Here is a 72,089-nt window from a genome sequence, read left to right as displayed (position 1 = left end):
GATGATCTAAGCACATCAATCAACTAAGTTCCGTCTTGAATTCTGTTACTTACAAGTCACCGCAATTTAAAAATAAAAATAAAATTTTGCCAATCTCTGGCTCACAAAAGGCATGTTCAATGATTCATCCATGATTTAAGTTATGATAGTTTCATAGTGATATGGATTTCAATACCCTTTCTGTAACTTTACACATAGTTTTACTGTGTTGTTCTTTTAGCATATCTATCATTGCTCCAATTTTTTCAGACTGCTTTTATTGTTCAAGACCCACACTAAATGTGTGTTATGAGAATAAAATAAACTGTATTGAAACTTATGTAAGAGGAGGGATAATATTCATTTTCTTTTGCAATATTTATTATAGAAAACCTACAAATTCAGATTAATGATTTTTGTCCTTTATGAATTAGTCATTCTTCTTTAGGACACCAAATGTTATTAATGAGTAGTTGGGGGACTGGAGGTTGACCTATTTCTGTGCCTCGTAGTGAGCCTGGTATTCCTTTGGTTCGCCATCTCACATGCTCACTCTGAAAGGGAAACTAAATGAAGCAGAGGGCTGCAAAATGAGTCTTGCTGATCATTTTTCTTTTATTAAAAGACTAAGAAGACTATATCGTCTTGTGTCTTACCAGGCAAATTCCCTTCAAATGACTTTGTAATGTCACTGAATGTAGAACGCAGAAAAAAAGATAGAGAAACATCGATATCTGGAGAAAACTGCTTAGGAACATCTTGACATTTAGTGTGTGTTACTACAAGGAAGTTTACTTATAAGAACGTTTATATTGCAATGCTAATTAGGAACAAAATCTATTTTTGTATAAGAAAATAAGAATTGTTTTTGGTTATACTCTGTTTTAGGATTTCCCATACATTTTAGAATTGCTCTTTCAATGTCTATAAAAATTTCTGTTGAAATTTCAATGGGAATTTCATTGAATCCATAGCTTGCTTTTGATAAGATTGCTATTTTTTAATGTTCTAAACGTTGCCGCTTTATCGCTTCACCTCTCTCCAGAGTTATTCGCTTCATCCACCTTTCCATTTGCTTGTAAGACAGTGCTCTCCAACCCTCTGACTGATTCCTCCCCTCATCCTTTCCCCACCACCCCACTTTTCCCCTACTCTATTCTCACCAGTGTGCCCCTTCCCTGGTGCATCATTTCTACAGGATTAGACACATAGGCTCCCACTGAGGCCAGACCTGTATGCCATATGTTCCAGGGGCCACTGACCAGCCAATAAATGATATTTGTTTGGTAGCTTAGTGTTTTAGACTCTTAGAGCTCTCAGGTATTCCAATTAGATAATACTGGGGTTACAATACCCTTCATCTCATCCAATCCTTCTCCTAATTCTTCCAGAAGGATCTGGACCTCAGGATAACAATTGATTGTAAGAATTTGCATCTGTCTCAGTCAGCTGGTGGAGAGGACAGATATGCTAGGCTCTTGTCTGCATGCACAATATGACATGATTAATGGTGTCAGAGTTTGGTGCCTGTCCATGGGATGGATCTCAAGTTGAGATAGTCACTGGATGGCCTTTCAGTTTCTGCCTCATTTTCATCACTGCATTTCCTTTGAATGAGAACAATTCTGGGTCAAAGAATTTGATGATGGGTGAATGGCCCCATGCCTCAACTGCGGGTTATGTCTATCTGCTGAAGGTGATCATTTCAGACAACTACTCCCACTGTTGGGCATTTCCATTAAGTTCACCTCCATTGGGTTCTGGTACTGTCTCACATTCCAGATCTCTGGGATATTTCTCTCCTATCTCCCCCTATAACTTATCCTACCCTCTTTTCTGTTCCCTTCCTTCCACACCACTCCCTCCCTCTGCCTCCTGTAATTATTTTGTTCACCCTTGTAATTATTTTGTTCATCACACATATTTGTGTTTCTCTCTCGTGCGTGCGCGCGCACGCGCTCTCTCTTTCTCTCTCTCTCTCTCTCTCTCTCTCTCTCTGTGTGTGTGTGTGTGTGTATGTGTGTGTGTGTGTGTGTGTGTGTGTGTGTTTATTTGGAGTCTAAACAAATAGAGAAATCAATTAAGATGAATGCATTTTAGAGAAGCATAGAATGAAATGCTTCTGCAGTTTACACAGTTAAGGAAAATTTAAATACAAGCCATCAGAAAAAGCTGTAACACATTGAAATTCAAGAAACCAGTTTTTAATTCAACAATGATCACACAGTTAATTAAAGAATGGACATTGAAGTGTACATGTAAATGGAATTTGACACTGTGTTATATGTCCAACAGTCACAACAATCTTCTAGGATCAAGAATATCAATAATAAGAAAAACACCTGTTTAAGTAGATGATGACAGCAATTATAGGATAAAGGAGTAAAACAAAGAATCACAGTACACATGAAAGATAATACCATTACTTAATGAAACATATTGAGTATAAAGAACTTAGAAAATATGATTCATACTGGGTGGATAAAAAAGGAATTAGAAATATCAACAGCTATAGAATCACTAATATAAAAACATAGACATATATGTATATAAAACAGGGAATAAAATCAAACATAAATAAATCAAATAACTAAATAAATTATAAAACAGTTACTGAAAATGTGCATCACATATCTAGTCTATCTAAAAACATTTAGATATATACTACGTCCCCAGATTAAAAATACAACCAATGGACCTGCGGTATCTCACTATTATGAAAAATATAAATATTACATTTCCATAAAGTGGAATGATAAGTGTTTGAAATGAGGATGATTCTCCAAGTTCGTGCATAATATCAATGAGGGGATTTCATTTAGTATAGAGAGCACAAGTGCCTTGGGGTCACAGAAGAACACTAGAAAACCTGGGGTGCTGATCATGCAGGGATGTCTCCTCATTGGAGGAGATAAAGCTAAATAATGGCATTCCATCCAGAAAGCTGAGAGTAGACTTGTTAATGACCTCTGGACCGTTTTGCAGACTAAGAACTCAAAGATCTCCAGAAGCAAACAATGATTCTAATAACCCAGAGATACTGAAGCAGGATGATTACAAGTTAGAGGTCAACCTAATTTTCCTAGCAAATACTAGGTATCAATTTTTCATTCTACATTTAAAGGAAGTGGGTGAATACTTCTAATTCAGAGTAATTGACTCTTTGCAATAAAACACAAAAAAGGTATGTATAATTTATAATCAGTTATGGGCAGTGTTCTTGTGGTGTTCTCTAACCCTCTGGCTCCTGCAGTCATTGCTCTGCCTCTCCTGTAGAATTCTCAGGGCTAGTGCTGGTGTTTGGAGGTAGATCTATGCTCATATCACTTGCTGGATGAAGCCACTCTGATGATGATTACTGGTAACTGTTCTATGAGTATATTAGAAATCCATTAGGAATAATTTCATTGACTCTTTTTTTGCCAGTCGTGTTTAGTTCTAGCCCAAATCCCTGGGCTCTCTATTTCCCTATTAATATTTAAATTTAAAACCTCATCAGTATATATATATATATACATATATATGCATATATATATACATATATATATGGCTTTCTCTGTTACGACAAATGCATTTGGAGAGCAAGTTCTATCTTTCTTATAATAAATTTTAAAGAAAACTAACGATTACCTCAGTTATCCATATATTGAAATTATGTAAGCTTGAAGGTAAAGAAATAATTACTAAAGATTTTCTTGATATGTGGAAGCTGTAACAACCTCAATAGCTTATCTTCTGAGGTTAAGAAACATGATAAATTTGTAGTCATGAATCTGTAGCAATCTTAGAAGAACAAAACAAAGATACATTCAACTATTAAGTAACACACAGTTTTTTGATGTTATGAAAGTGTACAAAATGAGCTTTAGCATAAATAATCCCATCTGGATAAAGTGAAAATACGTTTCTTTCAACATTAATCATACTTAGGAAGAGGTCAACAAATACATTTATTAAAGAAGTTTTAAAATCCAAACTTTTAATAAGTGAAAACTGGTGTCAAGGCCCTTGATTCCTAGGAGGAATGATCTCTCCTTCACACTAAATTATGTGACAAGGCAGATGATGCGTTACTGGCCACATGCTGACTGTACAGCTGTACAAAATGAATTAAACCCAAAACCTGACAATGTCTAGATCTTCAAACTTCTCTGCATTTTTAAAATAAAGGAAGTTTGTTTTGATTGTACAATAAATTGATTGCCATAATTATTTCCATGCTATTTGAAGATTTTATCAGAATGTTAAATTTTGTATATATATATATACATACATACATAAATCAAATATATGCACTCTGTAATTTTTACTTTAGTTGATAGATTATTTAGTTGATAGTATTTCTATATTGTGTAAGTATATGTGACAGTAATGTTAAGAATTCAGAAGTCAGAACCATTTAGAAAGTTTTGACTAGATATTTAGTCAGAATTAAATGAAACTCGGAGTCCAAATGTTACAGACTCTAAGAATAGTAACAGTGCTAATTCTGGATGCTGTTGTTTCTCTACATATGTTTTCTTATTACTTCAACCTCAGATTAATTCTTCTGTAAATACTCTGTGATAGGACTCTTTCAAAGACTCTGTAGTAAGCACAGTATCGACACTCTTAGCCAAGTCCATCCAGCAATGTACTCTCCTGGGCTACCCAACAACATTGGCCCAGACTGATCTTTCTCTGGCTATCTTCGCACAGTACTTGTTCTGCTGTGACTTTCTCACAATGTCTTCCAGCTCACTTGTATTCAGATGTGCCAAGATCCTCCTGCAGGTGTAATTCTGTGGGAACTCTAGATCTTCAAAACAGATGCTGCAATCGTTACCTAGCAACTGCCACACCTGTCACCAGAGTTGTATGTTCATGCTTCTGGCTCACTGATGTCCTTGTCTACTCTGGATTTTAGTTTCCTATGTGGATGAATTCTGTGCCAGCCACATCAATTAACTTATCTCTCATTCAATAACCTGCAACATAACTGTCTAAGTATGACACTGATCTAAGTGTGACTCCCTATCACTTTAGGATACCTCTAAAAGATATCTACATATATTTTCTGGTTACTTTCCATATCATGTAGTACTTCTTGATGCTAAAGTTCTTGTTTATATTTGCTGTATCTTTTCATTGGATTCAGATTAATAGAATATTAACAAAGAATGTTTATAAAAATTTATCATAAATTTCTGTGGGATGTAGAGCGTTTGATCTGAAAGATGTTAACAATAATAGTGCAGATCAGAATTAGAGTACTTGTGTCTGACAATGAAAGGTTCAGCTATCAAGAGAAATTGATTACTTAGAAAACTATAGCCAATGAAACCAGTGTAGCCTGTGTGAGTTGAAATGAAGTCTGACAGTGTTGATGACAAAAGCAAAGTGATGGTATTAGATTAGTTTCTAAAAATAATATTAAAAACTGGATATTTGTTTTGTCCTTGAGCTTGAGTAACATCTTGAACTTCTTGCGAATGAAAAATGACTTCTAAAGTGTAGTGGAATGTCAATGAAGCTCTCCCCCTGCAGTTGAGAGTAATGAAATAGCAGCTCACACAGATTCTGGGGAGTAGATACAGCTGTTGTATGTGTATTTTGGTAATAATGTTGATAAAAGTGTCATAATGTACAATAGATCTCATGCACGTGTACAGTCTGTTTCTATTTTCTGAAGAGATAAGCCATTCTTATTGCACTAAACATTATTTATGGGTACACATAAGAGTATAAGAAGAGTATGGAAGATAAAGTGTTCCTGAGCGTTTTTGATGAAACCACAGAGAAAGCTTCATATGTGACATATGTGCATTGGAAGATGAAGCTCATTTTAATTATCCCTCACTGCCAACACACATGGACTAGGATCATTATTGGTTTAAGTTATGCAACCTATCCTTTATCCCAAAGGAGTGAGCTTACTGATCAAAGTATATTTGATCAAACTAAGAACAACACATTTGAAAATGGTAACTGAGGCAATTTAATATAAAAAAAGTAGTAGCAGGTCAAGCTAGGGTAATTGCTTTGGTACGCTTATTAAAAAGATAGATTTAATATTCACTCTTTTAAAATCACTGCTTCTGAAGTGAGGGATAGCATCTTCATTTTTATCTTCAAACACATGATTACAACCTTTTAACATTTTTAATGCTCACCTCATCTTTTCTACCCATTTTGAAATCTGTGCTTCAGTTTAAAGTTGATATGGAGACTTCCTTCACTTTCCTAATCCCTGTCATTTTTTTCTACTTTTTATGAAATACAGCATTCATTTTAATTGATTTACCTCAATTCACCTTTTCCATTTATTTATTTATTTATTTATTTATTTATTTATTTATTTATTCATTCACTTTACATACCATCCCAATTGCTGTCCATTCTGATTAGCCCTTCGTGCAGTCCTTTGACCACCCCACCCCTTCTCCTCTGAGAGGGTTTAGCGCCTCCTGGGTATTCCCCCAAATTATTCATAGTTGGGTTAGTTTTCGTGGGAACTTTCCAATCATATTGCACCATAGTTTTGCATGTGAATTATTTGCAATTTTTCTGAGAGATTAAACTATTTACCCACCTATTTGTAAATTCCTATAGTTCTAGTTAAATTTTAATTTCATATTTGAAGGGCCTACACTTTTTTTCTGTGTTTTATAATATTGTTTTATTTTCCGTCCTTTCACATTTTTTATTTATCTTGTCTATCTAAGTACTCTTAACTGTACAAAGGAAGACACAATATTCCCTTTTTTATTTTCTCAATTAACAGTTTTTTTCACTCAAATTTATGGCAGCTTTGGAGGAATTATTCTGTATCCTTCACTATGTAGCTGTTCGATTAAGATAGAAATAACATTATTTTTGTATTTGAGTCACCATTATGGACTGAGATACAGCACAATTTTCAAAGAAATGGAGTTTTAATTGTCATTTGCTGCTTTTTAACTGATGGCAAATATATCTTCTTTTCTTTTAGTATTCATAAACTGTAAAAGAGGAAGCTAAGGTCACAGGGAAGTACATACAAGCTTCCTTAATTTGACAAGAAAAACAAACAAACAACCTTCCCCTGATTCTGCTGAAACAAGTATAACTCTGTGATCCTGATAAGTTTTGGACCATGTTCAATAAACATTTTCCAAGCTACCAGCAAAACATATAATAATATTGTTCAGAGTCATCAGGCTTTGTATTTAGTTCCAAGATGATTATTTTAAACTTGTGGAAGCATATTTCAGTGTGGATTGAAAGTCTGACATTAAAATGCACTCAGGATCCACAATTGAGCAATATGTTCTTTAAAATCTTCATCTCTTGTTTCTCGTAATTATAGTTCTTAGAAATAGTTTGGCTAGAGGGAAAGATAAAAATTAAAATAAGAGCTGTTTCATAATGTTATATCAAATACATTTTGTTCATCCTGAAATTGGAAAGCATTGCTAAAGACCAAATCAGTGAATTATGGAGTACAAGCAGGTGGATTCAAATTATTTTGCTCAAAATACTTTATGGCTTTTGTAAATTTTATGAATGTGCTTTGGAATACTTTGACTAAATATTCAACAACAGGAAAGATATTATTAAAACAAACATTGAATTTTTCACATAGACTTTTATAAGTTGAATCGAGTCCTCTAATACATACACATATATTTTAACCAATCTTCACTTCTAGTATTTGATAATTTGGAACCATGATTCACATGTCATTGCAAATATAACTAATTAGATATTGCTCTAGTGTCATTTGTCTTTGTAAGATAAAACACTGACTGGAAACAAAGCTATTCTTTTAGGCAAGAAAACCATTTGTTTCAGCTTACAGATCACAAAACAAAAGGGAGGAAGCCAGGATGGGAACTGCCAAAGGAATTTAAAGTAGAAACCACAGAGTAATGCCATTTGCTGGCTCATGCACAGGATCATGCATAGTTGGCTTTCATTTACTTTCTTTTTTCTAATTTATTTCATTTCATTAATTAATGATTTATGTATTCATGTTACATCACACACACAGCCCCATTCTCCCTCTACTCCCAGTACCACCCTTAAAATTCCTATCCCCATTACATGCTCTCCTTCTTCTCGGAGAAAGGTAGGACCTGCTTGGGTCCCAGCCCACCCTGGAACATCAAGTGACAGCAGAACTAAGAACACTGTCTTCCACTGAAGCCAATCAAATATTCAAGGTAGGGGAATGGGATTTAATGGCAGGCAACCGAGTCAGGACCAGCTCTCACTCCACTTAGGGGATCCATAAGAAGACCAAGCTGCACATCTGTTACAAATGTGTACGGGACCTAAGTCCAGCCTATGCAACCCCCAAGAGCAAAGTTTAGTTGCGTCTGTAGGTCTCCTTACAGTGTCCAGCTCCAGCAATTCTGTTCCCTATTCTACTCATCCTCAAGTGCTTCACTTGCTGGTTGACTGTGGGTGGCTACATTTGCTTCAATCTGCTGCTGGATGAAGATTAAGGTAGGCTCCTCTCTGTAAGCATAGCCGAGTATCATTAATAGTGATAGGTGTTGGCTCTCTCACATGGGATTGGTCTCAAGATGGGCCAGTCATTGAGTTGCCATTCCTTCAGCCTGCTCCAACTGTATTTTTAATTTGTTTGTTTGTCTATATTCCAAACTGCTTCCCTTACTATTCCCTGCTTGCATAGTCCCTCCAATCCATCTTTCCTCTCCTGCTCTGAGAGGGTGAGCCCCATATGGGTATTCTGCATCCTGCTGCTTTGAAGTCTCAGCAGGATTAGGCACATCCTCTACCAGTGAGATCAAACAAGACAGCCCTACTGAAGAATGGATTCCACAGTAAGACTACAGCTTTAGGAACAGCCCCTGATCCAGCTTTTGGGTGACCAACATGGAGATTGAGCTGCCCATCTGCTAAATATATGCCAGGAGCTTCAATCCAGGTCTTGTGTGCTCTGGTTGGTGGCTCAGTCTCTGAGAGCTCCCAGGGGTCCAGGTAAGTTGACTTTGTTGGTCCTCTCTGAGTTCCTATCCCCTTCACAGCCTTCAGGCCTTCCCCCAACTCTTCTGTAAGAGTCCTCAACTTCCATAATACGTTTGGCTGTGGGTTTCTTCATCTCATTCAGTCAAACGCTGGGTAGAGTCTGCCAGAGGACAATTATCCTACGTTCTTTTCTGCAAGCATAACAGAGTGTCATTAATAGTGTCGGGGATTGGTATTCACCCACCCATGGAATAGGTCTCAAATTGGGCTGGTTATTAGTTATTCCTTCAGTCTCTGCATTTCTTTTAGACAGGACAAATTTGGGGTCTAAATTTGGTGGGTAGGATTTTGTCTTTGTGCCTCCACTGGTGGGGTCCTACCTATCTAGGAGGAGGCATTTCCTGGTTCTATGTCCCCACTGTTAGGTAGCTCAGCTAAGGTCACTTGCATTTCCTCCTTGGATTCTTTACTATCTAGGCCTATAGTACTTCCTGGAAATTCCCTCCATCCCCATCCCTAGCACTTGCAATTTTCACTCATTCTCTGGCCCTCTGGCACTCTGGTACTCTTTCCTGTCTCTGATCCTGATCCTTATCTTCGCATTTCCTTCCCCCTCCCAACTCCCACTCAATTCCCTCTTCCTCCTCTGCCTCCTATGATTATATAAATTCACGCTTCTAGGTGAGATTTAACCATCTTCTCTTGGGCCTTTCTTATTGTTTATCTTTGGGGGTCTGTGCAGAATACCATGGGAGTATTGTAATACATGGCCACTATCCATTTATCAATGAGTACATACAATGTATGTTTCTATCTAGACCCAGAGATGCCCACCACCAATGAGATTTCCATTCTTACTGAAAGCCCTCCCCTGATACCCCTCCACATATTTCATCCCCATCCCAGGCCTTACCTCCTCTCCAACGCAGTTCCCCACCTTTATCCTCTTCTGATGTCTATTTTATTTCTCACCTGAGTGAGATTCAAACAACCTCCCTTGGACTCTCCTTATTACTTACTTCCTTTGGCCCTGTAGATTGGAATGTAGTTACCCTCTACTTCAAGGCTGAGGTCCACTTACAAGTGAATAGGGGCAATGTGTGTCTTTCTGGGTCTGAGTTACCACACTCGGGATGATATTTTCTACTTCTATAGATTTGACTGCAAATTTCATGATACTTTATTCTTTTTTTATTTATTAACTTGAGTATTTCTTATTTACATTTCGAGTGTTATTCCCTTTCCCGGTTTCCGGGCAAACATCCCCCTAATCCCTCCCTCTCCCCTTATTTATGGGTGTTTCCCTCCCCATCCTCCGGGTATTGCCGCCCTCCCCCAAACAATCTAGTTCACTGGGGGTTCAGTCTTAGCAGGACCCAGGAATTCCCCTTCCACTGGTACTCCTACTAGGATATTCATTGCCTCCTATGAGGTCAGAGTCCAGGGTCAGTCCATATATAGTCTTTAGGTAGTGTCTTAGTCCCTGGAAGCTCTGGTTGCTTGGCATTGTTGTTCATAAGGGGTCTCAAGCCCCTTCGAGCTCTTCCAGTTCTTTCTCTCATTCCTTCAACGGGGGTCCTATTCTCAGTTCAGTGGTTTGCCGCTGGCATTCGCCTCTGTATTTGCTGTATTCTGGCTGTGTCTCTCAGGAGAGATCTACATCTGGCTCCTGTCTGACTGCACTTCTTTCCTTCATCCATCTTGTCTACTTGGATGGCTGTATATGTATGGGCCACATGTGCGGCAGGCTCTGAATGGGTGTTCCTTCAGTCTCTGTTTTAATCTTTGCCTCTCTATTCCCTGCCAAGGGTATTCTTGTTCCCCTTTTAAAGAAGGAGTGAAGCATTCACATTGTGATCATCCGTCTTGAGTTTCATTTGTTCTAGGCATCTAGGGTAATTCAAGCATTTGGGCTAATAGCCCCTTATCAATGAGTGCATACCATGTGTGTTTTGCTGTGATTGGGTTACCTCACTCAGGATGATATTTTCCAGTTCCAACCAGTTGCCTATGAATTTCATAAAGTCATTGTTTTTGATAGCTGGGTAATATTCCACTGTGTAGATGTACCACATTTTCTGTATCCATTCCTCTGTTGAAAGGCATCTGGGTTCTTTCCAGCTTCTGGCTATTATAAATAAGGCTGCGATGAACATAGTAGAGCACGTGTCTTTCATATATGTTGGGACATCTTTTGGGTATATGCCCAAGAGTGGTATAGCTGGATCCTCAGGCAGTTCAATGTCCAATTGTCTGAGGAACCTCCAGACTGATTTCCAGAATGGTTGTACCAGTCTGCAATCCCACCAACAATGGAGGAGTGTTCCTCTTTCTCCACATCCTGGCCAGCATTTGCTGTCCCCTGAGTTTTTGATCTTAGCCATTCTCACTGGTGTGAGGTGAAATCTCAGGGTTGTTTTGATTTGCATTTCCCTTATGACTAAAGATGTTGAACATTTCTTTAGGTGTTTCTCAGCCATTCGGCATTCCTCAGCTGTGAATTCTTTGTTTAGCTCTGAACCCCATTTTTAATAGGGTTATTTGTCTCCCTGCGGACTAACTTCTTGAGTTCTGTATATTTTGGATATAACGCCTCTATCTGTTGTAGGATTGGTAAAGATCTTTTCCCAATCTGTTGGTTGCCATTTTGTCCTAACCACAGTGTCCTTTGCCTTACAGAAGCTTTGCAGTTTTATGAGATCTCATTTGTCGATTCGTGATCTTAGAGCATAAGCCATTGGTGTTTTGTTCAGGAAATTTTTCCAGTGCCCATGTGTTCAAGATGCTGCCCTAGTTTTTCTACTATTAGTTTCAGTGTATCTGGTTTGATGTGGAGGTCCTTGATCCACTTGGACTTAAGCTTTGTACAGGGTGATAAGCATGGATCGATCTGCATTCTTCTACATGTTGACCTCCAGGTGAACCAGCGCCATTTGCTGAAAATGCTATCTTTTTTCCATTTGATGGTTTTGGCTCCTTTGTCAAAAATCAAGTGCCCATAGGTCTGTAGGTTCATTACTGGGTATTCAATTCCGTTCCATTGGTCTTTCTGTCTGTCTCTGTACCAACACCATGAAGTTTTTATCACTATTGCTCTGTAATACTGCTTGAGTTCAGGGATAGTGATTCCCCCTGAAGTCCTTTTATTGTTGAGGATAGCTTTAGCTATCCTGGGTTTTTTGTTATTCCAGATGAATTTGCAAATTGTTTTGTCTAACTCTTTGAGGAATTGGATTGGTATTTTGATGGGTATTGCATTGAATCTGTAGATTGCTGTTGGTAAAATGGCCATTTTTACTATATTAATCCTGCCAATCCATGAGCATGGGAGATCTTTCCATCTTCTGAGGACTTCTTCAATTTCTTTCTTCAGAGTCTTGAAGTTTTTATTGTACAGATCTTTTACTTGCTTGGTTAAAGTCAAACCTAGGTACTTTATATTATTTGAGTCAATTATGAAGGGCGTTGTTTCCCTAATTTCTTTCTCGGCTTGTTTCTCTTTTGTGTAGAGGAAGGCTACTGATTTATTTGAGTTAATTTAATACCCAGCCACTTGGCTGAAGTTGTTTATCAGCTTTAGTAGTTCTCTGGTGGAACATTTGGGATCACTGAAATATACTATCATATCATCTGCAAATAGTGATATTTTGACTTCTTCTTTACTGATCTGTATTCCCTTGACCTCCTTTTGTTGTCTGATTGCTCTGTCTAGAACTGCAAGAACTATACTGAATAAGTAGGGAGAGAGTGGGCAGCCTTGTCTAGTCCCTGATTTTAGTGGGATTGCTTCAAGTTTCTCTCCATTTAGTTTAATGTTAGCAACTGGTTTGCTGTATATGGCTTTTACTATGTTTAGGTATGGGCCTTGAATTCCTATTCTTTCTAGGACTTTTATCATGAAGGGGTGTTGAATTTTGTCAAATGCTTTCTCAGCATCTAATGAAAAGATCATGTGGTTTTGTTCTTTCAGTTTGTTTATATAATGGATCACGTTGATGGTTTTCCGTATATTAAACCATCCCTGCATCCCTGGGATGAAACCTACTTGACCATGGTGGATGATTCCTTTGATGTGCTCTTGGATTGGGTTTTCCAGAATTTTATTGAGTATTTTTGCATCGATATTCATAAGGGAAATTGGTCTGAAGTTCTCTTTCTTTGTAGGGTCTTTGTGTGGTTTAGGTATAAGAGTAATTGTGGCTTCATAGAAGGAATTCGGTAGTGCTCCATCTGTTTCAATTTTGTGGAATAGTTTGGATAATATTGGTACGAGGTCTTCTATGAAGATCTGATAGAATTCTTCAGTAAATCCATCTGGACCTGGGCTCTTTTTGGTTGGGAGACCTTTAATGAATGCTTCTATTTCCTTAGGAGTTATGGGGTTGTTTATCTGGTTTATCTGTTCCTGATTTAACTTCGGTATCTGGTATCTGTCTAGGAAATTGTGCATTTCCTGCAGATTTTCAAGTTTTTTTGAATATAGGCTTTTATAGTAAGATCTGATGATTTTTTGAATTTCCTCTGAATCTGTAGTTATGTCTCCCTTTTCATTTCTGATTTTGTTAATTTGGACGCACTCTCTGTGTCCTCTCGTTAATCTGGCTAAGGGTTTATCTACCTTGTTGATTTTCTCAAAGAACCAACTTTTGGTTCTGTTGATTCTTTCTATGGTTCTTTTTGTTTCTACTTGGTCGATTTCAGCTATGAGTTTGATTATTTCCTGCCTTCTACTCCTCCTGGGTGTATTTGCTTCTTTTTGTTCTAGAGCTTTTAGGTGTGCTGTCAAGCTGCTGACATATGCTCTTTCCTGTTTCTATCTGCAGGCACTCAGCGCTATGAGTTTTCCTCTTAGCACAGCTTTCATTGTGTCCCATAACTTTGGGTATGTTGCACCTTCATTTTCATTAAATTCTAAAAAGTTTTTAATTTCTTTCTTTATTTCTTCCTTGACCAGGTTATCATTGAGTAGAGCATTGTTCAATTTCCACGTATTTGTGGGCGTTCTTCCCTTACTGTTATTGAAGACCAGCTTTAGGCCATGGTGGTCTGATAGCACGCATGGGATTATTTCTATCTTTCTGTACCTGTTGAGGCCCGTTTTTTTTGACCAATTATATGGTCAATTTTGGAAAAAGTACCATGAGAAGCTGAGAAGAAGGTATATCCTTTTGCTTTAGGATAGAATGTTCTAGAAATATCTGTTAAGTCCATTTGGATCATGACTTCTCTTAGTCTGTCTACGTCTCTGTTTAATTTCTGTTTCCATGATCTGTCCATTGATGAGAATGGGGTGTTGAAATCTCCTACTATTATTGTGTGAGGTGCAATGTGTGTTTTGAGCTTTAGTAAGGTTTCTTTTACGTATGTACGTGCCCTTGTATTTGGGGCATAGATATTTAGGATTGAGAGTTCATCTTGGTGGATTTTTCCTTTGATGAATATGAAGTGTCCTTCCTTATCTTTTTTGATGACTTTTAGTTGAAAATTGGTTTTATTTGATATTAGAATGGCTACTCCACCTCGCTTCTTCCGACCATTTGCTTGGAAAGTTGTTTTCTAGCCTTTCACTCTGAGGTAGTGTGTGTCTGTGTCTCCGAGGTGTGTTTCCTGTAGGCAGCAGAATGCAAGGTCCTCGTTGTGTATAAAGTTTGTTAATCTATGTCTTTTTATTGGGGAGTTGAGGCCATTGATGTTGTGAGATATTGAGGAATAGTGATTATTGCTTCCTGTTTCATTCATATTTGGATATGAGGTTATGTTTTTGTGCTTTTCTTCTCTTTGTTTTGTTGCCAAGACGATTAGTTTCTTGCTTCTTCTAGGGTATAGCTTGCCTCCTTATGTTGGTCTTTACCATTTATTATCCTTTGTAGTGCTGGATTTGGAGAAAGATATCATGTAAATTTTGTTTTGTCATGGAATATCTTGGTTTCTCCATCTATGTTAATTGAGAGTTTTGCAGGATACAGTAACCTGGGCTGGCATTTGTGTTCTCTTAGGGTCTGTATGACATCAGTCCAGGATCTTCTGGCTTTCATAGTCTCTGGCGAGAAGTCTGGTGTGATTCTGATAGGTCTGCCTTTATATGTTACTTGACCTTTTTCCCTTACTGCTTTTAATATTCTTTCTTTATTTTGTGCGTTTGGTGTTTTGACTATTATGTGATGGGAGGAGTTTCTTTTCTGGTCCAATCTATTTGGAGTTCTGTAGGCTTCTTGTATGCCTATGGGTATCTCTTTTTTTAGGTTAGGGAAGTTTTCTTCTATGATTTTGTTGAAGATATTTACTGGTCCTTTGAGCTGAGAGTCTACCTATTATCCTTAGGTTTGATCTTCTCATTGAGTCCTGGATTTCCTGTCTGGTTTGGACCAGTAGCTTTTTTCCGCTTTACATTAACTTTGACAATTGAATCGATGATTTCTATGGAATCTTCTGCTCCTGAGATTCTCTCTTCCATCTCTTGTATTCTGTTGGTGAAGCTTGTATCTACGGCTCCTTGTCTCTTCTTTTGGTTTTCTATATCCAGGGTTGTTTCCATGTGTTCTTTCTTGATTGCTTCTATTTCCATTTTTAATTCCCTCAACTGTTTGATTGTGTTTTCCTGGAATTCTTTCAGGGATTTTTGTGACTTCTCTCTATGGGCTTCTACTTTTTTATTTATGTTTTCCTGGAATTCTTTCAGGGATTTTTGCGATTCCTCTCTGTAGGCTTCTACTTGTTTATTAATGTTTCCTTGTGTTTCTCTAAGGGAGTTCTTCACGTCTTTCTTGAAGTCCTCCAGCATCATGATCCAATTTGATTTTGAAACTAGATCTTGCTTTTCTGGTGTTTTTGATTATTCCGTGTTTGCTTTGGTGGGAGAATTGGGCTCCGATGATGCCGTGTAGTCTTGGTTTCTGTTGCTTGGATTCCTGCGTTTGCCTCTCGCCATCAGATTATCTCTAGTGTTACTTTGTTCTGATATTTCTGACAGTGGCTAGACTGTCCTATAAGCCTGTGTGTCAGGGGTGCTGTAGACCTGTTTTCCTGTTTTCTTTCAGCCAGTTATGGGAACAGAGTGTTCTGCTTTCGGGCATGTAGTTTTTCCTATCTACAGTTCTTCAGCTGTTCCTGTGGGCCTGTGTCTTGAGTTCACCAGGCAGGTCGCTTGGAGCAGAAGGGTTGGTCTTACCTGTGGTCCTGAGGCTCAAGTTTGCTCGTGGGGTGTTGCTTATGAGCTCTTCGTCGGGGCAGCAACCAGGAAGATCTATGCCGCCCTTTCCGGGAGCTTCTGTGCACCTGGGCTCCAGATGGCACTTGGTGTTTTCCTCTGGCGTCAGAGATGTGTGCAGAGTTCAGTCTCTTCTGGTTTCCCAGGCGTTTCTGCCTCTGTGAAGGTTTAGCTCTCCCTCCCACGGGATTTGGGTGCAGAGAACTGTCTATCCGGTCGGTCCATTCAGGTTCCAGCGTTGTCTCAGATGCAGGGGACCCGCTGCTGCTGTGCCCTTATCCAAGGGAACCCAGAGGCCATATACAATTTCCTGTTGCCCAGGGATGTAGGCAGGGGTGGGCAGTGTTGGTGGTCTCTTCCGCTCTGCAGTCTCAGGAGTACCCACCTGTCCAGGCGGTGAGGTCTCTCTCCCACGGGGTTTGGGAGCAGAGAGCTGCTGCGGGCAGGGATCCACGGGTTTCTGATGCTTTATTCTTAATAGGTGAATAGTATTCCATTTGGTAGATTCATATTTTTTTCTTTATCCATTTTTCAACTGAATGACATTTAGATTTTTCTGATTTCTGGCTATTATGAATAAAGTTGCTACGAACATAGTTGAGTGTCCTTGTGGTATTGTTGGGAATCTTTTGGATACATACTCAGGACTGGAATAACTTGGTCTTAAAGTGGAACTATTTCATTTTTTTTTCTGAGTAACTGCCAATTTGATTCCCAAAGTGGTTGTACATGTTTGTATTCCTACTAGCAGTAGAAAATTATTCCCCTTGAATCACGTCCTTGGCAATAAGATCAATACTTAGTAAATATAACCTCATGAAACGTAAATTTTTTTTTGCAAGTCAAAGGAAACCATCGATAGGACAAAAATGTCACACAACAGAATTGGCAAAGTTCATTACCAATTCTACATCCAACAGAGAACTAAATATCCTAAAGAACTGAAGAAATTAGACACCAACAAACCAAAAGCCCAATTAAAATGGAATACAGAGGTAAACTGAATTCTCAACAGAGAAATATCTAATAGCTGATAAGCAATTAAGGAAATGTTCAACTTCAGGGTATGTAAATCTAAACGATTCTGAGATTACGTCTTAGAACAATCAGTATGTCTAAGATCAAAAACTCAAGTGACAGCACATGCTGGCTTTCTCATAAAACTCAGGAAAGTCTTCCAGAGAGGGATTGATATAGAAAATATGATATATCTACACAATGGAGTACTATTTAGCTATCAAAACAATGACTTCATCAAATTCATAGGCAAATGGATGGAACTAGAAAATATTATCTTGAGTGAGGTAACCCAATCATCAAAAACTACCCATGTTATACCCTCACTGATAAGTGGATATTAGCCCCAAAGCTCGAATTACCCAAGATACAATCCACAGACCACATGAAGCTCTACAAGAAGGACGACCAAAGTGTGGATACTTCAGTCCTTCTTAAAATGGGGAATAAAAATATCACTATGAGGGGATAAGTAGACAAACTTTGGAGCAGAGATGGAAGGAATAGCCATTCAGAGCTTGCCTCACTTGAGTATACAGCACATATATATATATATATATATATATATATATATATATATACACATATATATATATCCAACAAAACTTGATAAGATTGATGAAGCCAAGAAGTGCATGCTGACAGGAACCTGATATAGCTGTCTCCTGAGAAGCTCAGGCAGAGCATGTAAAATACACAGGCAAATGCTAGCAGCAAAACATTGAACTGAGAATGGGGTCCCTGTTGGAGGAAGTAGAGAAAGGATTGAAGGAGCTGAAGGGGCTTGTAACCCCATAAGTACAGCAATATCAACTAACCAGAGCTCCCAGGGACTAAACCACTATCCAAAGAGTACACATGGACAGACTCATGGTTCTAGCTGCATATGTAGCAGAGGATGGCCTTGATGGGCACCAATGGGAGGAGAAGCCCTTGGTCCTACCAACGCTGGATTCCCCAGTGCAGGGGAATGTCAGGGGTAGGTGAGAAGGGAGGTGTTTGGGGAGAGGAAACACCTTTATGAAAGAATGGGAAAGGGATGGGATAGGTGGATTATGGCTGGGAAAACAGGAAATGGAATACCATTTGAAATGTAAATTAAAAAATATTCAAACAAAACAAAACAAACAAACAAACAAAACATTAAGAATGTTCAGCCTATTCGATGTAGACTGGGTCCTCTTGTATCATCTACTATTCCAACAAACCCTGCAGATATATGCCCACTTCTCAGCCTATTCTTCAGAGTCTGTACATATTCAGAAGTCTGTAGACACTAGGTTGACAATTAAAGCACCTAGTACAGATATAATCATCAGAATCTGATCTTACCAATATCCAATAATAATAATAATAATAATAATAGTAATAATAATAACAATAATATAACAACAATAACAATAATAATAACAATAACAATAATAACAATAACAATAATATAAGAGTAAAGAAATATGCAGAGAAAATATCATATGATAATGTAATCAGAAATTGGACTAATGGAGCTGACAATGACCAAAGGGATGGATGTTATTCAAACTACAAGGGAAAGAGTAATTTAATTTTTACTTTAAGTATATTTGTGTAGGTGTTATAGGTCATGGGGCAAGATAGGGTACTATAAGAGTGGAAAATTGTAAAACATGAGTAAAAAGTTAAAAAAAATGTGAGATGAAAGCAGAGCCAGTGGTATTGGACATGAAGGGCTAACAGTCAATGGACACAATGAAGAAAAATGTCAATGGAGAAAAACCTGAGTAAAATTCCATTCTGAGACATTCTGTCTTCAATGAAATTTAAAAATAAAACATAGCAAAGAGGAAAAATGCACTGTCACCTCAGGATACTTCAAGAGAACATGTCTCTGTCCAGATATGGGTTACAGTTTGCCTTTTCAGCTGCTTGTTTTTGAAGCCATATAATATTTGTTTGTTGTGACAAATAAAGTCAATGAGCAGAGTAGGGTTTTTTTAAGGTAATAAATATGACCCACACTTTCATTTTCTTTATTTTATTTGTATCCGTATAGAGTTTTTATATTAACATATGTTCCTACCACATCTGAGCAGTCAGGATAAAAGATGATGTATATTAAATGTTTATAAATTTTCTATTTAAGATGATGAAAATCTAGTTCAAAACTTCAAGTAAGAGATTCTCTTAACAGTTCTCACCTTGTTCTCACTAACAGTGTTGGTCTTCTCAGGCAGAATTATCAAACTACCACTTGCAATGATATAAAGAGAAGATTGTTTTTCTCTCACAGCTTTGGGAACTGGGAAGGTCAACCTTTGCTAATAAGTCACAAATAACTTGAAATATCATGCCTTTCTTTACCTTGTGTATGTTAAGAGATTACTATATTTTAGCATTCTGTGATAGAGTTTAAGAACATTTAACATTAATGAAAATTTATTCAACTAAAAAATTAAAACTTAAAGCATATTACATATAATAAGGAAGATTATAAATTAAAACGTTTTAATATCAATGAATTGTTTAAGCTCAAATGGATGTAGACATTTTTTAAAATGTTATTTTATGTGATAACGCATTATTTAATTTTGAAGGATCACTAAATCACGATCTAAAGTTCTTGAGTTCTTGTTTGTTCTTTTTTCTTTCTGTAGTAGAATGTAGCCATGATCATTAATTGACTCATTTTACAAGAATAGGACAAAATATCAGTCAGGGAAAGACAAAGAGCAGAAAGGGAAGACATACAGAATAGAGCAATTAAGAAGTAGCTTTACTGGGAGGCATTTTGAGTGGTAGGTATCAGACATTAGAAACATCCATCATTCTTCTATAATAGAAAAAAATAAAGAAAACAAGTGCACTAATAATTGTTACTACATCAGAGAAAAAATCCACGTCAATTTTTGGTCTTAAATATGCTCTGAACTCAATCAAGATGGTATAATTAAACAAAGAAAATTACTATTAAAACTGTATCATTCACTCTCATGTCCATACTATAATTATAACAACTAATTAATCCTGTGAAATTATTATTATTATTATTATTATTATTATTATTATTATTAAAATAGTATTATACTCTACCTATTATCAGACAAATTTGTCCCCAGTTCTTAAACCCATCACAGGATTACTTGTCCCGCTTGCCACAGTGAAGTTAATGGTGTCTTAACTACAGGCTGGCAAAGTTCCAGCCTTGAACTGGTCCTTTATGATTTTTTCAATTTACCATAGATTATATTTGAAGTGAGGCTGAATCCTATTTTTTTTTGGATATTTTATTTATTTATGTCTTATTCTTAACTACAAACTTACAAGTTAAAATGAAAATACAAAGCAAGTAACAGTGTAGAAATTTAAGTCTTTGCTTATTAAGGTTATTAAACTTCAAAGGTAGTTCAGTAATTTCTCCTCACACCAAACTTTCTTTTTATTAGATATTTTATTTCTTTACATTTCAAATGCTGTGCCCTTTCCTGGTTACCCCTCTGCAAATCCCTATTCCATTCCCTTCCCCCTGCTTTTATAAGGGTGTGCCCCACCCACTCACACCTCACTGCCCTGGCATCCCCTATACAGGGGTATAGAGCCACAGTTTTAATAATAATGTTATATTCTTTATTAGATTAACCACTATAATGAAAACCAAGTCATTAAAGCTTCTTTTTAAAAATGAGAATGTTACACAAAAAATCTCACAATCAAAAATTAATATAGGACTCTATATTTAATTAAGAACTATCAAGATCAGTGTTTATAAATTTTGATTTATTAGTGTAGTGACTATTCCTGGTTGTCAACATGACTATATCTGGAATGAACCTCAATTCAGAATTGGAAGGCTCACCGCTGGGAGTACAAATTTCTGACCTGGATCTTGGTATGGAGATCTTGAGGCAAAATGGATAAGAATCCCAAGAGCTTAAGGCAAGGAGATCTCTGAGTTCAAGATCACCTGGGACAAAGCAAGTCCCAGTCCAGACTCAGGGGTAGTGGCACACATCTTTAATCTGGGACATACCTTTGGCTGGAGATTTTTTTTTTTTTTTTTTGCCTGCATGCCTTGTGGGACTGAGCCAAAGCTAAATACTTAGACTTCCATTCACAGCTGCTGCTGATCATTGTTGGAGAGCTGGACTACAAAATGTGAGACATCAACCAATTCTCTTACTATATAAAGACTAGCCACAAGTTCTGTGACTCTAGAGAACCCTAAGACAAGTAGTTATACAAATTACAGTGAACTTATGAAAACTGTAGTAAAGTATACTGACTGAAACTCTGTATTTGACATATAACATAGACATATGTTCCTTATTATTAGACTGTGTCAATACTATGTATCTGTTAATCAAAAGAATTTTCTAGGGTAACATTTGATTCCTTGAATTTATTTTGATTTGTTAAAGCAAACCCATAGAAATACACACAAACACACACACACACACACACACATTTATTTCAGATATTACAAATAACATTAATTGCTAATCATAAACCATGTGTTTAATGTTAATTTTATTTCAAAGAGGAAACTTAGATTTTGTTTTTTATTTGTAAGTATCTACCATAGTGAAAGATAAGGAAGCCTTTGAAGCTTTTCTGATAAACCTATGAATTGACTTGCCAATCATTTCATCATAAAAAAAAAAAAGATACCCCTTCTGAAAGAATACAAAGGGAGGTAAATGAAAATAAAGAATAGCTACTAAGTAGTTTTTATTCATTATGAATTTATTTATTATTATTATTCACTTTACCCTGTCTTCCCAGTACCTACTCACACAGATTATCCCCCAATTTACCTCTCCCCTTCTCCTCTGAGAATGGGAGTACCTGCCACCCCCTTCATAATGGAATATTTTTCAGATGCTTAATTTTTGAATGTAAAGAAACTTGAATTTTAACCATAGCCATAAGCATCAATATTGTCATTTTGTATATTTTTTTTGTTTCCTCAAGTTTCAAGGCTTCTGAAATCTTTTCAGGTACTTGCTAAAAATGACTACCATCTTCCGATATCTCTCCTAGCTTTCAGCCTACTAAATTCCTTGACAAATGACTTGTGATACTTTTCCAAGGAAGTACAAAGGTGCTTTCAGACACGTAAACGGTTTATAAGATATACATATTTCTCGTTGTGAATAGACTAAAATATCTTAGAGAAATGTTAACAACAAGTTCTAGAGAAATGAGATCGTTTTCAGGATGCTCTTCTCTCTCCAGGACTGTTCACATCTCTCCCTCTCCTAACATGTTTTTTTACCCCTATGCTTTTGGATATTTCACAGAACATGATCTTGCCATAAAAGAATATTAATATGTTATGTAAAATTATTGCTATACTCTTATAGATTAGTGAATGACTAGTTACACCCCGAAATTTGGATCTATCAATGTTATCCACTATAATCTGCTCAAGTAATATTTTCATTTGTTATGGTCCTCAAAATCTAAATTGATATAACTGAGATTTTTCTGAATATCCCTTCTGAAGTGCATATGATTTTGAACAACATTTATGATCACTGTCAACTCACTAAATCACTATCTTTGTTCTTCCAAATTACAAGAGACTTGTGAATGTCAAATTAAATATATAAATTGGCTGGACATTCACATCACTTCTCTTGAGATATTGCTTGCTTCCCTTTTAGGAAAAATCAAAATATGAAAATGGATTATAAATCCAAAACATGTATTTTAACATGTTATCTTAAGATAAATGCCTACACTTAGTGGAATTAAAGACATTTTATTCTGTAATACTTTCTTTTGAGTTTAAACAATCCATCCTATTGCTCAATAATAAAACTCAAGAAAATGAACTTCGCAGATCTGGGAAAAACATCTGAAATTTATAAAATTTAGGAGATTGCAACCCCATCAAGAATCAATAGAAACAATTAGGATCTTAAAGCATAAGTCACTGGCGTTCTGTTCAGGAAATTTTCCCCAGTGCTCATGTGTTTCCGGCTCTTCCCGAGATTTTCTTCTATTAGTTTGAGTGCATCTGGTTTGATGTGGAGGTCCTTGATTCACTTGGAGTTAAGCTTTGTGCAGGACGATAAGAATGGATCAATCTGCATTCTTCTACATGCTGTCTGCCAGTTGAACCAGCACCATTTGTTGAAAATGCTCTTTTTTTCTACTGGATGGTTTTAGCACGTTTATCAAAGATCTAGTGACCATAGGTATGTGGGTTCATTTCTGGGTCTTCAATTCTATTCCACTGATCTATCTGCTTGTATCTATACCAATACCGTGCAGTTTTTATCATGATTGCTCTGTAATAAGGCTGGAGGTCAGGGATGGTGATTTCCCCAGAAATTCTTTTACTGTTGAAGATAGTTTTCATTATCCTAGGTTTTTTGTTATTCAAAATGAATTTGCAAATTGCTCTTTCTAACTCTATGAAGAATTGAGTTGAAATTTTGATGGGGATTACATTGAATCTGTGGAATGCTTTTGTCATGATAGTCATTTTTACAATAATAATCCTTTCACTCCATGAGCACGGGAGATCTTTCCATATTCTGAGATCTTTGTCAATTTATATTTACACAATGGAGTACTATTCAGTCACTAAAAATAATGACTCCATGAAATTCATAGGTAAGTGAATGGTAGTAGAAAATATCATCCTGAGTGAGGTAACCCAATCTCAACATTCACACACACACACACACACACACACACACACACACACACACACACACACACACACACACACACACGGTATGCACTCACTGGTAAGTAGATATTTAGCCCAAAAGCTTGAATTACCCATCATACAATTAATCCACAGACCACACGACACTCAAAAAGAAGGACAACCAAAGTGAATATGCTTCAGTCCTTTTTAAAAGGGGGAACAAAAATATTCAGAGGAGGAAATATGGAGACAAAGTTTGGAGCAGAGACTGAAAGAAAGGCCATCAAGGGACTGCCCCACCTGGGAATCCAGCCCATATACATACAGTCACCAAGCCCATCACCAAAGTATTGCTGATGTCAAGAAGTGCATGCTGACAGGAGCCTAATATAGCTGTCTCCTGAGAGGTTCTGCCAGAGCATGACAAATACAGAGGCAGATGCTCTCAGCTATCCTTTTAACTGAGAGTGGGGTCTCCAATGGAAGAGTTAGAGAAATGATTGAAGGAGGTAAAAGTATTTGAAATCTCATAAGAACAACAATCCCAACCAACCAGAGCTCCAGAGGACTAAACCACCATCCAGACTACACACGGACATCCTCATGACTCTAGCTGCATGTGTAGCAGAGGATGACCTTGTTGGGCCCCAAAGGGAGGAGAAGCCCTTGGTTCTGCCAAGGCTTGATGACCCTGTATAGGGGATTTTCAGGGAGGGGAGGTTGGAAGGAGTGGGTGGGGTTTTGGTGGGGAACACCCTAAGAGAAACAGGGGAGGGGGACGGTATAGGGGATCTATGAACAGGAAACCAAGAAAGTTTATAACATTTGAAATGCAAATTACCCAATTAAAAATTATATATGTGTATATATATGTATACATATATATATATGTATATGTATATAAAGGAACATTAAACATTTGTGAAAGGAAAGGACGTTATCGAGCTGTGTGAAGGAGGACTCTTTGACATGTAAGTCATGCAAACAGCTCAAAACTAGATTTTATGGGTTATCCCTCTTGCTTCCGAAGCCTTTTTGATATTGTAGGAATCTCATGGTTGCTCATGTTCCTTTAACTCATACTAGTAAACTTCTTGGTTCACAAAATTGTACTTTGATGATGTTCTTGTCATTTCCTCACTCTCTAAGTAAATATTTGTTCATAGATCCCAAAAATCCTTACTGTCAGTGTTCTTAATAAGCACTATTTACAATTAAAGTAATCTAAGTAAGGAAAGGTCTTTAAAATTATAAATGAACTTGACCTCACTTTTTGTAGAAATAGGATGCTACTAGATATCCTACACATCCCAAATATTCATTACGTGCCCCCGATTAGTCTGAAATTCCTAGGAACTATATACTTCTTTGGCCTTTTGAGTCCTAAAAACATGGGTGTGAACCACCAGAAACTGTTTATGTTTAAATTAAATTCATTTTATTTTATTACCCATAATTACAACATATTTCATATTATGATGTTAAGGTTAATTCAGTCTACTTATTGTACATTGCAGTCAAAATGTACTTTGGTACTGCTTTCAGTATTATATAACAATGTCATTTATATTCATGACTATGTTTTTCCTATGTACATGAAAGTTTATTTGAAATTCCCACCAGGGAAAAATCATTTCTGTATTGCAATGTAGGAAATCTAAAACTTGTGCACTATAACGAACTCTATTACTTTGCCAAGGATAACTCCTGAGAAAAGTTATCTAAATTCACTGCATCAAGGATCTCTCCTCTTACCACTTCAAACAGGTTCCTGTCACTGCACCATTGACACAGCTTTTATCAAGGGTATCAGTCATATCCACTGTTGTTAAATACAATTGCCAGTTCTCAAGGCCTGTTCTTACCTGACATGTCATTGTCATTTAACATCACTAGTAATTCTTGCTCCTTGAAAGGCATTTTTTACTTGAATTATAGGATGCTATATTATTAACTTTTTCTTCCTTTCTGGATTTCCATCTCACTAGGACTCTTCATCTTCCTGTGTTAGATTCTAATTACTCTGACTTCTAAAACTGGAATAATTCAGAGCATGTACTTTGAATCATCTATTTTCTACCTATAGGCTCACAGTCGCTATTCTTATGTGTGACAATTCATTTTTCACATGTTGATTTTCAGAGGAAACTGGTTTCTCTTTCAAATATTTATAAGAATTTCAAAATTATTCATTAAAAGCCAACCTATTTTTAATACACTTTTGACATGCCGTCTTTGCTATCCTAATTAATTACAACCACACCCAGGCAGGAAACAGCCAATATAGAAATAACATCTTGATTCATTTCTTTGAATTTATATTTGTTGTATTACTTTTCACTGTTATTACCAAGTTTTTATTTTCTGTGTTTTAAAACTATCACTTTGATCTTTAAATCTGAGGATGATAAATAAATATAGGCTGTAAGGAAGGTATCGATCCCCTAATTGGTTCTTGATTGTGTCAATAAACATGGCAGAGCTAATTGATAGACAAAGGGAAAATGGTGGAACTTCCAGGTTCCAGGAGGAAGAAAAGAGGATGGGGGTGGCAGAGAAGGTGGTGGAACAGAGGAAGCAGCAGACATGCAGGCCTCAGGGGCACCCATAGTGTGTAGCCTAGGAGAATGGGGCAGGGTATTCTTCTCCTAGCCATTGAGATGTAGGGCTAGTATTCAAATATTAAAGCTATCTGCTGTTTCCCATCTGCTGTGACTCAGGCGAGCAGGAGGAAGTGCACCTCTGGGATGCACTAGCAGTTTGGTTGACATAGCTGCTAGACGTTGAGGGAGCAAGGTATGAGCTCTCGAGGAAGGGCAAACATGTCTTGTCCTTGAATGGGTTTATTGGGCTTGGAGATTTAACAGCAACACTGGTTCTGAACTCTCTGCTGTGTAGGAGAGGACTTCTGAAAGTCACTCTATTTCATTTTAAAAATTATTCAAAATCTGTAGGACAAAGAAAGCTATTCTATTCAGGGTATATCATTGGCTTTATTTTCATTGTAGTTTCAATACTAAAATGATTAAAAGTGATAATTTAAAGTCACGATGTTTAGAGAAACTCAGTATTTCCTAATGCACACTTTCACTGTAAAATCATACAAGTATTCTTAAGACATAGATAATGTGAGAAGAAGTATAACAATCTTTACGTTTCCTTATCTTTTCGTACTGCATTTCTCTAGGAAATAGAAGTGTGGGACCTTCAGGAATTGATCACCCTAAGATAGTTTTCTGAGACTCACTTAGCATGGGACACACAACTCTGCCATAGGATGAACACAATACAAGCCTAGGACCTGCTTTTGAAATAAAATACATGATCACTATGTCAACATTAACTACATATATCCAGAAGAAGAAATCAGGAGATACACAGATGTACACAAGCCCAAATATAATTTCACATGTCTGTCATCAGTCTAGAGAGCCAAATCTTCTGTGTTTTCAAACTTGTTGTATATTAGATTTTCACAATATTCATGTGTAACTTGTACTTCACATTATAATTTAAATATAGAAAAATATTTAGGAGTAAGAATCAGACAAAGAATGATCAACAGAACAAAATCTGAAGGGATTTATAGCACTACATACAGAGCGTATCTCCTCCTAACACCAGATGTGAAAATGTAGACTAGATATAAGGATTCTTAATTGAGTTTCAGATTTGTCATTGAGTTTATTTGAAGATTTGATAAGTTTTTGAACATACTGAAAGTTCAATCTCATTTTATCATCTGTAGTTTAAAGTTAAATATTACAACTATTTAAAAATCAATTAAGCTATTTCTTGATAAATAAAGAGATCTTAAAATTATATAGTCTTCCAGATCCTTATGAAAATTGAAAATTTGAGTTATAAGAGATGATTTTCTTAATTTATCAAAAGTTATCCAGGGATACACAGTATCTAGTTACTTATAAAAATCACTCGATAAATACTATTATATGTGAACATATCAAATATGGATTTATTTTAATTGAAATTTTAAAATAAAACTGTAAATTCATTTGTAAATGCATTGAATACATATCCAACATTTAAATTCAAAATATAAATATCTAAAACAGAAAGGAGCAATTAATTTGCATAGTAATTTAATAAAAATTATAAATGTTTGCTAAAATGCATGTCATGGAATAAAAATGTATTTATGCATATATTCTGGAAAACATGAATGGCCTTTGTGTAAACAAAATTTGGTATAAGATTGATTTGTAAATACAACAGGTATACAATTTAAAATTTAAAAACATTCAATATACAATTGAAATGTAAAATTATGAATAATTTTGTAAAAGTGCATAATTTACCTATTACTTTTACTAAATGATAAAAGAAACAGTGCATCAAGGGTGGTAGACAAAAACATTTAGTGTTGATTTGTACACTTTTCCTGGCCCATTCTCAAAGTTGTATTATTCTTTAACAGTAGAGAAATTTCAGGTTAAATAAGAATATTTTAATGGCAAAACAAGAAGCTTGCTATCTACTCTTAGTTGCCTTCCAAGCTTGACATCACTCAGCTATGCCCCATACACGCTTCTTCAGAAAGTAACCATTAGAATCTCTGCTTTGCTAGTGACACATTTACAGAAGGAAACAATAAAGAAAAACATTCTTGTGATATTATGTATCAGAATTATTCAGCTTATAACAGAGTTATTTATCAATTTGTGCAAAATAATAATAATAATCTCAAGCCAGAATTTGAAAAACTTAAAACTGAAAGGTCATTGAAGTTCTATATCTGAGAATAAAATGGTTTTCAGTCCATGAGGAATGAGCAAATCAGTAAAGAACCTGACACAGTTGAAATTCAAAATCAGTCAACCTTAGTCTCATTTAAGGTAACAGTAACTAGAAGCGTGTAGAGAGGTTTTAGCAGAATCACATAAATGCATTGCCTTATTTCTACCCATCCTTCATTGCTAATTTCATATTCACCCCTCTCCACTTTATTGCCTAAATAAATAAAGAAATGAATAAAGAAATAAATGCAAGCAACAAAAACACTGAGAGAGTTAACTGATCCCTGTTAAACAGCCATGTCAATTCCCAAAACAGTAACACAAGGGTTAATGTCTAGTAAGTTTTTTTAACTAATTCTTATGTTGTTTTGCATATACTCAACCTATCCTAAAACATTTTGAATCCACATATCTTAGAAGTGTGTGGTGTGTGTGTGTGTGTGTGTGTGTGTGTGTGTGTGTGTGTGTGTGTGTGTGTAGTGTCTTATATTGATTAAAGAATATTCAGTCTAAAAGTGTTACTCATTTCATGTATTTGAAATGGGAATGCGCAATTTGTGTTTTCAGAACAGTACTGTCTTATCAACTCTAAGAATATTCTTATAGTTAATTTATCAGTAAAAGGCCTTCTTAATAATACTACACAGAACAAACGGAACAGAAATTGCAATTTTCAGCATATGAATTTTATGATCTCTGTCATATAAGTTGATGTGTCTTGAATAGACAATTGGATCAGTTGTTTGTTTATTTTGTTTAACAAAATATTTCTAAAATTTGAAAATATATATAGTGTAACTGTCACTTATAATATATTTAGACTGTCTTATGGTATAAAACCTAAAAACAAAAATGTAAAAATGTTTTATTATTTTTTAGATATTATTTTCTCCCTATATTAGCAATATTTTGGGTTTGAATACAATTTTTAATCAGGTCAGTCATACTTAAAGTTTATTAAAATACTTTTATTAATAAACCACCACATGCAAAATATTTCTTTATGCCTCTGTGCCACCCCAATGTCTCTTTGGCTTGTTCTCAGATAACTAATATATGGTGGTCTGCAGAAAAACATTTTAAATTTAGCTTGATAACTGAGGTATATCAAAGTGTCTTTTACGCCTGTTAAATTTAATTCTATCACATTCACAGATATCTACCCCTTGCATTGCATCTAGAACAAGCAAAAACCAAGTGTTTTCTTGTGAAATGTCTCATTTTAAGTAACATCCAGAAAAGAGCACTAAACGATACCAAAGTTTATAAATCTTATATGACATCTCCTGACATAGTGCTCATTTGCAAAGCAGATAAACTCCCTTCCATGTTCATCTGATGCTTTGGTTCTCGCTGTGTGCCATTAGTCTTTAACTGAAGGTTCCTTTCTCACTCCCCTCTCTCCTTTAACACACCAGGCAGAGGTAATCCATTCTGCCATAATATCCAATGAATTTTGCATGAGATTCTTAAGAGCAAAGCTATTAGTCCAATACTGGGACAAAAGTCAAGTTCTCTAATATGATGTAGGAGTGCTTTTTTGAGTGCTTTTTGAAAAATCTAGTGTTCTTTCTCAAATACTAGGTCACTTAAGATGGTTTCAGAAATGATAGGTTAGTGGACCTAGATTCACGTCATTAGTATATGTAGCTAATATTTTACAAATTTCACAATTTTTTGTTAGAAATAGTTTAAACTTTTGGATACCTATAAACTAATCTCTTTATGTCTTCTATATTTTCTAATTATTTACTCAAGAAAATATTTATGGGGTTGGGGATATAACTCAGCAGCAGTAGCAAGTGCAAGACCCTGGGTTTGGTCCTCAGTACCGAAAAAAAAAAAAAGAAAGAAAATATTTTATTAACACATAATCTAAAAGACTTATCAATTCAGAAATTTTATTAAACATAATGTAGAATATCTGCAACAGTATCTTCCAATATTCTAATGTTTTGAAACATGTTAAAATCATTAGAGATATAGACTTGTTTTAAAGATATATCTTTCTGGCACATCTTTCATAATCAACTAGTTTGTGAATCCATTCATTGTTATCATTTAATTGTTATATTAAAACATAAAGCACAGAGTAGCTTCTACAGTGGGTACATATGAACTGCATTAAAATTGCATTCAATTGCCAAATGGGCTTTTCAGAAATGGACCAGGTTTTAATGTATCACACAAATAACACCACAGATCAATCCCCACTACCAGCATTAAAAATGCCAACATAACAGTAACACCAGAGTCTGAGAAGTGGAAAAGTAGAATTTCAGTTCTTGGTGCTCAGCCAATCTAGAAGAATCATCCATGTATTGATTTTATAGTCTGCCATCTTTAGTTTGAACTAGAAACCCTGTCTTAAAGATTAAATTGAGGAGCAATAATAGAAGAGAAAGATAATCAATAATGACCTCCAGAATCTACATTACCAATCACACATATACATATCTCCTTCTTTTTTTCTCTTTTACCCCTTAACCATATAAACTTATATTCACAAAAAAATTGACATTAAAAGTTGACTTTTGTTATCATTTATCTATCCTTGATCTTTAGAATAAGGAGCATATATTTTATTGTTCATTTTCAATTTTCAATTATTTTTATTTTTATTGAAAATAGATTCTTCTCTCATAGAACACAGCCTAGCCATCATTTCCCTTTGCTGAATTTTCAGATTCCACCATCACCTCTTCTATAATCCAGATCTACTCCCTCTAGGAATCCACTTTATAAAACAGCAAGCCTCCATTAGAAAACAGTCAAAGAGGACAAAATATTTGGATGAGCTTCTATATTTTACGTACATTTCAACATAAGGAAAATAAACTATGTACTCATGAAAATCTTTTGTTTTATGTTCAAACATTTATATAGACTTTGATTAAAATGAAATATTGGAGGGGGAATACCTAAAACACTGTATACAGTGTATCAGAGCTTGGATCAAAATTTGTTAAATTTAGAGAATACTACCTACTGCCTACTAGATTAGTAAGAATTAGTCTCTAATTATATTTGTGAACATAGGGAGTTAGTAGTAATATTAAGAAAACTCCACTTTCAGAGCCTGCCCCACATGTGGCCCATACATATACAGCCACCAAACTGGATGAGATGGATGAAGCAAAGAAGGGCAGTCTGAAAGGAACTGGAAATAGATCTCTCCTGAGAGACACACCCAGAATATGTCAAATAGAGAGGCGAATGTCGGCTGAAAACCACTGAACTGAGAATGGGACCCCAGTTGAAGGAATCAGAGAAAGGACTGGAAGAGCTTGAAGGGGCTCGAGACCCCATATGAACAACAATGCCAACCAAACAGAGCTTCCAGGGACTAAGCCACTACACAAAGACTATACATGGACTGACCCTGGGCTCCAAAATCATAGGTAGCAATGAATAGCAAAGCCTGGACCCCCGGTGTACGGAATTGTTGAGAGAGGTGGTAATGGGGGGGAGGATGAGGAGGGGAAACACTCATATAGAAGGGGAGGGGGAGGGGTTGGGGGATGATGGCCTGGAAACCTGGAAAGGGAATAACATTTGGAATGTAAATAAGAAATACCCAATTTAATAAAAATGGAAGAAGGGTTGAAAGTAGCTTAGACATAGTGAAATCAGTAGAGAAGGAAGTAGTAGACCTCCTTCGAACACATTGTATATTACTATCGTAGATCCATATAAAATGATCCAAAATAAAGGTTTAAGTAAGATGTAGAGTAGTAGAAAGGTACAGTAGTGCAGTCACGAGCTGCTTTTCCAGGGGGCTGGGGTTCAATTTCCATTACCCACATGAAGATGTACAACAATTTTTAATTTAATACTGCAGAAACTGTTTTTTTTTTCTGACTTCCAAAAATAACACATATACACAGTTTGGACAGGCATACTTCCAGGCAAGAAAAAACTATCCACACATAAGTACATACATACATACATACATACATACATACATACATACATACATACACACACACATATATACATACTTAAATAATGCATACATAAAATTAAAAAAAGAAATGCAGAAATGACAGATCAGGAATACTCATATTAGCATAAAATATAAAAATCAACAAATTATTTTTACCTAAATAGAAATATAAATCATCAAACAGATAAAGAATTCACACTAACAAAATTGAGATCTAAATACAGATGATCAACATGACATTCACTTCAAGAACATAAAATTATTCAAAATGGAAGGACAGAATATACCTTCCATCCAAATGGTAGCCAAAACACAATAGTAGACTTTAAATAAAAAAAGAAAAAAGTACATAAGTATACATAAGCTATCGAAGTAATGATGATGCAATTTTCTGTTCAGAAAAACTAAGGATGCAAATATCAATATACAATATCAAAAATTTAAATAGTGAAGTACCAAGTGAATTAAAAGATGACAAACCAAAGTTTTTCAAAGACTTAGGATACAATTTGAATAGTAGAAAATATATCTACATAGATTAAAAGACTGAACAACGTTCTATATCAGTTGAAAATAATAATTATTTAAAATTATTATTGTTATTTTCTTAAAGTTTTCTTTAAACCTTTGTAAAAAAACTGCACAATAGGTGGCAAGTGTTAATTTGAGAATTTATGTCATTAAAACGGGGATGACTGAATTTATTATAAAATGTCCAAAGACAAAACTCACTGAATAAACTTCCTCATTGTTGAATTACACAAAATATTTGTAGAATTGTCTCTGCCCACTTCAAACTCTTCTAGAAAGAGTGAAGAACACAGAGATACAGGGTTTCTCATAGCATTCTGGGGGAACCAGATCTGTGTTTACCTTCTGACTGATGGAATGGCTCTTTATTAATTATAGAAAGAAAACCTTTATGGAGTTCTCCACTTAACGACTTCTGTGTGAGAGAGAGAGACAGAAAGAGAGAGAGAGAGAGAGAGAGAGAGAGAGAGAGAGAGAGAGAGAGAGAGAGAACATGTGTGTATGGGTTATATTTCAGAAGTATTTATGGAAGCATTGAATTTTTTAATAAAGGTAAATGTCACTGATTAATATCTGGCAGGTTTTAGTTCCTTAGTGAAACATCAATAAAAAGTTGAATTAAATTTTTTTCTATATGTGTTTCATTAACCAACCATGACATAGAGTTTGTTAGAATAGATGAATTTTTTCTGTAAAAAGAAAAAAACAAAAAAAACCCAAAACATTTATTTTAAAATTACTTAGAAATACAAACATATAAAATTCAGACAAATTCGAAGACCTATAAGTAGACAAAACAGAAAGATAAATAGCAATAGGTAATGACTATTATATAAGTACATGTTTCTCCATCATAGTATATGTGATCCAATTATAGTTTTGGGACCTAACACTAAAACGCGGTTATATTTTATTCTCAGAAAAAATAATATTGTTATTTTGATCTTGATCTTAATTCCACAGTGTTCTACCTTCCAGTTGCATGTAATCATTAAAGCAATGAGGAGAGATCCCAGCATTACTCTGCAGTTTTTAAATGAACAATGCATGAAAATCTGAGTGAATACTTAGATTTGTAGATTCAGCAAACTCTTCCTTTCCCAACAATTCTAGTATAATTGTCTTTCTTCAACTTAACCATTAAACTGAATCAGCACTTATTTCCTGCTATTGTGAAGGTTTTGTTACTGTAAAATTCAATTTGTAACAACAACCTCTGCTCATTTCCATTTCTTTTAGTATACTGTATGCTAACTAATTCATAGCACAGGGCAAAGACAATGAAAAGAATGCTCACACTAGAAAATTTCCAATGTAGCCCTAGGAAAACTTCAGTGTATCAAAGGATTTTAATAATTTAATTGACAGAAAAAATGAGTTGCATATTGCAGAATATTTAAAATACGTATATCAATTTATGGCACTTTAAAATAAAGCCTAATTAATAGACTCTTATATTTTGTCCTATAGAATATAGAGATAGATGATAATTTATATCTTATTCTATAGTTTTATGGATAAATCACAGGCCATATTATATGTCATTAATTATAGAGACCTAGATCATGCCCAGAATCTTATTGCAGATAGAGAATAATACAGAAAGTTTTATTCTTCATCACGTGAAAGTTTGCATTTCAGCATAGTTACAAAGAAAAGGGATATCTAGAGAACTTTCCAGTCAAATGACACACAGGTTCCCTCTGGCAAGCGTTGATCAGTTATGATTGAAAGCTCAGGAGGGTCTGGCATGACAGTGTGAACTGATGAATAAATAAGAAATGTGGGTGGGGTGTTTTCACTGTCTGTTTCCTGTGTATCTTGATATAATGAATAAAAGTTTTATATGCAAAAGTAATGATATAAATTGATTTATTTTTATTGAGGAAATAATTCCATGTTTTAATCAACATGATCTTGTATTCAGCATTAAAATCATGAAGTGAGATCCATTTTTAAAACATAATAATAGTCTTGCAAAGATTTGGAGAGGACAGAAGTTGATGCATTTTAAGTGGCAATGGTCTCAGGATGTGAGTTGTTGCAATTCCTCTGGAGCAAGAGCTGTGGTTGGATTGTTAAAATTAAAGACAGTGACACCAACATTGACAGGCCCTGAAGGTTGGGGATAGAATTGTTTCTCAAAAGACAAACCATGCCCATGGTTTCTCCTTTTATTTCCACATGGTCCTCTGTGTGGCAATCGGAGCCACAAGATTCACAGTTCAGCTGACAGATATGAGAAGGTAACCTGGGTGACTTTGTATTTGATAATTCTTTTTTACATTGTTCAAGGGTAAGTAAAACCTAATCTTCATTGTTTACCATATGTTTAAATTGGCTATAATAAACAATAGCTTTTTGAATATTTTATACCTTGTATACCAGATAATTATGTCAAGCAACTAAATTAGTCTCTTCCCTGGTATTTTGTGTAAAAATAGGTCTAATCATAGGGCCACGACTTCTGTTTCTAGTCGTTCTTATTATATAAAATATACTCAAGTGGTTCACAAGTTTAAAAGCTCAATTACATAATTGTAGTTCTATCTGCAATGGAGAGCTCACCCAACACTGCACACATCTCAAAGCAGATTCAAAAGGCAGGTACTAGGTAGTGCAACACACTGTTCCACCATAGATGGGTTAGATGCTCCAGCATTAGAATAGGAGCTTCTAACAACAAATGGTTGGTGGTGAGAGAGATTGGGTTTTCTCTATTGTTGAAGCCTTTAACCCCATTAGAAGTTACTAATGCAGAGTGGTCTTCCCACTTCTAGGCAGCATGAGTTAGACTTTTTGTTTGGGGGGCAATAAGTAGCATATGGATTTGGAGGTAAAATTATTGAGAGGATAAGGGATGAATTTGAGGGGAAAAAGTTAGTGGGTTTGATCAAAGCACATATGTTTATATATAACTCTCAAACATTAAATAAGAAAAATTAAATATAAAAATGGGATTTTTCCCATAGTTTACATGAAAAACTAAAAGGAAATATTTATGTTCAAGAATATTAATGCATAAGATTAAATTTGGAAGTTACATGACAGGTCAGTTGGCAAAGTACTTGTGGGTTAGTCTGAGGATTCCAATGCACGGCACTAGTGCTTTTGTGTGATCGAGTCACTATGTGTAATTACTGCTCGTAGTTACGTGCAGAAAGCAGCATCAGAAAGGATTGCTCAAAAGAGCAAACTTGCTGAGAGAGTAGATCCAGTGAGAGACCGTGTCTCAAACAAATAAGACAAAACATATCAGAAGAAACATGTTCACTCACATCACCCATATGCATAGACACCTGGTAATACAATGAAACTACTTCATACAAACATACAGTACATACACACAACACACATTTTAATTTGATTGATGTATTGATTCAACTATTTCTGCAACAACTCTGAGGAAAATACAATATATTTAACAATAGGCCATTTACTTTTCAAATGGGTAATACCTTCCTGCCTTCTTTATTAGAGCGAGCCAATACCAATCATTTGAACTATATCTTAATGTAATCATTTCATTTTCCAAGAAAAAATTTCTCATGCTTTCAAGTGATCTGGCTTATTAACCAATAGAAAACATTAGCCAATAGAAATCATATCATTTTCTCATGGCCTATTTGGCTTGTTGTTTCGAAAACTAACAATTTCATGATCTAGATTCTAGCACAACTTCCTTTGGTTGTATTATACCATGTCAGAAAACAATGGGGGTTGCAGGTATAAGGGGGAAAAATCACATCCCACAAACAGGAAGCTAGAGTGACTATGTTCTAACATTTTGCACTAGATATGTCTCTATATTTTTTTTCTGTGATTAAAAATAACAAGACCGAAAGCCAAATGTGGAGGAACAAGTTCATTTTGTCTCATAGCGCAGAGGGGGAAGTTCATGTGGTGAACAAAGTCGGGCTAGTGAGGCTCAAGAATGAGGTTGGTTGAGTCATAGTACTCCATCCGGAGACGAAGCAGAAAGACCAGCAGGGGAGTGAGGCTATTAATGCTTACAGCCTGTAACCAGTGATGATCTCCCTCCACTGAGCCAGTTCTTCCTAATACTCTGCACAAATAGTAGTAGCAACTGGGGATCAAGTGTTCAAATAGCTGAGCCAGCGGGGAGAAGTTTTCCATCCACCTGCAGTAGTCCCCAGTGCAATGTCAGCTTCCCTCTAGGTTCTTCCTCCTTACAGGGTAAATACCACTTCTACGTCTCTAAACCCTCATCACATGGCCCTGGGTGACAAATACAATAGAGCCATTGCAATGAACAAACATACCTTAGATAGCCGAAAATGGGTGAATCAGGAATATTAATCACTGACTCAGGATCTTCCTAAAAGTTACACAATTCAATCAGTTATTTAAGACAGAAGCAGGAAAAAATGGCTGGTGAGCCTCTTAAAAATGCAAATATCTGAGTTAATATTTAGGCTTAATCATATTTTCTGATAGTAACAAAAGAATTAGAATTCAGGCTTATCTCACATTCACAACATATTATGACATGAGACTGCATTGAGCCTAAATTAAAGTATAAGCTTAACTGGAAAACTTAGGCATTGATACAGCGATTTTATTATAAACAAATGTATTAGGATACATAAGAATTTTATCTAGACTTGTTACAAATTACAAACTAGATAGTTGACATAAAACACTATAGCATCTTTTAAATTAATCCCATGAGTTAAATCCTTTAATAATTTAAAATAACTTTTTGCATGTTGTACCTATGTTTGTAAGGCACATGTTAGTCTTACTTTTTTTTTAAAAAGAAGACGCTTTCGGTAAGTAATAAATGTAAACTTGCATATAAATACTGAAATTTTTTTCTGCAATCATAGCACAGAAAATACAAATAATGTGAACAAAAGCAACTTTGACTCAGGGCTTAAAAACAAGTTAAGAATACTCACAAAACACTATCACAGAGCGAATCATACATATCTCCATACTAGTTTTTAAAAAAACACATACGTCCAATATCTTGCATAAGGATTAATATCAAACTGAGAAAAAGAATTAAAACTAAAACAAAACAGATATACAAGACCGTATATATTGCCAAAGCCCTTGGTAATATTTTCTCTTTCTCACTGGGAGTCATCTGATTTAATATTGCTGTTGGTGATATTCCAAACCATGTGTAAAAGACGACATTAAAATGAAATGTTCATTAATCTTTTAGTTGATATTACATCCTTCAAATATAAAATATATTCTATATGTTCATTGTATTTATTACAATTATTTTCACGACTTGTTTTAATGGGATTATTCATTTGGAGCAAATAAATTAACTTATCTTCCTTGTACATTTTAAGTTCGATGCTTCTCTCACTGCTCTCAGCTTAGTAAGATGTTCATTTCCAGTATTTTCTAATTATTTCTACTGAACTTTAGCTAAAATAAATTCCTTCACCTTAGTAACTCATGACCACTGAATTATCTGAAGCTAAATTATATAGGTACCTGGATGATATATATTAAGTGCTGAAATCCCTTTCATTATACAGCTCCAGAATTGATTGTTAAAGCCTGACAAGGATAATAAACACTCCTAATTCCGAAGAAGCTCTGTCTCCACAAGCTACTATTCTCCTCTTAAAGGAATTTATGTGCTTTCCAGGCAGATAGATTTGCTCTGCCTCTTAGCCTGACATAAATTATTTTTATATCAATCTTTCAGAAAAGAGAGTGTCCTCTGAGTGATAGCTACGGGGAGTACAGTACCTCTGGGAGAAGGAAATTAATTTGTCTCATTATTTTCTATATCTCACTACTCCCTAAGCCTCAGCACAGCTCAGAAACTTAGAGTGAAACTCTAAGCCCCAACAGTTAAGATTTGTGAGCAGATATCATTAAAGAGCAAGGCTCCTTAAAATAAGGCTGGCTGTTGGGAATTGAAAGTAAAGAAAGAGAATAAAGGAATCCAACTAGGAGAGATATTTAATCCAGCTTCATTATTTTTACTGTGACACAATTATATCACCATGTTATTTGCCTAGAAATTGCAAAATATTAAACACCTCATTAGGGAACTAGGATGTACTATTGCCTCATAGGCAAGAGGGAGTTCATTTTAAAAGAATAAAAAAAGAACCCCACAAATCACACTAATAAATAAACAAATCCTATATTTTGAATTGGGTTACATGCACTTCTTTGTAGAGGAATTTTAATTCAGCAACACGGATGCTCTGGCAAGGGATCGCATCCAAGGATATTCAAGGTCTATGTAATCTGGCTAGAATGAACACAGGATCCAGAGAAGAGTATGATCTGGGTATAATCGAAACATAGCCTTAGTTACACAATTTAATCTATAATAATGAAGATAAAGTTACTTTGTAGAGGAAGTAGCCATGCTTGAAAGTGACAACGAATTGAGGGGCAGATGAAATGACAAGTCAGAAAAAGTTTTGATAGAATGAGTCGGATGAGTCAGAGACAGGATATGCCCAACTCTCATGAGAACAGACAAGAAAGAGGTGACTTAAGAAAAGCAAAGGTGTGTGTTTGTGTGTGTGTGTGTGTGTGTGTGTGTGTGCATGTGTGTATAGATAGGTAGGTGGAGGATGGATCGATGGATGGATGGATAGATAGATAGATAGATAGATAGATAGATAGATAGATAGATAGATAGATAGACAGACAGACAGGCAGGCAGACAGACCGACAGATAGGAGGCAGGTTTGTTTTTTTTTTTTTTTTATTAACTTGAGTATTTCTTATATACATTTCGAGTGTTATTCCCTTTCCCGGTTTCCGGGCAAACATCCCCCTCCCCCTCCCCTTCCTTATGGGTGTTCCCTTCCCAACCCTAGGAGGCAGTTTTAGCAGGACAGGTTGCAGGTAAAGGCAGAATGAGCCAGCAGACAAGAAGGAGCCAGAAGATTAGAGCAGATTGCCAGTATTAGTTTGAGGCCAAGCAGAACCACTCAGAGTCTGGGAGAAAATAGTTTGAGTCAATAAGTTTGGAGACGAGTTCTGTCCAGAAAACCTGAGTTGAACCATCCAGCAAGAGTTCAGAAAATGATAGATAGAAAGAGTGAGATTTTAAGCAGTAAGCCTCTGAGACGATAATCACATCTGGCAAATAAGACCAGTTTTTACACTTTGAAATTCATACGAGAATCTCTTAATGATGTTAGATTTTAGGTGGTTGAAATAGCCCTCTGTAACTATATAAATATGATCTTGTATTAATATTACCTGTGTTATCACATTTCAAATACTGGAAAAGGTCCTTTCTAATATTAATGTTAAATGATCATTTTTGTGATATTAGGTAGGATATTTATATAGATAATTAATGAATTAATAATTAAGCATAAACATTTTGAGATGAGAGGAATTTTTTAGATAATAAGTATTATTTGAATCATTAAACTGATAACAATTTCTAGTATTATAAATCCAAATAACATGACAAGAAATTCTAAAGCTATTAAAAGAAAAAATACATTTTACAAACAATAAGTTTAATATACAGTAGGTGTAGAATTACATAGATGATAGTAACTTATCTGTAAAAAGATTTAATGAAACTTTAGAATTGATAAATGACAGTATTTCCAAATGAATATTCTGTGAAAGAATATGTGAATTTATAAAATCTTTAACTCATATTACAGCTTTCTAAATATGAACATGCAGTTTAATCACACTGAAGAAGGATGAAGGTTAAATTCACAGCATGAATTCATTTTTCAAGGCATTTAAATACTGAATTGTACTGAAAGATTTTAAAAGAGTATGCAGAAAGGAACGTTAAGACCCAAGCACTGGGGACAGTGCACAAAAATGGGTTCTTCAAACAAATGAACATATTCTCCTTTGGGGCATTTTTTGATGCCAGAAATTCTTTGTTACATTTCAGAATAAAAATACATTATGCCTCAATCACTTCAATAGCATTATTCCCTTTATTAAATGTATTAATTGTTTCATTGTTAAATGTTTAAAGAGTAGTTTCCTTGAGGTGCCATTAAGTAGGTATCTTCCCTGTTCTAACCTTAATTTCTTTTTTCTTAATGATTTCTATTTCATGTATGTATAAGTACACATATTTGTTGTAAATATACTCACTAGACAAATACAGTGTGACATGATAAACTCAAACAAATATTTAAAATTTGAGTAGGATATTATGATTCTAAAGGATTATTTTTGACAAAAATTGAGGCAGATTATCCTAAATTTATTTGTAATGAATAACTTCTTCTGCTAAACTTTTCACGAAGATATTGCCCACACATCTACCCAGTGTAGGAATGCCAGAGAAGGGAGGTTGGTGGCAGTATTATACAACTGGAAATATGAGAGAATTCTTGTTATATGTGTATGTCCCAAATAATATCCATAAAAGACCATAAAGTTTCCATTGAGAACAGTTAAGCTTCTGAGCAATGTAATTGTAGAAGTCAGGATTTTGCCTGAGACATCTAATTCCCTGTAAACCCATCTGTGGACTTCTTCATCTCCTCTTTGAGTGTATATTTTCTTTGAGTGTACAATGTTTCTTCAGATTCTTCTTCTTATATAAAGAAAAGGTTCTAGCGAATAATGTGTTATCAGTGGATTATTTGGCTATCAGATCGCTACCCATTGTCTGCCACAAATATCACTAAATTGAATAAACAAATCCTTTTTCTAAATGTTCTAAAAAAAGAAATCTATTCTATTTAGAAATATTTCATGATATGTATAACATGATATGTATTACTGGGGGAAGAAAAAGAAAAAAGTTAACTGTAATTGTATCCCTTAGAAACAAAATTTACTCCTTTTTCTTTGCCCTCCAGAATTTTCATGAACACAACCAGCTGTTGTTGTAACTGAAAAGCTCTCTACCCTAATTTACATATTTCATAAAAATGAATATTAAAGAGTAATATGCTATATATATATAATTATTACATGTTGCATTTAGAAGTAAGTATGTGAGACAGAAGAGTAAAAATTGGTCTTAATTTCCTTCAGTAAATCTTAATAATTTGGAAATTCTTGTATACATAAATTGTTTCTGTGGTAACTGCCAACAGTCATTGCATATGACATATGTTACCACCACCCACTGAAATAGTTTGAAGAATCTGAGTCTTTATTCTTAAAAAACATGTTATGCAAAAATTGATGTAAAAACTGTGAAAACACACACAAAATATAAAATGTCCCTTCATATTCTGTGCTTGGAGTTAATACTTGTCTACCTCAGTACATCAACTGTGAATAAACAAAGAGCTGTCTTAGAGTAGTTAACAGCCTTAATAAAATGCTTACCTCCATCAACACTTCTCCCTATCCCCATCAAGGGCTTTCTTACAAGGTAGCATACTTGTAATTCAATTATATAAGTAGGTATTCTTAGGTTCTATTGCTACATCTTTTCCTTTTACATTAATTTTGATCTGGGAGCTAATTTACTAGATGATATAGAATACAAGATAAAATGTAAGAAGATTAACAGATGCATATTTTAAGTTCATTTTAGAAAAGAGGGAATCAAAACAAGATATTTAAGATGAATTGAAGAAGTAAAGGCAAAGTTTCATGTTAAGATTCATTGAGGACTGATTTAGAACTTAATGTAATTCCAGTGCTAATACTCACCAATAGGAATGCAAGTTTGATATGGAGAATATCTTAGGCTGCAGGCTTCCTCGAAGTTATGAAATAATGGCTAGAATAGAGTTGAATTCACTTAGATGCTTCCTTTCTATAAATGCCTTAATTTCTTCTGAAAAGAAGAGAGGCTTTAGCTGAGGTTCAGTTTGATTTTATATACATCGAAAGTAAATGTATTTTGGTGAAACTAGTAAATTTAGCCTGCAAGAAAATTTCAATGCAGAAAAATGAGAAACAACCTTTATACACTTTAAATACCATTAGTAATTAAATTATTGCTTCTGATTAAATTTTCAAGGATCTGAGAAGTTGAAAAATTCAATTAAGATAATAATAATGATAGAGTTTCTTTTTTAAAAAATAGTAGATTAGAGATGATTGCTTTATTTTTACACAGTTTTGATTACAATATTTACATATCTATATTTTAATTGTAATATTATCTTTTGTTTTATTTGGAATGTGACATTTTAGTACAAACGCAATCTTGCTTCATGTATTTTCTCCTTTTTGAAGACAAATTGAAAGGCACTCTAGATTTGTGGGTTTGTAAATTAAAACGATGAGGTAGATAGAGTTAAGAAGTTTTCTTTGAGAATGTTGCAGAAGCTTCATGAATAAGCCTCATGATTTCTAAGTCTTTTCAGTTAATCATCATGTTTTATAATTTATCAATAGACATTGCGGCACAAGGAAAAGTATATCTTCTTATGAGTTTTTAAAGAGTATTATGCACTGAGTTGATATAAATTATGCCACATGCAGAGCAATATCATACAGTTTTGTGAGAAATGATTCTGGATGCACTTAAGAAATAAAACAATACAAAATAAACGTTGAATGACTTCCTCTGAGGAACATCTGAGGACACAATTGAAGGAATGTTGCCTTATAATTGTTAACATTGTATAACTCTTACTGACCCATCTTATGGACATTTGATAAGGAGATTAAAAAAAATAACTCATTAAGTTATTTATTTATTTTACATTCCGATGTCAGCGCCCTTTCCCTCCTCTCCACCTCTCCTTTCTCTCTCCTTATAAACCTCTTTCTCTTCGCATCAGAAAAGCTGAGGCCTCCCATCATATCAATCACTTTGTCATACCAAGTTGCAGTAAGACTAGGCACCGAACCAAGAATATTTTAGCATAAGATGTAATGGATTTATAAACCTTAGACTTTAAAATACCCTAAGAGCATGGAGCTTATATGTTATGGTTAAAATGCCATAAAGAAATTTATGTTTATGCCTGAAATAAAGATGGCTAATTGCAAACATCATTAAAGTTTGTCAAGAGCAGATACCATGCTGGAAAAGCATAAGCCTTTATATTTTATAAAAATATACACATCAATATCTATACCTAATATTGCTAATGGGAAAATGGGAAATAAAATGAATTAGCATTATTACTAACACAATGAATCTGTCTCTGGAAAGAACTATACTGTGAAAAGAATCAATTCAGTCATAAACTGTCAGGAGTTTAAAAAAGAACATGATAAAGTTACTAAAATGAGTCTCAGCCTGTTTTATATTAAAGGGAAAGGTCCAAAACAGCATTGGAGGTAGCAAATGTAGATAAGGAGAGTGTGGGAAATTATTTAGAATATTGTTACAAAAGAAATAAGTATATGCTAAGTAGTGCTATAGCTGGGTCTTTAGGTAGGTATATTTTTAATTTTCTGAGGAATGAACAGATTGGTTTCCAAAGTGGTTTTACCAGCTTGCACTTCCACCAGCAATGGAGGAGTGTTCCTCTTTCTTCTCTTTCACCTGCATCTTCTATCACTTGCATTTTTTGTTCTTAACCAATCTGACTATTGTGTGGCAGAATCTTAGAGTCGTTTTGATTTGCATTTCCCTGGTGACTAAGTGCTTCCCAGCCATTTGAGATTTCTCAGTTTGAGAATTCTTTGTTTAGCTCTGCACCCCATTATTTAAATAGGGTTATTTGGTTCCCTGGAGTCTAACTTCTTGAGTTCTTTGTATACATTAAATATTAGCCCTCTATTAGACATAGGGTTCATAAAGATATTTTCCCAGTCTGTGGGTTGCCTTTTGTCCTATTGACAGTGTCCTTTGCCTTACAATTTACAACTTATAACAATTGCCTTTGCAACTTTATAAGGTTCTATTGGTCGACTCTTGCTCTTAGGGTATAAGGCATTGGTGTGCTGTTCAGGAAAATTTCCCCATGCCCATGTGTTTAAGTCTCTTTCCCACTTTCTCTTCTATTAGATTCAGAGTATCTGGTTTTATGTGGAGGTCCTTTATTCACTTGGACTTGAGCTGTGTACTGTGTACAAGGTGATAAGAATAGATCAATTTGTATTCTTCTGCTTGCTGACCACCAGTTGAACCAGCACCATTTGTTGAAAATTCTGTCCTTCTTACATTGGATAATTTTGGCTTCTCTGTCAAAATCAAGTGACCATAGATGTGTGGATTTATTTCTGGTTCTTCAATTCTATTCCATTGATCTACCTGCTTGTCTCAGTACCAATACCATGAAGATTTTATCATTATTGCTCTGTAATACAGCTTGAGATCACGGATGGTGATTCCCACAGTTCTTGTATTGTAGATAATAGTTTTGCTATCCTGTTTTTGTTTGTTTGTTTTTTTTTTAATTTTTTAAATTTCCATATGAAATTGAGAATTATTGATTGCATATCTTTGAAGAATGAAAATTTCAAAAATTATATATTATTCACAGCAAATTTAGGAATAAGGATGAAGAATGTCTAAAAATAAATATACATAATTTAGCAACATTCCAAAATTTAACTGGAAGAAACATTACATGTCACATCATAAAGAATGCCATAATTCAAAATTATTTGGACCAATGGTGAACCAGGAATGCTGAAATATACTGAATCATTATTTTCAAAATGCTGCATTTTATTTAGTACACAAAAGCCTACAGATACAGAATTCTGTAGTTTATAGATACTATAACTCTCTAAGTAGCTAGGCCTTCTAAATAATTTTCTGACTCTTAGAAAAAGCATATATTATATGTGTGTTTGTGAGTATGTGTATATATTAATTTCAAGTCACCCACTTGTGATTTTGCCAGGTGTAAAAGAGAAACCAAGGACGCATTGGCATTACTATTTTTAAATTTTCTAAATCTTGTTTATATTATACAGTTACATCATTTCTGTTTTCCCTTTCCTTCCTCCCAACTGTCTCGGTTTGCTCTTTCAAATCTATAGCCTATATTTTCTTTAATTGGTGCTACATACAAAAACTAAATATGCATAATATATAGAGTGAAACAGATTGTGATAGATAGGTGATAGATATAGATAGATAAATAGATAGTCAGACAAATATGCTGTTTACACATTATTATTTGTATGTGTGTTTCATGTGTTAGAGGGCTCACCCTTTGGTTTTGGATAGCTAATTCATGCACCATCCCTGTGAAAGATTTTCTCCTACTCTTACGTTTCCTTTTGTGTATTTCTTCACTCAGCATTGAATATTCATAATGTTTCCCATTCTCATTTGCATGTCTTCTTCTGACAGTCTTTCTCACATCATGTTTAGGTAGCCATTTACTATAGTTTGTTTATAGTTTGGTGTAGGGGTATAGTATGTAGCATTTCTAGGAGACACAATCTTTTTATATGGTAGATGTAATTTGGTATACTATAAATGTTCCTCTATATGGAGTTATGTGTGTGGTTCCAACATTCTGATCAAGGAAAATACTTTAAAAGAAAATCAGTAAGAATCTCTTTATTGGACTGCCCTGAAATAGAGGTAATAATACTTTTGGTATTATTAGGATTCCCCTTATCAATTTCAAGAAATTATTTACACCAAAATAAATCTCAGTGAAACAGAAGGAATGAGAAAAAACCTCATTCAGTAAAGTGACTGTGAATGTGAGTTTAGATTTTGAGCCCCACATATAAAGCTAGGAGCAACAGTACATGCCTGTCATCCCAGCAATGAGGGGCACGAAGACAGACGTATCCTTCACTCTTATTGGGCCCAAGGTTGTTTCAGTAAGAGACCCTTTCTCTAAAAGTAGTTTTGAGATATATTGAGCAAGGCACTTGAGCAGTGTATAGGAAAAACAACCCCTGGTCCCTTCTTATATGTGTGCATATGCACACGTATATGCGAATATGTGCACAACCTTTCTCATGAACCAGCACATTAGTGCACGCACGCACACATGCATGCACGCACTCACTCACACACAAGGTTAAGCAGAAATAAACGACGTGTAGCTTTTATAGAAGTATTGTACCATGAGCTATAGTGATAAAACATTGCTATCAAAAGCCAGTATGACTAAAAATTCCAGTTAATTAGACCTAATTTCAAATCTCAGGAATTTCTCAATATTTCTACATCAAAATTCCTTGCCCTTGTTTTATTGCGTGACATATAATTTAAAAGACATAGCTACAATCAACCTGAAATTATCTATTGCAGTAACTAGAGCACTGAGCAATAATATAAAAGCCTATACTGCCATACTTAATTTAATAAGCATTGCTTATAACCTTCACTTCTTATTAGGGGCACAGCGTCATTATGTGTAACCATCAAGAATACACATTTTCCAGATAAGCAATTACTTATTTTTTTAATTGCATACCTGTTTCTTACACACAGACTGCGCTTTAATATCAGAGTGATATGTTGGATAAACACCCCTAAAAGCACCCCAGGAACTCCAAGCAATGGAAAGAATCTTTGCAAACTTTACTTAAGTTTACAGTGAGATTTTACCCTTTACTATATAAATAGCAGCCTTCTCCTTTGCACTACAAACTTGTCACATCTCATAAACTTGGCTGACTGAATTGAGTGGATGGGAAACCTCCAAGGAAACACACTGACTGCTGTAAGTGGGATCCGTGATTCAGAGAAGTTCACTCGTAAATACTTTTCCAAAGTTCCAGCTTTGTGTTGGTAGATTTCCGGATATGGAGGGTGCTATTAAGTTCGTTCCTGTCTATTTTAGTACTTACAGCTGTTCTGAGCTATTTCTCAATATACCCATAAAAATAATAGTTTTCTGGCCAAAGTCCAGTCCAAAGAAAAATCGTAACCACTCTAAATCCTCCCTGCACTTAAACATGGATAAAAACTTTCAGTCTCTTTCTGCTAATACCCGCTGCTAAGTTGCCTAACTCTCTGACACTGGTGCAAGCAAGCCAGAGTGTTTAGCCACACAGAAATAGTGCACTTACAAAATCCCTGAAGGATTTGAACTAAATAGAAGGTCTGAGTAAAAATGGAAAAGGGGGAAAGAAAAAATATACAATCTGTGCTGATACTTCTATACCTATGCAGGTGCAAAGCTCTAGGAAGCCAAGAAGTGCAGCAGCATTTAGATGGTGGGTGTTAATTCAAGAAAACACATGGTAATGAGGGCATTTAAAGTCTGAGTTCACAGATTCAACTGAGATCAGGGCTAGCAGCTCATTCAAAACTGGAAATAAGGCCAGGTGTAAGTAAATATTCATTGGTGGAACCAAAGAACTTAGCTAACTTAACAAAGTTATAGTCATATTAATTGCGTTTTTAACATTTTTTAAGCCTAAAAGAACAAACCTGCAGCTGATCATGGCGCCTAATGCAGCTATTTAGAACTTGCTTTAATTTTCTTTTTCTTTCTTTCTTTCCTTCTTTCTTTCTTTCTTTCTTTCTTTCTTTCTTTCTTTCTTTCTCTCTCTCTCTCTTTCTCTCTCTCTTTCTTTCTTTCTTCCTTTCTTTCTTTTTTTGTTCTCTCGTTCTTTCCTTCCTTTCTTTATTCTTTCTTTTTTTCTTTCCTTTTCATGGTTCTATTAGTTTTTGTCATCATTCCTCTTTATGAGTTCCTTAAACGTCCACACTGCCTCATGATCTTAACCTCATATGTCTCATTTGTGGCTCACTCTTGCCTTCATAGGGGGCCTGGTTTTATGCAACCTAGTGATATTCTGTGCTATTGCATGTACTGTTTCGGCTGAAATGTTATGGAGGCAAAGCAAAAAAGCTTTTCCGTAGAAATCCATTTTGCATGTAGCAGGCTTACACATAGTGTTTGGTTGGTTTTGTTGTGGCTGTTTGTTTGCTGGTTTTTTGACACAAGATCCAGGGTCCATGCTCTTTGTTCAAGGAAATCGGGCCTAATAGGTGTTAAATTTACTACTTACTCACAATACCCACATGAACTCTGCATTTTCTCCTATTTTCTGCCCCCAAAACACACTCCTAGCTTCTGCTCCAAAACCACCTTTGTTAGGATAGACAATTGCAATAGAAAATGCTTTTATACTGAAGCTCATCAGGTACCCAATGCTATTCCTCAGAAATAAAGGAAAAACAAATTTTAAGATTAAAAAGCCTAAGAAAGAGATAGTACCTATATTATCTGGCCCTCTGACAGATCATTCAGCTACAAACTTTTATTTCTTAATAATAAATGGAAATGCTCATGGAATATGTATTTCCTACTGACAGTATCAGAGAAAAAATCAATTATCATCACACACACACACACACACACACACACACACACACACACACGAGAAAGAATTATTCATACATTTTGAGTAAGGGAACAAGACAAAATTTAGAAAAATTGATAAGTCCTCATTCTTTAAACCTAATTTGTCTAAATTTTGTCTTGTTTCCTTACTCAAAATTGAAATTTAAATTGCACATTTTGTCAAGTCATCATTCTTTAAATCTGAGACACACAATTTAAATTTCAGCTTATGGGTGACTTAGCCTTATACCTCTAATACATACATTTAAAATTGAAAACCAAAACCAAGAGTTGTGTAACTTCATCTATTTATATCAAGGGATGGATTCTTTATTTCAATAGTTAGCTGATGAAGGCAGGTCATAGTTAAGTAGGCAGGGTTCTCTTTTTTTACAAGCATAAAAACTTTAGGTCAATTTTAAGAACCCAGTAAAAAAATGTGAGTGGTACACACTTAGAACCATATCAGTGTGGATGGAAAGATAGGGGCTTATCAGCCAATGTCAGTTAGTCTAGAGTTTTGAGCACCATATCAGGGAGACACAGAACTCTCTCTCTCTCTCTCGTTCCCTCCCTCCCACCTCCTTCCATCCCTCGTTCTCCGCAACTTTCTCCCTCAACACACACACACAGACAAGCATAAACACACAAACACTAACACTTATGCACAACTACTCAGTGGGTAGAGAGGAAAGAGTGATATCATTAAAACACTCCTAAAATTTCCATAGGAATATAAACCTAATTCATGTCACAAGTTATTAGATTCATTTAGTAGTACAAAAAACATGAAACTTGAAGATAAAATATTATCTAAATCAATATCATCTCTTATAAATAATCTAGGATGGAAGTGAATTGACCTGCCATGTCTGATGACTGTACAAATGTAAGGTACTATAAAGAAATAACCATGAGTTGATTTTGATTTTCAATATTACAATGTATCTTAAATGACTATAAGCCTTGCAAAGGACATAGTTTATTTATTGATTAAATTTTAAAACTTTAATGGACTATCTAAGATACCTTAATCTTCAGGTTTTAAAGTTACAGGTAATAGAAGTTGACTCTGGTAGACAAAGGATGAAGGGCCATTTTTGGAAGGTATCATGCTCAGAAAATTTCTTAGAAGAATGAAAAACCAGGATGAGGGATCAAAGTCAGATCAGCACCAAACAAATCTGAGGAACAGTCTGAGAAAATGACTTCATGCTGTCTCTCAGCACCAGCTGTTATAGATGCTGTCTCTCAGCAGCAGCTGCTATGGCATCAGCAGTGACCTTGGACCTTTCCTTGCCACAGCACCAATGCACCTGTCATGCAGGGGAATCGGATGTCATGATACAGCTGTTGTCACCTGCTGTGGAATGATTCTTCAGGTCCCTAGATTTTATGCTAATACTTTATCAAGTTTGTGAAAAGAAAAGTTTGAGTGATTTAACTTTTTAAAAGTGTTTTATAGGGAAAACAAAACCTGAGTGTCTAGGACTTTATCTTTGAATTAATTTAGTAGTTCACCACCCAGTACAATTTAATACATGCTATTTTTTTGCTTTCTTTTAGCTTTAAGAATATGTACACATTTATTACCATTTCTTTTTGCGGTCGTAAGTTCATCAAAAGTATATGACCTCTTTTTTTTTAAATTTTATTTACTTTATGTATATGAATACATCATCGCTGTCTTCATACATACCAGAAGAGAGCACCGGATCCCATTACAGATGGTTGGGAGCCACCATGTGGTTCTTGGGAACTGCCTTCTGGAAGATGAGTCCATGCTCTTAACCACTAAGCTCCCTACCTCTCCAGCCATTATGATCTAGTTTTCAGATGCATATGAGCCTATAACTATCTATTAATTTGTTTCTACTCTTTTACATGAAATCATTGTTTTGGATGGGTCTATAATTTCCACTTTATATTTTTCACTAGCATCATTACATTTTCCATAACCAATATTTTATAATTATTATATTATGAAAGTCTGTTATAAAAAAAGGAACAGTAAGACACACAGCAATAAAACTGTAGCTGATGAAATATACAAATGTAGGTAGTTCTAAAGAATATTCTAAATAGTATACAAAGCAAATAGAAACAAATGACTTGATGTTATAAAAAAAAAAAAGAATTGTTTTCCTATAGTGCTTTGAATGAAGTGACTCCTATAGGCTCATTTATTTGAATGCATGATCTCTAGTTAGTGGAATTACTTTGAAAAGATTAGGAGTTTAGGAGGCATGTTATGATTAATGGAAGTATGTCGCTGCAAATGGGCTTGGAGGTACACAGGTACACAGGGCTCGAATACACAGGTGAGTCCCTACTAATTCTTTCTCTTTCATATGCTTAATTGCTGATGAGATATATCCTCTCAGCTATGGTTCCAGATCTCTTATTTTTCGCCTTCCTAGTCTTCTCTCTACAACCCCCCCACAACCTATTCCCAGTCCCCTTTGCCTCTAAGAGAGGGTTCACTCACTCACCCATCCTGTCTCACCACTCTATCATACACCTACCCTGGGGCATCAAGACTGCACAGGACCAAGTGCCTCCCCTCCTAATGATCCCAGATAAGGCAATCCTCTGCTTCATTTGTAGTTGGAGCCATGAATCCCTCCATGTGGTTGGTGGTGGTTTAGTCCCTGAGCACTGAGTGCTTCAGTTAGTTGTTATTGTTGTTCTTCCTATGTATGGGGTTTCAATCCCCTTCAGGTCCTTCAGTCCTTCTCCTCCTTTGGGGTCCCTGGGCTCAGTATGATGACTGGGATGATTGTGAGGATCTGCATCTATATAAGTCAAATGCTGGCAGAGCTTCTCAGAGGACAGCTATAACAGGCACCTGTCAGCAAGCACTTCCTGACATCAGCAATACTTTTATATTACAACACACAAAATGGAACTATTAAAGAGGTGGCCAAGGTTTAAATAGTGATCATGGATGATAAAAATATATATTATTTTTGCAAATAATGAGAAAAAAGTATCCTGAGATAGTGCTTTTTCATTTTTCCATTCAAATATTGAATTACAGGTAAATTGCCCCTAACAATTCCTTATTTTCTATAAAACCAAAATTAAAGCTAGGAAATAAAATACAGATGTCTGCAAAAACAGAGAAGCAGTACATTTCTATACTAAAAAAAGCTGTGTAACAGTATAGTAGGCAAACTCAGGAGGAACCAACTTGCCCCACTTACCAGACACCCTAGAAAACTGTTATTAGTGCAGAGTATAATCATAAATCAAAAGCCTAGGAGTTCTTAGTAATCTAGTTTTCAGAGTCTACTATAAGAAATAGGGGGAGGGTAAGATAGATCTGGGAGGAGTTAGAGGGAAATATGATCAAGTTACATTGTATACATATCTGAAATTCTCAAAGACTCAACAAGTGAAAATATTTCTTAATATTCAGGAATTCCCTTTTCTTTCTCACAGAAGTATCACACATATTTTGAAGACAATTTGCCTAATGCACTCAAAGTTTACTACATAAATTCTTTATTCACAACAGTAAAATTTTCTTTTATATATTGTGAGGAGTCCAGCATCAACAATTTCCATGTATATATTTGTATGTCTATAGCTATCTTACAAGCAACTTCAATGATGGATGCATTGACTCTGTGTTTCAATTGCACTCTTAAATATTGGCTTTATAAAAGTAAACATTTGCCTCTTAGTGATATTTTGTGCTATGTTAGGTTTGGTTAGTCGAGGACACCAGAGACATTTGTAGGAAGAAAGTTTGCTTTACTTGACAGACTTCCATGTAGGTGCCCTCCCCAAACCCCCTGTCCCATAGAATAGACATGGCATCTACAATATCTACATTCAGTAGACCAATATAACCCTTTAAACCTATGCTGTGGCCTCATGGCTTGGTCTTATATATGAGGGCTTCATGATACGAAAAATTTGGGGATAGAAAGACTAGTTGTTCTTAGCATAATCTTGCTTTTGTCTCCCATTTTCCTTTTACAGTATTCAAAAATATTTTGTTTAAACCTTTCTACATTTGTATATTTCAAGTATAATAATTTTATTTGGTCAATTAATGGATTTTGTCATACATTTAAGTATTTTAAAGAAACGTAATGTTCCTAGATGTTTTTCCATACAAACTTTTTCAGTCAAATTAAAAAAAATATTCTCCAAAATTATTCTGCATGGTTTTTTACCTACTATTTAGATACACGACAGTGTCAATCTCCCTTTAACTACATCATAGAGTTGCAGATAGGGACTACCATAGTAGTTTCAAATCCCCTGAAGGAACGTGTGGTTTTATTTAGGAATGCCCAAGAGAAGATCATTAGGAGTTAACATGACTCTCGCTGTACAAGAATTTATTTCAGTTCAAGCAAGCAGCCTGCCCTTTTTAGATCCTATTTATGGGTGTAGACTTAAATCTCAGGGCTCTGATCTTGGCAAAACCCCTTCTGTTGTCTCCAGTGCTCTGTGCAAATAGCTCATTGAAGTCTCTGCTCCAGACTATCAGGGAAAGAGAAGTACTCTCAAAGGGTACACTAGTATCATTGCTTTCTAATTCTTTCATATTAATGCTTTTTCTTGAAAGCTTCAACCTTTAGAAATTAATTTCATTTTCTATTTGCCTATCCATAGAGTAAAAGTATATTTAACATGATTTATTCGTGATTTAAATTTTGTTGTTCCAGATTTAATTCATCCTAGTGCCCTAGTCACACTTTACATATTCCTAGTATCTGAAGTTTATTTGTGTCTGTCTCTTTTTGGCACCTCACTTTCAATTTCTTAATTTCTTTGTACCTTTCTTTTACTTATGTAAGCCTAGTTTGATACCTAGTATTTATAAAATATGTTACTTGAAAAAATATTCATATTTTCAACTGCTAGATTAAAAGCTGCACATCCAAATATTCATTGTTCATATTTGTAGACTTAGGAATCAATGACACATGTTAAATACTTATAGAACAAAACAAAATTTATAGCAATATTTGCTTATTTTTGTACAAAGAATTATTGTGAATAATCAAAACAAAATAATGAGCACTTCCTGATTGCTCATTAAATAAGTGAATTTGCAAAATAGATAAAATTAAGCAGGTAAACTGAAGAAGTTCTCTAATCTTACATGGTCTCTATTATATCATCTTCAGATATTTATCATTAAAATCAAAGTTATATAAAATAAATTAGTTTCTCAAATTGAATGGAGGAAAATTAGTCTGCTATATGGTATTTCTAGCTCATCATTTTCATTTTAATTTTGGCAAAATATGATATATTTTGATATAACTAATCATTTATTTTTTAACAGACTGAGAAAATTATAGCAAGGGGAAAGCTTGTCTCCCCCTTTGCTTTTTTTTTCATCTTTATTAACTTGAGTATTTCTTATTTACATTTTGATTGTTATTCCCCTTCCTGGTTTCTGGGCCAACATCCTCCTAACCCTTCCCCCTCCTCTTTCTACGGGTGTTCCCCTCCCCATCCTTTCCCCATTACTGCCCTCCCCCCAACAATCACGTTCACTGGGGGTGCAGTCCTGGCAGGACCAAGGGCTTCCCCTTCCACTGGTGCTCTTACTAGGCTATTCATTTCTACATATGCAGTTGGAGTCCAGGGTCAGTCCATGTATAGTCTTTGGTTAGTGGCTTAGTCCCTGGAAGCTCTGGTTCGTTAGCATTGTTGTTCACATGGGGGTCTCAAGCCCCTTCAAACTCAGTCCTTTCCAAGATTCCTTCAATGGAGGTCCCATTCTCAGTTCAGTGGTTTAATGATGGCATTCGCCTATGTATTTGCTGTATTCTGGCTGTGTCTCTCAGGAGAGATCTACATCCAGTTCCTGTCAGCCTGCACTTCTTTGCTTCATCCATCTTATCTAATTGGGTGGCTGTGTATGTATGGGCCATATGTGGGGCAGGCTCTGAATGGGTGATCCCAAAAGTTCCACCAGAGAACTACTAAACCTGATAAACACCTTCAGCAAAGTGGCTGGGTATAAAATTACTTCAAGTAAATCAGTAGCCTTCCTCTACACAAAAGAGAAACAAGCCAAGAAAGAAATTAGGGAAACGACACCCTTCATAATAGTCCCAAATAATATAAAATACCTCGGTGTGACTTTAACCAAGCAAGTGAAAGATCTGTATGAGAAGAACTTCAAGCCTCTTAAGAAAGAAATTGAAGATCTCAGAAGATGGAAAGATCTTCTGTGTTCATGAATTGGCAGGATTAATATAGTAAAAATGGCCATTTTATCAAAAGCAATCTACAGATTCAATGCAATCCCCATCAAAATACCAAACCAATTCTTCAGAGAGTTAGACAGAACAATTTGCAAATTCATCTGGAATAAGAAAAAACCCAGGATAGCTGAAACTATCCTCAACAATAAAAGGACTTCCGGGGGAATCACTATCCCTAACTCAAGCAGTATTACAGAGCAATAGTGATAAAAACTGCATGGTATTGGTACAGAGACAGACAGATAGACCAGTGGAATAGAATTGAAGACTCAGAAATGAACCCACACACCTATAGTCACTTGATTTTTGACAAAGGAGCCAAAACCATTCCGTGGAAAAAAGATAGCATTTATTTTGAATAGAGGAATGATTTATCCATGGGCATCGTTATTTTCTTATATAGTAATTTTCATTATATTTTTTAATTTAAATTTTATTTTTCTTGGATATTTTATATATTTACATTTGAAATATTTCCCCCTTTCCCTCCTTTCCCATACGCTCTCCAACTCCCCCTTCTTCTATGAGGGTGCTCTACTCCCACCCACTTCTACATCAATGTCCTGGCATTCCCCTACATTGAGGAAATGAGCCTTCACAGGACCAAGGGCTTTTCCTCTTATTGATGCTGGACAATGTCATCCTCTACTACATATATGGCTGGAGTCATGGGTCCCTGCATGTGTACTCATTGGTTGGTGGTTTAGTACCTGGGAGCTCTGGTGGGGTCTAGTTGGTTGATATTGTTGCTTTTCCTATGGTGTTGCAAACCCCTCTAGCTCCCTCAGTCTTTTTTCTAACTCTTTCATTGGGTTCCCCTTGTTCAGTCCAATGGTTAGCTGTAAGCATCCTCATCTGTATCAGTAGGGCTCTGTCAGAGCCTCTCAGGAGACACCCATATTTGGTTCCTTTCAGCAAGCACTTCTTGGCATCAGCATTACTGACTAGGTTTGGTGGCTACATATGGGATGGATCCCCAGGTGGGGCAGCCTCTGGATGACTATTCTTTCAGTTCCTGTTCCACTCTTTTTCCCTGTATTTCCTCCTGTGAGTATTTTGTTCTCCCTTAGTTATATTGTTTGACAATTTCATTGTTTCATGTTGTCTTTATCTTTATTTTAGATAAGTACATGATATTGTCATATAGCCTTGTTATTTTTATAATAAATAGTTAGTAGTTGTCATTTATCATAGTGAACAGGAAAACTTGCATTGAAATTGTGATGATATTATCAACAATGCAAAAACAGCTTTTGATCATGAGCCTGTCTGTACACATTATACATAAACAAACGTGGTCCTGCAAACTTATTTATTCTATACCATTCCTATATTTTAGATATAGAGCCCATCTCCATGTAGATAACTTTTTTGTGAACTTGTTGCTTGTTATGTTTTTAAACAAAACTGCTTATGAATACTTTATTTAAATGTGTACATGTGGGCCACAGAAATGGTTTAGCAATTAAGAAGACGACATAGTTTATGAGGATCTGATAAAAGCTCCTAATATCTACATAAAAGCTTATAACTCCTGTTCCAAGAGATACAAATACTTTCCCAAGAGAGTCACACATACATAAGAAAATGAATAATTTTTAAAATAAATACACTTCTACAGTTAAAATCTTCCATAAACACATGAGAGAAAACAAGTGTCCTTTGTATTTCTGTATACTGCTTACTGTCCAAGAAAGATTACCCCCTGTTTGTTCAATTACCTGAACAATTTATAATTTAATTTCTCTTCACATCTGAATAATTATTTATATACACATTTTCATTGTTCATTACTGAATTTTGGAAAATCCATCCAGTTTATTTGGCTGCATTTCCAAATTGTACAATTTGAACACAGGTTATTTGCGAGTGATTTTGTGTGCATTTGGTGTGTGATTGGGAGGCACAGTGGAGAAAGAAAGGTGCAGAGGAATGACCAAAAATATACACTTTAAAAACATGAACGTAGAAACCTATTAGAATAAGAACACATATATACATACATATATACATATATGTGAACATATATGTTAAAGCATATAAGTGTAGAAACACAAATATATATGTGTAGGAATATGTATATGTATATGTGTAGAAAATGCATATATATGTACATATGAGTTATAGTATAAGATGAGGTAGACTAGATATCATAGGTTATCAAACAATAGCTCAGTGGACAGTAAAAGGTGCAAATTTTTAACAGATCAAGCCAAAAATTGTAGGCTGCCTCACTGTTCTTCCTTACATTTGTGAATTTGAATAAGCCCATCTAGCTGAAATGAAGTATATGAAGAAGTCAACCTTATAACGGCATGGTAGCATCGTCTTCTTGGCTAGCTTTCAAAGAAATTCATATTATTATTCTGATAAATGTATACGATATTAAACTGTAATTAAAGTTTTTAAACCAACTCTCAATTTTCCACCCTGGGATTTTGTATGACCTTTTGTGCAGGTTGTGTCCATAGAGTCACAGCTGTGAGTCCTTGTATTAAACTTGTCTATTTATTTTGAAAGGTAGTATTTTTGTAGCACCCATCCGGTAGTTTTGGTTTGTAATACCCCAACAATTCTGCACCACTGAACCTTGGCAAATGATAGTAGGTTATAGAGGTCCCCTTGAGGGGATACTCCACAGTATGCTATCCTGTGAAAAGTTGCAGGTCTATATATTAATGGTCATTAACGCAAAACTACCATCTCTGGTGAAATCCCAGGATGCATTATGGAGCATCTCATGTAGTTCTATTCTTCATTGTGGGGGTATTGGTTATGGATGACTTCTGTACAGCCAGTGTTCTTCAGGAAAGTAACCTTTGGGGCTACCCATGTTCCAGGTCATGTCTCAACACCCATGAACATACTGGTAGTACTAGGTAGTGTCTGGGTTTGAAATAAAAGGCCACATGAAGTAGTTATCTATCGAGCAGCCAGAAATAGAACTAGGAGTAGATATTGAAAAGCCTCAGTTTTTCCGAGGTAGGTAGGTTTCGAATCATCAACTGAACAGAAAGGATGCATTATCTTTTATGAGCCAGTTTTCTTTCATTTCATTGCCTTAGATCATGAGGGCAAATCTAAAATTCAACATTCTCAGCAAATCAACTGAATATTTTAAATTTTGTTTCTTAAAATCATGTTTTGTTTGAACTAATTCATGATTAAATGGCAGGCATTCTATTAAGGTGGAGAATTTGACCTATTTTGTCTTTTATTTTATTTTTTAATTATAATTTGGAGACGAATACTCACATATCCTTTCTTGGTCTTTGTCTAGTTAAGTAGCCAAGAAATATTGATTATAGAACATTCTTCCCTTTAACCAGGAATAAAGCCTGGGCCTCATGATATTTTACAACCACTCAGTTTAATTGCATGCAGAGTCTTAGAACTCATTATCTATACATTTAAATGGCATGTATTATTCTCTGCTTTACGGCCCTTCTTTTCTATGATATTCCTATCAGGTTTTTCCTGCTGATTAGGTTGTGAACTTTCTACAATGTGGTTGAGGAGAAATGACTGCTCACTACTTCATCGCCTTTCACTGTGAGTTGAGAGTTTAGCAAGAGACATCTGATAATTTAGGATTTGGGGTTCTTACATTTTCCTAAAATGCCTAAACTATTTCAGCACACAGAACATTTATCTGTGCTGGAATTCCCATACCATTTAGCCAAACATAAAATATACATGAACTGTTTTTGCAATCTTGTGCCAGAAGTTAACAAACCGGCATTTTCCACCAGAGTTAAGCGTTCCTCTGTCATCTGACTGGCAAGGGATCCAACTCCAAAGCAGACTCTGGAGGATCCTTCCTTAAAGAGCTTCCGTCATGAATTTCTATAATGTGGTCAGAGTAGGGAAATGGATTGGGGATTTTGGTCCCCACGAATGACAAATATCAGAATTTGAGAAATAAGGCCTGAAGAAAGCACAGTATGTGTTTTAACATACAGAGAAATTGGGTTGCATTGAGCTTCAAATGAAGCCACAAAGCTCCCTACTTCTAGGTTCTAGCAGAACATCTTTCTTTCTGAGGTTCCCCATTTAAGAAGAGAGAACAAAACTTTTGTCTAGCCAAACCAAGCAACCCTTTCCATGTAGGTTATAGCTATAGAAGAGATAACCTGGGATAAGAATCTTTTAAAAAAAGAAAAAAGAGGGGACATGCTAAACAGAGAACCTGCTCTCTTCTGTCATGCTACTTCGTGAGCATTTGATGGAATGATCTTTGCATCAAAGAGTTTTCTGGAAGGCAAACCACACCATCACAGCATTGACTGCTGTAGGTATGGCTCATTAGTTAGGAGCACCTGTGACACTAACAGGAGTCTGGAGTTCATTGTGCAGCATCTGTTTCTGGCAGCTTCGCAACCTCCTTTAACTACATCTCAGGGAAATTCCAATGACTTCTGGCCTCAGAGAACATCTTTATTCATATAATATATACTTCTCTATTCATACATATAATATACTTCTTGATTCATACAAATAAAATCAACATTAAAAATTAATGAAAACACCTTTGATTCTTCTATATAACAGAAATAAGAGAAATATGTAAGAAGAAATCTGGATTCAATGAGACCCTAGAAGTGACCAGATGATGCACGGCTAGACATGTCTAGTATTTTGCAATAACTCAAAAAATAATTTAATGAAATATATCATCAACTAATTAAATTGATGGTTTAAATTACATTTAAATTAAATTAAACCATGAATGAATCAAATTAAAACAAAAGTGAACTTTAAAAGAGGCACTAAACAACAAATTAGAGAATGGTAAATATGAAGACTTATAGAAGAAAACATATGACTAGAATTGAGGTTTTATTGCAATGATTTGTTGCATTGTAGAAACCAATAAAAACAGACTTTCAAGAAATAGATTTCATTTTGATTGGACGTTTATTTATTTTTTAATGCATGCCATTAAAATATTGAAATTAAGGAGAATGATCTTAAGGTGTTACTGAACACAAAGAAAAAGCAGCTAGACCCATTTTATTTCAGAACAATGCTAATCAGATTTATGGTTAATATTATAAATAGGAAAATATGTTAAAACGAGTTCTTTCTCTTACTTTTAAAACAAATCTTCTGGAAACTGGGAAAGGGAATAACATTTGTAATGCAAATAAGAAATACCCAATTTAGTAAAGATGAAAAAAAAAAAGAAAAAAGGAGTCATAACAGCATAACAGTAGCAACAAAAGAATAAATAAATAAAACAAATCTTCCTCTAAAGAGAGAAGAAATAAGAAGTGAAAGTTAGATTTTGAAAGTAAAGGTAAAAAACAGAGAGAAAGAACAGCATCTGCAGAAATCCTCTCTCAGTGTCTAATACCTCACACCCAGTAAGCACAGACTATTACATTAATTCTAAGATTTACTTTGGGGTAAAGCTCATCCCACACCTGTGACATAGAATACTCTGGGTCACATGGGTATGTTCTTTGGGCTTTCTAGAGTCTGCAGTGGCAGACCTCATTCTCTTCTCTGGGTAGTTCAAATATTACAACCATTAACTTTGTTTGTGCATGCACCACATCTTATTAATGTGACAAGATCAATATATGATGCTGGGATTTATAATGCTCTCACTGGCGACACAGAGCTCAAATAAAGTGATTAGTTATCCTACTCTTCAGCAAAGTTATGTATACAGAATTCAATTATTTGAATAAACAAATGATATATCTGTCAACACGCTTTTGTGTTGTCAAGAAGTAGGAAAAAAGAGACTTCATCTGCTAATTTTTCAAACCAACTTTAACTCAATTGTTTTCCTATTGTAAATCCAATGTTATCTCATTCTCAAGAAGAAAAAAAATTAGTAAGTTGAATATTATTAACAGTAATATAAATGGGAAATCACTCATGGGAAAAATGACTTGGAAACATTCAAATTAACTTGAGAAGGGAAAAAGGAAAATGATATTATTAGAAAGAAAGTATGTATTGCTGTACAAGTTGTGTACATTTTGGAAGGAGGAACATGAAATTAAATATTGCAAATATAGAAGATAAATTCTTTATGGATGGTAGCAAATTTGAGTTTCAGAGCTAAAATGACAAACAAAGCATCACTAAATGATGCATTTTCTGAACACAATTAAAAATAAGGAGGAAGCAGATAGGAAAAAGTGAATGTGTTGGATGGAAAATACTTGAAACAACAACAGCAAAATGTTAATTGGTCTTTTCTTTCTTTCTGTTTTGTCTCTTAAGCTCTTCTTTATGCTTCAAACTTTAGGAGTATTGTATGTGACATTAAAAATGCATGAAATAGAGATAAAAAGCCAACTTTCCAATGTCTCGACCAAAAAGTAATGATTTTTAACAGATCACATTTAAAGATTCCTGTCCTGGCTGACCAGAAGTCATTTCCAGAAAGTTATGTTTCTGTCTTGTACCCATAGTTTCTGTTTTCTCTAATATGAAGGAAACTGTGGATAAGTAAAACTGAAAAACTTTTCAAAGTGAAGATTCACTCCATCAAAGAAGTAAAATTAATAACCAGATAGAAACCATAGACATTCACACAAGCTGGTTAAACCACAAGCAGTTTTGCCTTTTTATTTTTTTATCTCATAGGAACAACAAGAACAAAAAAGACTGCAAACTTAATCCATCGCCAACACAAGCATTTAATTTCAGTAAGTAATTAAAATAAATCCCTAGCTAGCATGTAATGCTTCTTTGGGGAAGTGGCTTTCCAAACTATGAGAAGATGATGTATCACAGAAAGGCCACAGAGATTTTGTTATGAGCTGTAAAATGAACAGATCCTTACAGAGTGGACATGGTTTTACTCACTACTGTACTTATAATGAGATTGAATTATACTTATTACATATTAATTCTATTTAACTATGAATATAAAGGTGATTGAAAAGGAGAGATTTGGGGATTAGGCAAAAAAAGTAAATATTTGGGAGAAAGATACAACATTAATATGTGTTGGTGATTTAACTAATTCATCTACATTACTCAGCAAATCAAGAGCTTCCTTAATTCACTCTTTTATAAAAAAAAGAAAGAAAAAGAAGAAGAAGCAGCAGAAATGAAATGGTTTTAATAAAGTGTCGATGGAGACCATCTGTACTTGAATCATTTTGATATACTTATTTGGGCTTTGGTAATTTTTATTTTCTTTTGATTTTTCATTTGTTGAATTTGGAGTTCAACAGGGTATTTTTCATTTTTTTATTAATCATTCCATTCATTTACATTTCAAATGATACCCCACTTCCCAGTTACCCCTCCACATATCCCTCATCCAACATCCACCCTTTCCCTGCTCCCCTTTGCCCCCATGTGTTTGTTCCCCAACCATCTACCCTTTTCCCTACCTCTGCTCCAGCATCCCCTTACTCTGGGGCATCAAACATCCACAGGGGCAAGGGCCTCACTTCCCATTGATGTCAGACAAGGCCATCCTTTATAACATATGTATCTGGAGTCATGGAATACTCCATGTACACTCCTTTGTTGGTGGTCTAGAAGCACTGGGTGGTCCAGACACCCTTTGTTGTCCTTCCTATAGGGTTGCAACACCTCTTAGATCCTCCAGTCTTTCCACCAGCTTCCCAATGGTGTCACTGAGCTGTCTGATGATTGGCTCAAAGCATCCACATGTGCATTGGTCAGTGGTTGCCAAGACCTCCCAAGGAGCAGCCACACCAGGTTCCAGTCAGTAAGCACCTCTTGTAAACAGTGTAGGAAACAGTGTAGGGTTTGGTGTCTGCAGATAGGATCAAGCCCCAGGTAGATCAGTCCCTAGATGGCCATTTCTTCAGACTCTACTACATTTTTTGTCCCTTTTCTTCATTTGGACAGGAACATTTCTTGGTTAAAAATTTTGAGATGGGTGGGTGCCCACATCTCTTGACCAGGGGTCACTCCTATCTGCTGGAGGTGTCTCCATAGGATCTATAGATCCTTCTCTGCACATTTTGGCTAAAGCATCCCTGTTGAGTCCTAGGAGCCTCGCTTTTTCCTGGTGTCAGGGACTCTCCAGTGGTTATCCCCAGTTCCTCACCCCCTACTACTACATATATTTTTGGTTTCCTGACCCTCTGTACCTGTCTTCCACTCCCCCAGTACCTGATACTGACCCCTTATTTCCTCTCCCTACTTTTCTCCTCTCAGTTCCCCCTCTCCCTCCACCTCTCATGATGATGCTGTTCCCCCCTCAAGACAGGACTGAAGCATCCACATCCTGGTCTTCCTTCCTCCTAAGCTCCATATGATCTGTGGTTTGAATCATGGGCATTGTGGCCTTTTGGGCTACTGTCCATTTATCAGTGAGTGCATACCATGTGTGTTCTTTGTGTATGGATTATCTCAGGATAATATTTTCTAGTTCCATCCATTTGCCTAAGAATTTTATAAAGTCATTATTTTTAATCATTGAGTAGTACTCCATTGTGTAAATGTATCACATTTTCTGTATCCATTCCTCTGTTGAAGGACATCTGGGTTGTTTCCAGTTTCTGGCTATTATAAATAAGGCTGCTATGAACATAGTGGAGCACTTGTCCTTGTTATATGTTAGAGTGTAACTGGATCTTCAGTTAGAACTATTTCGTTTTCTCAGGAACTGTCAGATTGATTTCCAAAGTGGTTTTACAAGCTTGGAGTCTCACCAGCAATGTTCTGTCATCTGAGTTTTTGATCTTAGCCATTCTGATTGGTATAAAGTAAAATCTGAGGGTCGTTTTGATCTGCATTTCTCTAATGAATAAAGATATTGAACATTTCTTTAAGTTCTTCTCAGCCATTCAAGATTCCTTGGTTGAGAAATCTCTGTCTAGCTCTGTAGTCATATATATATATATATATATATATATATATATATATATATATATAATTTTTATTTACATTTCAAATGTTATTCCCTGTCCCAGTTTCTCATTATTAAGCCCCTAAGCCATCCCCTCTACCCATTCTTCTATGTGGGTGTTCCCCCTCCTTAACTATCCCCCCTTCCTGCCCTGACATTCTCCTACACTGTTGGGGGGATGTGCAGTCTTGGCAGAACCAAGGGCTTCTCCTCCCATTGGTGCCCAACAAGGCCATCCTTTGCTACACATGCAGCTGGAGCCATGTGTCTGTTAATGTGTGTGTACCCTACTTTTTAATAGTGTTATTTGGTTCTTTGGAGTTTAACTTCTTAAGTTTGTTGTATATTTTGGATATTAGACTTCTGTCAGATGTAGCATTGGTAAAGATCTTTTCCCTATCTGTGGGTTGCTGTTTTGTCCTATTGACAGTGTCCTTTGCCTTACAGAAGCTTTTTCGATTTTATGAGGTCCCATTTGTTGATTGTTGATCTTAAAGCATAAACTATTGGTTGTTTGTTCAGGAAATTTTCCCCTGTGCCCAGGTATTTGAGACTCTTCCCTACTTTCTCTTCTATTAGATTCAGCATATCTGGTTTTATGTGAAGGTCCTTGATCCACTTGGACTTGTGGTTTTTTATGTGTTAATTTTCCACAAAGGATTTTCAAATACTAAATTATAAGAAAAATATACATGGATATGTGGTTTTTTGATATAATACTTTTTATATATTCTCCATGAACACTGAATAGGAATTCTGTGCTCTGATATTAGGAAACTCCGGTAAAGAAATTAATCAAAGCATTTTGTATTTTTAGGGAATGTATTTTAAGATAGAGTCTAAAATTTTTGTGAAAATAAAATTTTGTGTCAAGAGTCATGACTTATGTAATCTAGAGACAGAGGTAGGTGGAGCACTTTAAGTTTTATTTCATCTTGCTACTGGTTTATATATTTTTCTTTGAAGACTCACTTGGAGCTGAAAGTTCCATTATGATGGTGGAGCATGTGGCTTTGGGGTATAACATAACATTACTGCCATGTCTCCAGTTTTAAATTAATGATACTGTAGATTGTTGCACTAGTTCTCCTTTGCCACTTTGTCCTTCCTGGGAAAAGATATCTAGATCTTTGACTTTCCTGTATCCAGATCTATGAGAATTAAATTAATCAATTCCAGGTTATTGAGTCCTAGTTATCATGGTAACACAGTATACAGTGGGACATTTGTAGTAAATTTGTAGTAGTAAATTTGAAACGAAGAAAAATAAAAGAAAATGTCTATAACCCTAGTTTGAAGGCATTTTCTAAAATGATTCATTTGCACACTAAAGTAGAATTTTATGTTTATTTATTTGAAGAATTTTATGATTAGTTGTACATGAAAATACATCCATTTTCTTCCTACTTGATGCTTTGTATTCTAAATATATGACTTAAATGACCATGTCAGGGTAATATAAACAAAATCGTGACATACATAGAAATGTGCTTTGAGAATCCAAATGTGAGTCAAGATTACTATATCCAGTAAAACATTTAAATACAATAGATGAAGAAAATAAAATATTCCATGATAAAAGCATATTTAAGCAAAATCTATTTAGAGATAGAGTCCTATAGAAGGAAAACTCCAATGTAAAAAGTTGACTATATCCAAAAAGGAAAAAAAGTGTAATAAATAATCCTGGGGATCAGCAAATTTTTAAAAAAAGGACATGAGACACATGTCCTCACACCACATACACAGAAACACACACAAGGACAAACACAACAAAATAAGAGGAATCAACAAGCCCTGCTCATTTTTCTCTCTCAACCTTGATGATTTCAGTTCTCCAATAAAAAGACACATACTAGGAGAATAAATGTCAAATAGGATACATTTGCTGTCTGTGCATCCCTTCTCAGCAAAAGGACAGAAAGATATATTCCAAGAAAACAGAACAGGAAGCAGGCCAGTGTAGCCATTTTAGTACTTGACCAAATAGTTTATATAAAAACTAATCTGTAGAGAAGGACATTGCATCCTCATCAAAGGAAAAGACCACCAACAAAGGTAATGGAATTCTTAAAAAAAAGTAAGCAGCAAACACAAGGGCAACCAATTTCATTAAAAAAATATATACTACGGCTAAAATTATATATTGACACTTACTTGTTGAGAGTGGAAGACTTTCATATCCCACTCTCATTTAGACAAAATGTAAGCAGAGAAATTCTGAAACTAACTTATGTAATCAAACGGAGTTGACAAGATTACACAACATTTCACCAAAACTCAAAAGAATGAACCCTCTTCTTTTCAGCACCTCAATACATCTTCTCCAAATTGACCTAATATCACACACATAGCCTGTCTTAACAGATATAAGAATATTGAAATAACTCTCTTTATCACAACAAATCACTATGATTAAACTTTTGTATCAAGAACAAGTGTATTGCAGTAGAGGATGGGGAACTGGGGGTAGCCACTAGAAAGTCCCAGATACCAGAAACTCAAGAGGTTCCCAGGACCCAACAGGGATGGTATTAGGTGAAACACCCAACAAAGGGGAGATAGAATCTATAGAGAACATGTCCAGTGGACAGGCAAGTTCCCAGTTGAGGGATGGGGCCACCCAACATCTCAAAAATTTTAACCCAGAGTTGTCTTATCTAAAGGATGGCATCAAGTTTCCTCATGATTAGGCATATCCTCCCCCACTGAGGTCTGCCTGAGTAGCCCTCCTCTATAAATGTGGTGTGGCCTCGGATTATCCCATGTATGTTCTTTGGTTGGTGGTTCAGTGTCTGGGAGTTCGCAGGAGTCCAGATTAGTTGACACTGGTCTTTCAATCGGATTGCTATTCCCTCCAGCTCCTCAATCCTTCCCATAACCTTTCCATCAGGTTCCTCAAACTCAGTTCAATGCTAGGCTGAGATTATGTGCATCTGTCTCAGTCAGCTGCTAGTATAGCCTTTCAAAGAAGAGCCATGCTAAGCTCCAGTATGCAAGTGCAACATAGCATCAGTAATACTGTCAGGGATTGGTCAGGGAATGGTGTCAAGGGATGGATCCCAAGTTGGTTCATCACTTCTCTGTCATTCCTTTGTATTGGCTCAAATTTTGTTCCTGTTTCTTTTAGACAGGAACAATTTTGGATCAAAAGATTTGAAGGTGGGTTGGTGTCCCCATCCATTCACTGAGGACCTTGTCAAGTTGCTGGAGGTGATCTCTTCAGATTCCTTATCCCCATTATTGGGCATTTTGATTAAGGTCACCCACATTGAGTCCTGGGAGCCTATCCCATCACAGATCTCTGAGACTTTCTAGAGATTCCTTACATCACTGACACAGGAAACTGTATATCTCCATTCATTGTTCTGTTCCTCTAGACTTCCTTCTATTCTCTCTTCCTACCTAATGCTACCCACCTTTGCCCTCCCCCCTCACCATTCCCACCTAGGTCTCTCCTTCTCTAGGTCTCCCATTATTATTTTGTTCCCCCTTTTAAGAGAATATGGAAGCATCCTCACATGGGCCTTCCTTTTTGTTAAACTTCTTATGTTCTGTGGGTTTCTTTTTTTTTTTCAGAGCTGAGGACCAAACCCAGGGCCTTGCGCTTGCTAGGCAAGTGCTCTACCACTGAGCTATATCCCCAACCCCCGTTCTGTGGGTTTTGCAATGAGTATTCTGTACTTCTTGTCTAATATCCATTTATCAGTGAGCACACAACATTCTTGTCATTGTGAGCTTGGGTTACCTCCCTCAAGATGATATTTTCTAATTCCATCCATTTGCCCACAAAATTCATGATGTTCCTCTTTTTAGTAGCTGAATAGTGTTCCATTATGTAAATGAGCTACATTTTCTGTATCCATCCCTCTGTTGAAGGACATCTGGTTTGCTTCCAGCTTCTGGCTATTGCAAAACAGGCTGCTATACATAGTGGAGCATATCTGTGGTATGGTGGAGCATCTTTTGGTTATATGGCCAGGAGTGGTAGAACTGTGTGTTCAAGTAGAACTATTGCAAATTTTGTAAGGTTTTTGCCAGATTGGTTTCCAGAATGGGTATACCAGTATGCAGTCTCATCAGTTCCTCTTCTTTTTCTATATCCTCTCCCCTGAAATTTTGATCTTAGCCATTCTAATTGGTATAGGGTCATTTTGACTTGAATTTCCCTTTTGACTAAGGATGTTAAAAATTTCTTTAAATGCTTCTTGGCCATTAGAGATTCCTCATTTGAGAAATCTCTGTGTAGCTCTGTACTGGCTAGTTTTGTGTGTCAACTTAACACAAGCTGAAACAATCACAGAAAAGGAGCCTCAGTTGTAGAAAGTCCCTCATGAGACCCAGCTGTAAGGCATTTTCTCAACTAGTGAACAAAGGGGGAGGCCCAGCCTATTATGCATGGTGCCATCTCTAGGCTGGTGGTTTTGGGTCCTATAAGAAAGCAAACTGAGCAAGCCAGAGGAAACAAGCCAGTAAGAAACATCCCTCCATGGACTCTGCATCAGCTTCTGCTTCCTGAACTGTTTGAGTTCCAGTCCTGACTTCCTTTGGTGATGAAATAGCAATTTGAAAGCGTAAGCTGAATAAACCCTTTCCTCCACAACTTGCTTCTTGGTTATGATATTTGTGCAGGAATACAAACCCTGACTAAGACAAGCTCTGTACTTTATTTTTATTTTATTTTATTTTTACTTTTCTGGCATGTAACTTCTTGAGTTATTTATATATTTTGGATATTAGCCTTTTATCAGATATGCGGTTAGTAAACATCTTTTCCCAAATTATAGGTTGCCGTTTTGTCCTATTGACAGTGTCCTTTGCCTTACAGAATCTTTTCAGTTTTATGAGGCCCCATTTATCTATTGTAGATCTTAGAGCCTGAGCCATTAGCATTCTTTGAGTACTCATGCATTTGAGGCTTTTCCCCACTTTCTCTTCTACTAGATTCAGTATATCTGGTAATATGTTGAAGGGGAAAAACATTCTTTTTTAATTATCTTTAATCATTTTTGGAGCCTAGTTGTTATCCCCCTCCAGGTCTGTCCTCTAAGTCCTCTAAGACAAGACACTATCTTTTACTTTTCGCTCAGAAAGTCTGTCTCCAAGCTCATACTTATAGGGTGAAGGGACTGTCTTACCAGCTGGGTGTAAGAACTGGTAACAGGCAGACTGTGCTCAAACCCCAGGCATGTCAGAAATCTGAGAACAGGGTGGGAATGGAGCTACTGCCTCCCTGTCACTGTGCCTGCTCTGTGACATGTTAACAGGAGACCCAACTGAGAGGACCACAGGCAGTCAGTTACATATGGAAGCATAGCATCATCAACATCTTCCCCTCGGCCAATAGGAACCATTTGTACCCCAAATCTCATCCCAGTCCCAAGGCTCATATTCCTGTGCACATGGATTAAAGTATACAATTTATTTCCAAAAGGATCATCTAAGAGATTCTGTCTTTCCTGTATGGTAACACCTGGGAAGGCTTTTTCTCCCGATATACTCATTGGGTCTTGAACGTTCCTGCCTGGCCAGGCTCTTTTTGTCTACAGAGGCTGGCATTCGAGTAGTGGTGACCGGCACAGCTGACATCACTGCTGCCCTTGCCTCTTCAGCCATTGTGGGACTCAGGACTTGGATACCTGTCCCTTGTAGGCTGCCCAAACCCTCTTTGTTCCTCTTTTAAGAGCTGTAACACCTTTGGCATTCTTGACCAGACTGGAACCCTGTGAAACCTCTCTTTCCCAGGCTCTGATTCATCCTCCTCAGTCTGGCATACTGTCTGACACGCCACAGAAAAGGGGACAGACAGCAGACTCACAGTCCTGGACCTTGCCGCCTCCCCCCTCACCCACACAAGTGTATCTGCAGCATCCTGGCACTGCCAGCTGAAAGACAGAACCCGGGAACCACACATATTAGGGCACCCCATTACATCCTACGTTCTTTTATAGTATCTATAGTTCTCATTATAGAACTTTTCTTCTTCTATTCTGGGGTTTTAGATTTAAAAAATTAGATAAAAACTTTAGAATAAAAATTCCATGTATTTTGCTTTGTGCTTACTATGACTACGAGTCTAGGATAGTTTCCTTGATATTTATGCAATTGATATATAATGCTACTAATATATGTTAAGTTTTCATATTTAAATTTTTGCTGAAATAGTATTTTGGTGAGATTTTAGGCTCTCATATATAGAATAATGTATAATATATAATATATAGTAATGAATAAGGGTACATTTTGGCTTTTCATATTTGTATACCTCTTATTTCAGTCTCTTATATTAACAGTCTAGCAAAAGCATCAAAATCAGTATTGAATTAGAATGTATGGAGTGGATACTACATTACTGTTTTCTCTACATTTAGAGGAATGCTGAGTTTTTCATCATAAGTAATTTCGTGATTAAAAACATATCACATTTGTAATTATGTTTTACCATTTAGGAAACTTAAAATCAGAAAATTCTAAATTACCACCAAACTAGTAGTTATGTATACCAAACTTAAGATACTTTCAAATAAATTTAAGCTATTGAATTACAATATTCTTATCAATCTCAGCAAAAGTCCTTATCTATTTACATGACTTGTACAAAAAATATGACCCATTTTGACTTATAAGCTTAGTAGAACTCTAAATCCAATCTGGCTGAACCAATGCAATCGTCCTACTGACTACTACTTTCATGATCTTGTAAGTGTGACATCAATTGATCCACATTCTTCATATACTCTATATTAACTTCAGTAATCAAAATAACTATATTGATATTAGATATCACATTAATGATTAGGTGACAAACATTCAGTATGTTTTTATATCACTCACAGATAAAACTAAATTATCTACAAAACTCTAATGAAAATTCTTCAATTCTGAAGTCATTTTCTATAAATTTCTTTCCTCCTCTGGCAGTTCTGGCCACAGGGATTACATATATCATTTAAAGCCACCATCCATAGGAACGGAACATTCACTTTTCCTCTAGTTAAAGGCAGCTTAACATCAATGCAGATATTAGTAACCACTAATAAATCATTCACTAAGCCCATGTCTTCATATAAATAGTTTCTCCTCATTAAAATCTTCCATTACTATTGAATGTGAAATCACCAAACATTCCTGCTTTCTCATTTCTATTGATTTTTGCCTGTCAACTGAAAGTCTAGGTATGCAGTATATTTTCTTTGTTTCTTATGTGTGTGGCTTGCTTATACAATACCATAAGCCTGAGAAAGTAATAACTCTCATTTTTTTCATACTAAATCTTTTTTTTAGGCTCATGTATTTATTACACTCTTTTCCATCGTTATAAAATTGGGTATTTCTTATTTACATTGCAAATGTTATTCCCTTTCCCAGTTTCTTGGCCAACATCCCCCTACATCGTCCTAACCCCTCCATCTCCCCTTCTATATGGGTTTTCCCCACTCCATCAATCGCCCATTACCACCCTCCCCCCCAACAATCCTGTTAACTAGGGGTCCAGCCTTGGCAGGACCAAGGGCTTCCCCTTCCACTGGTGGCCCTACTAGGCTATCCATTGCTACATATGAATTTGGAGCCCAGCGTCTGTCCATGTACAGTCTGTGGGTAAAGCTTAGTCCCTGGAAGCTCTGGTTGGTTGGCATTGTTGTTCATATGGGATCTCAGGCCCCTTCAAGCTCTTTCAGTCCTTTCTCCGATTCCTACAACGGGGGTCCAATTCTCAGTTAAGTGGTTTGCTGCTGGCACTCGCCTATGTATTTGAAACATTCTGGCTGTGTCTCTCACAAGAGATCTACATCCTGTTCCTGTCGGCCTGCAC

The sequence above is a fragment of the Rattus norvegicus genome, chromosome 15, assembly GCF_021556685.1.
Source record: "Rattus norvegicus strain SHRSP/BbbUtx chromosome 15, alternate assembly SHRSP_T2T, whole genome shotgun sequence".
NCBI classification, from domain to species: domain Eukaryota; kingdom Metazoa; phylum Chordata; class Mammalia; order Rodentia; family Muridae; genus Rattus; species Rattus norvegicus.
This window is presented reverse-complemented; position numbering follows the sequence as displayed.